The sequence below is a fragment of the Lolium rigidum genome, chromosome 6 (assembly GCF_022539505.1).
Source record: "Lolium rigidum isolate FL_2022 chromosome 6, APGP_CSIRO_Lrig_0.1, whole genome shotgun sequence".
Taxonomy (NCBI): domain Eukaryota; kingdom Viridiplantae; phylum Streptophyta; class Magnoliopsida; order Poales; family Poaceae; genus Lolium; species Lolium rigidum.
In genome coordinates this window covers 257,591,219-257,663,307 of record NC_061513.1, presented here as the reverse complement: position 1 = coordinate 257,663,307, position 72,089 = coordinate 257,591,219, and the positions used below count along the sequence as shown (strand labels likewise).

Genomic DNA, 72,089 nt, shown 5'->3' with positions numbered 1-72,089 from the left:
AGTGCACGAGTGGCATGATCTTAGATTTAAGATCTATAATTATTGCTTAGATTGTATCTACAAGTTGTTTGAACATGTCTATGTCCGGAACCCGAGGCCCCAGAGTGACAGCAACTGGGATAACTGGAGAGGATGGCTTAGATATGAGGATCACATGTTTTCACCAAGTGTTAATGCTTTGCTCCGGTACTTTATTAAAAGGAGTACCTTAATTACCAGTAGTTTCCCTAGAGGCCCGGCTACCACCGGCTGGTAGGACAAAAGATGTTGTGCAAGTTTCTCATTGCGAGCACGTATGACTATATATGGAAAACATGCCTACGTATAATTAATAGACTGGATGTTCTGTCTTAATGCTATTTCAATCCTATCAATTGCCCAACTGTAATTTGTTCACCCAACACTTGTTATTGGGGAGTTACCACTAGTGTAGATAGCTGGGAACCCCGGTCCATCTTTCATCATCAAATACTCACTCGGTCCTATATGCCATTAGAAGTAGTATCAACTATTTTCTGATGCCATTGCCTCTGTGTTACTGTTACTGCTACTGTGTTACTGTTACTCTTGCTCTCATATTACTGCTGCTTTCACAACACCCCTGTTACTAGTGCTTTTCCAGGTGCAGCTGAATTGACAACTCAGTTGTTAAGGCTTATAAGTATTCTTTGTCTCCCCTTGTGTCGAATCAATAAATTTGGGTTTTACTTCCCTCAAAGACTGTTGCGATCCCCTATACTTGTGGGTTATCAAGACTATTTTACGGCTCCGTTGCCGGGGAGCATAGCTCTACTCATAAGTTCACCTGGGGAGTACACTCTACCTCTCTCTCTGTTTTTATTTTATTTTGTTTTGCTTAGTTTACTTTTGTCTAGTTTATTTGTGCTTAGTTTATTTCTGTCTAGTATTATTTTGCTTAGTTTACTTTTGTCTAGTTTATTTCTGTCTAGTATTATTTTGCTTAGTTTACTTTTGTCTAGTTTGTTTTTGTCTAGTTTTATTTTTCTTATATACCCGAAAATCCATAAAAATTTGAAAAACCGAAAAATTAAAAACTGTTGTTATGGAAGAACCCACAACCTGTATGGAGCTTATAGAATTATATATGAATTATAGAGAATCAAGAAAGGGTAAAGTCATGAGTGTCGTGTTAGAAAAATTGAATACAATTGCTAAAATCTTGCTTAAACGCCATGATATAAACTGTTGCTCTAAACAGGATACTAAACATCTTAAATTCCAATGTGGCTTTAGTGAAGAAGTTTTAATTGTGAACTATCATTGGAATAACTATATTCATCTTGGGTTCGAAGAAGTAGAACAATTTGTTTTATTTATGGGAGCCTCTGAAATAGAATCATTCATGTCTAAAAATTATGAAACCTGTGTTGTTTGTAAGGACCTTAAAGATTATGTCTCTTCTATCCTTGATTATTGCATAGAACATTACAGCAATAATCCTTATATCATTGATTATAAAGAGAGACTCATTCATGCACAAGAATGCACTCACAATTTGCAGGAACCTGTGGAAGAAGAAATTGTTGAACTTCAAAGCTCATTGGATGAAAAAGAGGAGGAGAGTGATGAACAAAAGGAGGAAGAATGGATTAGCTACCCATGCCAACCTTCTAATGAGAGTAACTCTTTATCTCTTACACTATTTGATTGTCCTCCATGCTTACCAAAGGAGGATGAATGTTATGTTCCTGTGGATTCTCTTGAAATATTCCCTATGAGTAAAACTTGTGAGAATAATTATGCTACTGTTAACTATGATAATCCATGCTATTTTGATAAATCTTATGATAATGCTTTGTATGTGCCTGATATCGAAATGCATGGTACTAAGAGTTTTGCTTAGCAAATGTTTATGATAAAGCTCTAGATGATGGTCCTATGTTACTTGATAATATTAATTGTACTACTAATGAAAATGGGATTGGAGAGGTCTTGACTTTATCTAGGAGTCCCATATCTCTTGAGAATGATCAATCATCTTGTTATAGATTTTTAAAAAGTGGGTTTGAAAGTTTTGATCCCACTATTTTTGAGCTTGATAAAAATTATGTGTTTGTAGATCGTGAAAAGCATGATGTACGTGATAGTTATATTGTTGAGTTTGTTCATGATGCTACTGGAAATTATTATGAGAGAGGAAAATATGGTTGTAGAAATTTTCATGGTACTAAAACACCTCTCTACATGCTGAAAATTTTGAAGTTACTCGTGTTTTATCTTCTTATGCTTGTCACTTTGTTCTTTTTGAATTTATTTGTGTACAAGATTCCTATGCATAGGAAGTGGGTTAGGCTTAAATGTGTTTTGAATTTGCTTCTTGATGCTCCTTTTGCTTCATTTTCTATTTTCATGTGAGCATCATTCAAATCTTTTGCGCCTAGCTGAAAGGCGTTAAAGAAAAGCGCTTATGGGAGACAACCCATAGTTTTTATTTTCTGTTATTTTTTCTTTTCTTTTTATTTTTGAGTCAAGGTGCTGTTTACTTTTGTAGCAATTCCTTTGTATCTTTATTTTATCGCATTGTTGGGCCAAGTAAAGTCTCTAATAGAAAGTTGATACTAGATTTGGATTTCCGCGCAGAAACAGATTTTTAGCTGTCACGGTTTTGAGCTTTTCTCTCCGCAGAAAAATGGAAACATTCTGAAAAAATTCATGCGTTACCCTCAGATATGTACGCAACTTTCATTAGTTTTGAGTTTTATGATTTGAGCAACGGAAGTACCTCGAAAAAATTCATGTTTACTGGCTGTTCTGTTTTGACAAATTCTGTCTCTGTTTTTTGCATTGTCTCTTGTGGACTTTAAGTAAGGCTTTCTAGACGTGGAGAGCTGTAGCTAATGTTTTATTGAGTTCTTGCAATGTGTCACTACATAACTAAAGTGGATTAAAGTTTTTTGAGTACTAACCCCTCTAATGAAGTTTATGAGAAGTTCGGTGTGGCAGAAGTTTTCAAGGGTCAAGAGAGAAGGGTGATATAATGTGATCAAGAAGAGTGAAGAGCCTAAGCTTGGGATGCCCCCGTGGGTCACCCAAGCATATTTCAAGAAAACTCAAGCGTCTAAGCTTGGGGATGACCAAGGTATCCCCTTCTTCATCAACAACTTATCTTGTCATCTCTAGTGAAACTATATTTTAATTCTTCCACATCATATGTGCTTTACTTGGAGCGTCTGTGTGTTTTTATTTTTGTTTGTGTTTGAATAAATTCGGATCCTATCAATCCTTGTGTGGGAGAGAGACACGCTCCGCTTTTTCATATGAACACTTGTGTTCTTCGTTTTATTTTTCATGTTCATACCGAAAGCTGAAAGCCGCAGCACTTATTGTTATTTTGTTGGAAACAGAAAATGCTTCATGTGGTAATTGGTATATTGTCTTGAATAATTTGATACTTGGCAATTGTTTTGAGCTCTCAAGTAGATCATGTTTAAGCTCTTGCATCATGTAGTTTAAACCTATTAGTGGAGAACTACCGTAGAGCTTGTTGAAATTTGGTTTGCATGATTGGTCTCTCTAAGGTCTAGATATTTTCTGGTAAAAGTGTTTGAGCAACAAGGAAGACAGTGTAGAGTCTTATAATGCTTGCAATATGTTCTTACGTAAGTTTTGCTATACCGGTTTATACTTGTGTTTGCTTCAAACAACCTTGCTAGCCAAAGCTTGTACTAAGAGGGAATGCTTCTCGTGCATCCAAAACCTTGAGCCAAAACCTATGCCATTTGTGTCCACCATAACTACCTACTATGTGGTATTTTTCTGCCATTCCAAGTAAATACTTCATGTGCTACCTTTAAACAATTCAAAAGCTATTATCTCTTATCTGTCTCAATGTTTTATAGCTCATGAGGAAGTATGTGGTGTTTATCTTTCAACCTTTTCATTTACTTCTGACAGACTTTCACCAATGGACTAGTGGCATATACATCCGCTTATCCAATAATTTTGCAAAAAGAGCTGGCAAATGGGGTGCCCAGTCCCGATTAATTACAACTTTCATTAATAATTCTCTTCACATGTTTTGCCCTGATTTATCAGTAAGCAACTTAATTTTGCAAATAGACAGTCCTCCATGGTATGTGAATGTTGGAAGGCACCCGAGGATTCGGTTAGCCATGGCTTGTGTAAGCAAAAGGTGGGGAGGAGTGTCATCAATAATGAAACTAAAATACATGTATAAACAAAAGAGAAGAGGGATGATCTACCTTGCTGGTAGAGATAACATCCTTCGTGGGAGCCGCTCTTGAAAGTCTGGTTGACAAGGTAGTTAGAGTGCCCACTACCATTCGTTGACTACAACAAACACCTCTCAAAACATTATTTTTATGCTCTCTTTATGATTTCAAATCTTAAAAAGCTCTAGCACATGATTTAATCCCTGCTTACCTCTGCGAAGGGCCTTTCTTTTACTTTATGTTGAGTCAGTTTACCTACTTCTTTCTATCTTAGAAGCAAACACTTGTGTCAACTGTGTGCATTGATTCTTACATGCTTGTTTATCAACTTGAATGCTTACTAGCTATATATGTGCGTTGGTTTTAAATTTTTTGTTTTTTCTGAATGTTTATGCCCATTTGAATCTTGGTGAAATCCTAGGTTTGACCTAGATTTAAACAAGTTTAAAATTTAAATCTAGGTATTTAAAAAGGTAAGCCTGTATCATTCTTAGTCACTCTAAAATGAAGCTTTTGGGAGGTTTTTGAAATTTCCATGTTTGAAACCCAAAACCATTTCTCTTCATGCTTGACTTCATAAGACAAAGTTTAGGGTTAGGTGTAGATACATGATTTATCTGGTTTGAATATGTCTAGACCTTGTTTATTAACTTCAATTCCTACTATATGACATAAGAAGACTATGTGCTTTGGTTTTTCATTTTTTCATTTTTTCTGAATCTAAAGGTGAGAGAGAACACGTTAAAGGTTATTCTAACAAAGGTCATGCTTGGAATCTTACCTATGTATTATTGTACATCACAAATGTGAAATGAAAATATGTGCATCGATCTCTATAAACCATAAACCCTAACCCTAACTATATAGAAAAAGGTGAATGTTTATCGGGTTTGAGTTTTTATGCCCATTTGAGTCTTGTTGGTCAAATCCTAGGTTTGACCAAGATTTAAGCAAGTTTAAAACACATGAAAATGAAAAGGGTAAGCCTGGATCCTTCTTAGTCATTCTAAAAATGAAGCTTTTGGGGGGGTGTTCTTGAAATCTCAATGTTTAAACCCAAAACCACTTCTCTTCATGGTTGACTTCATAAGACAGAGTTTAGGGTTAGGAGTAGATACATGATTTGTCGGGTTTGAATATGTCTAGACCTTGTTTATCATCTTGTATGCTTACTATATATATGACGTAAGAAGACTATGTGCTTTGGTTTTTCTTTTCTTTTTCTTGTTTTTTTTCTGAATTTTTATGCTCATTTGAATCTTGTTGGTCAAATCCTAGGTTTGACCAAGATTTAAACAAACTTAAAACATGAAAATGAAAAGGTAAGCCTGGATCCTTTCCTAGTCACTCTAAAATTAAGCTTTTGGGAAGTTTTTGAAATTTCCATGTTTGAAACCCAAAACCACTTCTCTTCATGCTTGACTTCATAAGACAGAGTTAAGGGTTAGGGGTAGATACATGCTTTTTCTATTTTGAATATGTCTAGACCTTGTTTATCAACTTGAATGCTTATTTTATATGACATAAGAAGACTATGTGCTTTGGTTTTTCATTTTTCATTTTTTCATTTTCCTACCCATTTGAATCTTGGTGAAATCCTAGGTTTGAGCAAGATTTAAACAAGTTTAACACGTGTAAACGAATAAGTAAGCATGGATCCTTCTTAGTCACTCCAAAATGTACCAATTGATAGATGTGTTAACTTTGCTTCATGGAAAATTAATGTCATGTAAATGAGTTAACTTGGATTTCTTACCCTTTAATCCATAGGAAACTTTGTTCTAATGCACTATAATAATCAACTGAGTTTTTACACCAACAGGTCTGTCACTTACGTGTGGTGCCCATGCGTGAGGTCCCACACTTCAGTGAGCACAAGTCACGTGCGGTAGGTGCGCAAACTCCCAGCCATCTTCTTTGTCAAGAGAAGACGCATCAGGATGCGTATTGGAAGTCTCTAGGTCCTTCAGGATCTTTCGGTTGTCCCTCTCACAAAAAAAAATCTCTCTCATTCTCGGCCTCGCTCGACTCGCTCGCTCGCTCGCACCTCATCACCCGAAAAAGGGGAGACACCATAATGCACTCCCTTCTTCACTCCTTCCGAGTGATCCCTCTTCCTTCGAGTTTCACTCTACGGGCAAACATACATGTGCTGCATAGTAATAATAAAAAAGTAGAAAAATCAACCTACGAATCTATGATTAAATAGGTTAATCTAGGGTTTTGCCCACTACTACAGATCAAGTTCAAAAATATCCAACTACTGGTTCGATTTTGGGCTACTAATGTGCGTTGGTTTTTTTTTTGGAATGTTTATGCCCATTTGAATCTTGGTCAAATCCTATGTTTGACCAAGATTTAAACAAGCATAAACATGAAAATGAAAAGGTAAGCTTGGATCCTTTTTAGTCACTCTAAAATTAAGCTTTTGGGATGTTTTTGAAATTTCCAAGTTTGAAACCCAAAACCACTTATCTTCATGCCTGACTTCATAAGACAGAGTTAAGGGTTAGGGGGTAGATACATGCTTTTTCTGTTTTGAATATGTCTACACCTTGTTCATCAACTTGAAGGCTTACTATATATATATGACATAAGAAGGCTATGTGCTTTAGTTTTTCATTTTTTTATTTTTTTGAATTTTTATGCACATTTGAATCTTGGTCAAATCCTAGGTTTGACCAAGTTTTAAACAAGATTAAAACATGAAAATGAAAAGGTAAGCCTGGATCCTTCTTAATTAGTCACTCTAAAATGAAGCTTTGGGGGGGGGGTTTAGAAATTTCCATGTTTGAAACCCAAAACCATTTCTCTTCATGGTTGACTTCATAAGACAAATCTAGTTTAGGGTTAGGGGTAGATACATGATTTGTCGGGTTTGAATATGTCTAGACATGCTTGTTTATCAACTTGAATGCTTACTATATGACATAAGAAGAATATATGTGCGTTCGTTTCTTATTTTTAATTTTTTTCTGAATGTTTATGCCCATTTGAATCTTGGTCAATCCTATGTTTGACCAAGATTTAAACAAGTTAATTTAAAACATGAAAATGAAAAGGTAAGCATGGAACCTTCTTAGTCACTCTAAGATGAAGTTTTTGGGAGGTTATTGAAATTTCCATGTTTGAAACCCAAAACCACTTCTCTTCATGTTTGACTTCATAAGACAGATCGAGTTTAGGGTTAGGGACATGGTAGATACATGATTTTTCTTGTTTTAATATGTCTAGACCATGTTTATCAACTTGAATGCTCATTATATGACATAAAAAATCTATGTGCTTTGGTTTTTCATTTTCTGGTTTTTTGAATGTTTATGCCCATTGAATCTTGGTTAAATCCTAGGTTTGACCAAGATTTAAACAAGTTTAAAACATGAAAATGAAAAGGTAAGTCTGGATCCTTCTTAGTCATTCAAAAGTGAAGCTTTTGGGGGGTTCTTGAAATCTCAATGTTTGAAACCTAAAACCACTTCTCTTCATGGTTGACTTCATAAGACAGAGTTTAGGGTTAAGGGGTAGATCGATACATGATTTGTCGGGTTTGAATATGTCTAGACATGCTTGTTTATCAACTTGAATGCTTACTATATGACATAAGAAGACTATATGTGCGTTGTATTTTCATTTTTTTGTTTTTTCTGAATTAATGTTTATGCCCATTTGAATCTTGGTCAAATACTATCTAGGTTTGACCAAGATTTAAACAATTTAAAAACATGAAAATGAAAAGGCAAGCATGGATCTTTTTTAGTCACTCTAAAATGAAGCTTTTGGGAGGTTCTTGAAATTTCTATGTTTGAAACCCAAAACCATTTCTCTTCATGCTTGACTTCATAAGATAAATTTTAGGGTTAGGTGTAGATACATGATTTGACTGGTTTGAATATGTCTAGACCTTGTTTATCAACTTCAATTCTTACTATATGACATAAGAAGACTATGTGCTTTGGTTTTTCATTTTTTAGATTTTTTCTGAATGTTTATGCCCATTTGAATCTAAAGGTGAGAGAACACGCTAAAGGTTATTCTAACAAAGGTCATGCTTGGAATCTTACCTATGTATTATTGTACATCGCAAATGTGAAATGAAAATATGTGCATCTCTATAAACCATAAACCCTAACCCTAACTATATAGAAAAAGATGAACAATCCATGCTTTTCGATTGCCTTTTTTGATCCACCTTTGGCTGGATTTCAAATTGGGGGGGGTAGGGGACGAGTGTGTTTCTTTGGATGCCTCTCTCGTATTTGCTAGTTTTTGGGGGTCACAAAAATTCAGGGTAGCATCATGCCCACCCCTCCCTTCACGCGCGGAAAAAGTGTTAGGCGAGTAGTAAAATGGCATGAACAACAAGTTTAAAGTAAAATTTCGAATATAACCAGAATGTACCATTTGATAGATGAGTTAACTTGGCTTCATGGAAAAAAATAATGTCATGTAAATGAGTTAACTTGGCTTTCCTACCCTTGAATCCATAGGAAACTTTGTACTAATAAAGTATAATGATCACCCGAGTTATCAACAGGTCTGTCACTTACGTGTGGTTCCCATGCGTGAGGTCCCACACTTCAGTGAGCACAAGTCATGTGCGGTCGGTAGGCAAACCCCCATCTTCTTTGTCAAGAGAAGACGCATCAAAACTCCCCCTCTCTCTCTCTCCAGTTATCCACCTCCGCTGGCTGCTGGTTTTGGCATTGCGTTTCTACCTCAGCTCGGAGGCCATGGTATGCACGCACTGTAGCCATGGAGATTTGGTCGCGCTAAGTGGTTCATCCCCGGCTGCGACGAGGATCAATCTGGGCGGTGGCTGTTAAGGACCCGATCGCATTTCTTGCTTTCAGCGTGGGGTCTTCCATGTAAAAGTTAGGGATTTAGATGAAATTTCATGTTTATTCTGTGTCTTGTTGTAAACTGTGCTCTGGTGCGTATTGGAAGTCTGAGTCCTTCAGGATCCTTCGGTTGTCCCTCTCTCTCTCAAAAAAAAAAGAAAAAACATCTCTCTCATTATCAGCCTCACTCGCTCGCTCGCTATTGCGCACTGACAAACTCTGAAAAAGGTCAGACACCATAAATAAGAGGGCCCCCCTCACTTCTCTCCCTTCGTCTCCTTTCGTGTGATCCTTCCTCCATGCAAACACATGTGCTGCCTAGAAATATTCGACCCTTTGCATGGATAATCATGTCGACCATTTTTACCTGGTTTTGAAATAAATAATTGAAAATGAAGAAAACCTCAAAAATGAAACCCTTCCGCATTGAGTGCTTATAGGTGTACTAGTTGACAGGGAAAATAAGAAACCTGTGATAGGGTAGTAAAAAACAAAATGTCTTCACAAAAAGGACTATCGTGTATGAAGATTCATGGGTTTCAAGCCAACAAATGGCGTAGTAATGGCCATATTTGTGGCATAGTTTGTTATAATGTGCCCAAATTGGGCATGGTGGTGCATCTTGCCATTCCCAACAATGTTGCTGACTAGACTTTTCAACTTTTCGGTATATAAAAACTCATTTTTCATTTTCTAGATGTCAAAATAGGTTTATTTTGTGAATGGGGTACATAAGATACGGCTCAAAATGGCGCCTCTACATTTTTAAGATAAATTAGGCCACATATTAGTGGAAATTCCCAACTCTTTATGTTTTTAGTGCTTTCTAGCTAGTTTCACACATTTAAATGACTTTATGCTGATTTATTAGAAGTAATTCCAATTTGAAATGTAGGTGTGTGTTATAACTTCGTCCTATAAATCCCCAAAATCATTTTTACATACATATTACTTACTATATGTCTAGACCTTGTTTATCTACTTGATATGCTTACTATATATATATATATATATATATATATATATATATATATATATATATAGAGAGAGAGAGAGAGAGCCCAACTATTCTTGAACCCCCCTTAAGAGGGGTTGTAGAATAGTTATTCTCGAACCCCTCGTACCGCTTTCTTACCCCGACCCGACCCCCCCGAAAAACCAATAGCCCCGAGCCAAACCCCACCCCCACGCGGCCTGAACCTCCCCCGACCCCCGGTCGTCCCCATCCCCTACCCGAGACAGGTCCCCAACCCAACCCCACCTCCTACCTTGTCGGCGCCAGCGAGCGAGCGGTGGCGGTAGCCGATGCGAGGGACCCGGTGACGGAGTCCGGCGAACTCCCCTAAGGAAAAGACCTTCTTCTGCGCCGGTGCACGCACGCCTTCCACCGATGGTGCCCCTAGTCTTGCCCAAATCCAACCCCACCTTCCCCGTCGCCAGTCCCCAACCATGTCCACCATTCTGGATCGATCGGCCACCCGAACCCCTGCCTTGCGGCACCTCCTGCACCGTCGGCAGCCTCCCTCCCCTAACCTCCTTCACGCTGTCGGCAGCCTTCCACCCCCTTCGCGCCGCCGGCTGCCGTCTGCCACCAACCGCGCCGCCAGCCTCCGGTCCTCCCGCTACGGGTGAGGCCCTCTCCCCTTCCCCGATCTGCAGACATGGTGGCACCGGCACGCCCCGACCAGATCCCCAGGCATGCCCAATGTGATAAAGCACATTTGATCTTGGTCACCGGCTGCGAGCACGCTAGCCCGCCTCTTTGCTCGAAGTCTCGCGCGTGTATCCAACCGGCTCAGCTAGTTAGCTGCTAAGATCTACCTGTTAGCCTACTTGCTTTAGCTAGCTCACCCAAGAAATCGATCCAGATGCTTGTCTGCTTGCTTGTCCTCGTACGTCTGATGTGAACTGCATTTTTTCTTTTCTTTTATTAAATGAATTGCTGCTAGTGCGGTGCTGATCTGTTGATGGATGGTTTGTAAACTGCTGCTCGCAGTGTCATTCCTCTGAGCTGATGCAGTGCTATCTGCTATGGGCTATGTGTGTTATGCTAAAAGTTCATATATCTGTCGGATTAGTGAACTACCGACTGCTCTTTCTCTTTCTCTTTACTGTCAGCAGAGTTCACATTTTGAAGTCACAAAATTCACTTCAACGCTGGCAAGGTTCACATGTTTTTATCATAGGAGCTCACTTTCTTTGTGTCTAAAAAGTGAGATCACTTCGTCTATGTGAACATATCATGCCTGTGTATTTTTTTCTCTATCTTTTGTGGCACAAAAGAATTGATCCCGTAGTTGTGCTAAACCCTTGCTAATTCTGAATTTATGATGTTTCATTTCAGAACCGCTCCTAGTTCAGAGCTAAACTGCTACCGGTAAAGAATTTTCCAGTCGCCATCACACCGTCGCGCTACGGCAAGAGTTCACTGGGTGCCAGCGTTGGAGTTCAAAATCGCCGCTGCGAGCGTCCACCGACGTCAATCTCCTGGTATTGTTGTAACGTGTGTGTATATCTGTTTTAGAATAGCAACGGGTGTGATGCTTTTATTACCATAGTTGCAGGCCCCGAAGCGTGGTGGCAAGGCACCGGTCCCGGCGAAGAAGAAGACGGTGCGCTACTGCTCCTTGATGGCTACTTCCCTTGGTGTTCGATTCGTTCTGTTCTTAGTGCGATTCGTTGATATTTCGTTGGTGGTACAGGCTCAGGTGACGAACCCTCTGTTCGAGAAGAGGCCGAAGCAGTTCGGCATCGGCGGCGCGCTCCCGCCCAAGAAGGACCTCCACCGCTTCGTCAAGTGCCCCAAGGTTGTGCGCATCCAGTGCCAGCGCCGCATCCTCAAGCAGCGCCTCAAGGTTCCCCCGGCGCTCCACCAGTTCACCCGCACCCTGGACAAGAACCTTGGTATATTTTCTGGCCTGCACCTGTTTATGTTACGCTTTGCTTTTCAGAAGAATTTCAATTGGTCTAGTGCAGACAATTCATTTTCTGAGAAAAAATGGTTCAATTCACCCACGAAGCTCACTATTTTGCAATCCAGAAGTTAGCATTTGTTGCTAATTTTTCTTGTACTTCTGCATGGTGTGTAGTACTAACTAAATTACCGTCAGTTCATATCACTTGCGTTTTTCTTTCATGTATCAAATTGTGTGGTGTAACCAAGCTTGATTGTAATAACCATGAAGGGCTTGTAATAAACGTGTAATGTTGACCCACTTTTATCACATGTTTGGATAAAACAATATACCAATTTTTGATCTCTTTGTTCCAGATCTACCTGCAGTTTACTTTCTGTAAAATGGCAAGTTTACCTTTTATTTCAGGGGAGTTCGTTTTATGCGTTCTGCTGTTATTTGTGTGTGGCTGATAGGAAAACAATAGAAGTTCATATCTTCTATTGTAAAAGCTCACTTTTATATTTTTCGGAGTTTATTAGGGAGTACCAGGTCGTTCTCTGTTTGTTGTCCGTCCGGTAGAGTCTATGAGAAGTTCAAATCCAGGAACCCAACATCTAAGGTAATTGAAACCCAGGTCGGTCTGCTCCTCCAGTAGCCTAGTTATTTTTTCATAGTAATAGCCTAGTTATTTTTTCATATTCAAAACTGCTCTAGGAAGCTCCCTGCATTACCTTCTTGATGCACATATACGAGAGTACTGATGTTGGTGTAGGCCCAGTACTAAATGCATGTTGCTGAAATGGAGGCGCTCAAAGCTGGGATGCTTCTAGTTTATGGAAATAACAGTAATGTTGGTGGGTCAATCATTCGGAATATTGATGCTCCGTCCAGGCCTTCGGTTCCTCCATCGCTGCAAACCAAGGCCAGATCAGTTTCTTGGCCACCGCGGGTCTGAATAGTGCACCGCCCTCTCTCGCTGTCTTGCTTCCCAGGTATGAACTTCCCAGGTCCTGCGAAGCACATTGCCACGGATGGCGATGTGAACTGTTCTGTGCACTTGTCCGAGTTAATTTATGTTACATTCTACCATATACAATGACGTTTTATTAAAGTTCAGTTTGTACTAGTGCTAAGTTCACTATTTTCTTGGTACAAAAATGTATTCTCTTGCAAGATCGCTAGAGTTCTTTGGGCGCTTAACTTTGTATGCGATAAAAAAGTTCACTTTTGTTAATATTATCAGTTCACTATTTGTTGAATTTTGTGCCTTACAAGTGTTTACTTCCATGTCTACAAACATGAATTATGTTTCTAAAAATAATCTCCACAAGAAGTTGCTCCTAATTTACAATTTTTTTGGCTTTGCAATAGCTAAGGATGTTCACTCTTTGTTTTTAACCATTTCACTACCTGAAAAATTGCAAGTTTCTGTGTGGAAAAAATATCCGTTATAAAAATTGCATCTATGGAGTTTGCTTCGATCTTTAGTTGTCTGAAGTTCACTTCCTCCGTACTGCGGAGTTTGTTACAAGTACAGGGCAATTGCAGTTACTTATAAAAATAGTGTGGATCGTAGGTTCACTTTTTTATTTTGCTAAAAGTTCAGTTCATCTATGAGGGGAAGCCCACTTGTTTTTATCATGTGTTAAAACTCAAATATATCTTGTGAATCAACTTCTATAACAATGTTGTCATTCCATTGTTTTTGTAGGTCAATACAATGAGATCTATATAATAAACTCTTATCGTCGGGCAGGCAAACTTTGCAACTGATGGTGCTTTGTTAAAAAGTAGAAGCTCACCTTGTTCTCGCATGAATTTATTTGTTTTTGTTACGGAAGTTTGCTTTGCCCACTGATTTTGGCTAAAGAACACAGCAGAAAGTTAACTGTAAAAAAATAGAATAAGAAGTTACTTTCTGAATGAGCGACAGAATTTTAGACCATCCACAAGAGAAAGTTGTCCAAAAAGTTCCCTTTGTTCATGAGGACTTGTTAGTATTATGAAAGTTCACTTCTCTTTGCCGCGGAATCCACTTTGGCCCATTCAGGAGATTCACTTTTAGTATCAGGATATTCACTTCTAGTTTCAGACGAAAATAGAAGGTAGCGAATGTCTAGAATATTGTTGATGTATATATTCCATAGGCGAAGTTCATTTGATCTATGCGTGAAGCTCACCTCTTCTTTTTTGGGGAGTTCGATATGCCAATTATTCTAATCGGCAAGTTCACACCAATTTCTCGTCCAAGTTCATTATCTCTCAATGTGAAAATTCGTATTTATTTTGTGTGAAAGTTCATTACGCCTATTTACTTAGAAAAAGGTAAACGAGTATGAAGTCCACTTATTAAGAATGAAGAAAATAACTACTAATGTAGTTTGGTGAAATAGAATGAGCACGTGTCATAGCGTTTACTCTGTTTAAGGAATTACCAACTAGAAGCTTATCATTTTTTTGTCATTCTGTGGCGATAGCATTTGTGCTTGAACTAGGAGTGCTTGTACTATATACTTGGACTACATCCGAAACTATCACCTTGATAGGGCATTGAGTACTCATTTTATTCCCGTTTTACATCGGTGATTGCATCTGGGCAGTTCACCTCGCCCCCATCAGGAGTCCACCATGAATCACACCGGACTCCACCAAGCGCCGAGCTCGCTCGCTGCCCCTGCGGACGCACCAGTCCCACCCCCTTACTGGAAGTGCAGGTGCGTGTAAACTAGCAGAACGCTGTTCCTATATCAGAATCACACAGTGTTAAACCATCAGCTTGGTTTAAAAGTTTGCTGTATTTAATTTATACGCTGTACATTTATCCTCTGCAGCAGTGCACTTGTTTCACGAGAGAAGTCCACATGTATATATCAGGAAGGCGTCAGTTCTGCATCTGAGCATGCTACCTCTATCTCCAATTGATTTCTTGTCTCTCTAGTTAATTTATACACTGGACATTTATCCTCTGCATCAATTTATTATGGATAAGTTTGATAGATTTAAAGATAGAAGTTCATGTCTTTCACATTTGAAGTTTACTTACTATTGTTTTGGAAGTTTCCACTAGATTTGATACAAAAGCACACAACAGAAAAATTGTGAAGTTCACTTTTAATTTAGACACAAGTTCGGTTCGTCCACTACGGGAGTAACTCTTTTATTTTCTGAAAAGAGTTCATTTTATCATAGATGAAAAAGAAAGAAAATCACTTTATCGTAGACGTTCACTTTTATTTTTCATCCATTTCATTTCATTTTATCGAGTGGTTCAGTTATTTCATAGTTCACTTCGTGCTCTGCTGCCAGCAAACATGAAGTGCATAGGCTGCATGGTAGTTCGGTTTTCATAGTTTCACTGTGAGTGGTTCAGTTATTACATAGTTCATTTTTTTAACAGTTCGCTTCGAACATGAAGACATCTTAATTTGTACTACATGGTAGTTCATTTCAGTTTTACATGAAACAGATCAAATGCTCATGGTGAGTTCATTGTTGTAGATTGAAGTTCACTCCGTAATAAAGTGAAGTTCAATAGATACAAAAATACTAAAGTTGGCTTTGTACATACTTAAAGGCAATGCTCGAATAATTTGTGTTTACGAGCGAACAATTATTAGTAAAGAGTTATGTGACGATGACTAACAACATCTTGTTTTGTTAGATAAAAACTAGGTAAATACTATGGGGCTGCCTGTCTCCAGCCGGGACAAGGACGTACCTTCCATTTTTCTTCACTTATTAGAATAATCGAGAGTCCACAAGCTATCTTCTATGGTGTCGCAGGCATCCTCCTCCCGGGCGCTCGGACTCGCATGGACTTCCTGCTGGTAAGACCCGAACTTATTTCAACGCTCGTAAATGTGACTTGAAGCGGCAGCTCACTTAGTAACTCCGTGTAGTTCGCTAGTGGTGAACAATGAAGTTTAGAAAATAACTATTATCCGCCAGTTCACTTCGAGCACATGCAAACTTTATTTGTTAGTGCAGTTCACCAGGACATTTTTTATATTTTGTCTAAAGTTAGACAAAAGGATTAATTCTCCTTTTCAGGACATTCACTCTGTCGGGGCTAAAAAGGTTTCACATTTTATTGTCTCAAAGTAGGAAGTTCATTCGTTATTTTCTAGAAGTTCGAATCTTCTGTTCGAGACGTTCACTTATTTTTACTGCAAAAATACTTCTGTAGGCCAGAATTTCTTTTCCTGTTTCTGGATATGCACCAGCTTTGTGTATGGGGGATTGCATTCAAAAAACTGATAATTGCATAGTACAAATCATCTGCACTTTGGAATAAAAATTATTTTGCTTCACACTGCAACATAAATTCACTTCTCAGTCTAAACCATCTCACTACATTAGACTATCACAGACAAATGTTGGTACTGGTATGTTTCACCATGTACTGGTAGTTTTGGGTAGGTCTAACCAAAGTAATCTTCCTTCTGTTATGTAGCTTTTGTCTTTATGTTGACTATTTAGAGGAAATTGAACTATTATGATCAAAATTTCATGATCAGCAATTCATTTTGACTATTTAATTGTACAGGTGTGTATCTTCATAAGGAACTTACTCTCATTGTGAAGATTATTTAGAATTTGCACTAGTTTATGAGCTTATGGAGGTGAATGAAGATTCTGGACAACTTTCTTCAAGGAAACTTTGCGTTGTAGTTGGAGAAGTCGTGATGCCGTGGTCGGCATTCGAGGAGTTGGCGACCTCCCAATCCCGCCGCTGCCCCGGATCTCTCACTCCCAAGCTTAACTCGGTTGGTCTTAGGTTTTGGCTAGTTGAATACATGCTTGTCCAGGCCATCGGGAACACACACTTGGTACTACTCGGTTTATGATGTTCTCATGAATGCCATATGTTTGTTGAAAACGCTCCTGTGCGCATAGATACATGTATGTGCGGCAACGAGGATGGATGCGCTTAGCTATGTGATCTGGACAGTCCACTTTTGTGTAGCTCGGCATTTTAGTTGTATGTATATAAGTAGCTCACCACAGTTCACCTTCTTTTTCTTTTGAGAAAATGACTGTTAACTTCTGTCTATAAAGTTTACTCAATTCCAGGGAGTTCGTTTTCTTCTGTAATGCAGTTCAATTCCTATGCACTTGAAAGTTAACAAAAAATTGTGTGAAAAAATACCACTAATGATATAGTGATATACTCGAGAAACTGTAGTTCACTTCTATTTTATTGGCAAGTTCAATTTGTCAAGCACTGGTTTCACAAAAATTATTGGCAATATTCACTGTAGGAAAACCTCATCAAGAAAAAACAGCGGACAGAAGTTCACTTAGTGAACATCATAAGTTTACTTCTAGAAAATTTAGAAAACAAGTTGGAAATTTATTTTTTTGTTAATATTAACTTTGAACACGGGGAAGTTCACTGTGAACTTACCGGAGATTTTCTTTTGTCAAACTTTACTTTGTATCGGCGCGAAAGTTCACTTTGCACATGTAGGAAGTACATTTTGAGCATGCTTGAAACTTTTATACTGCGATCGGAAGTTCACTAACGTATATCGAGAAGTTCACTTCCATATTCGAGCACTGTATTTTTTTGGACGGAAATCATATGCATAGAAATCGTTCGTACAACCTCTTATTGGGCAAATCGATCGACGCCACGTAAAATTAGCACTAATATAACCCTATTAATACTCCAACACACCGCAATGCCTCACCTAATCAATCTAGATGAGCCAATATCAAAATGTTGCCGTGTTGGCGTTATCTCCGATTTTACATATCTCTGAAATTAAACTTTAACTGTTTAGAATTTGGAAAAATGTTCAATATGAAAAAGCTACGCCTAATCAATATCTATTCAATGCAATATCACTTGGAACATTCCGACAAGTGGTTCGGAAAAAATCCCCAAAAAACAGTACGAAAAACCGAGAAGTTTGAAAAGCGGAATCACGTATTCTCAAATCTGCTCTTAAACTGTAAAGAATTTGGAAAAGTGTTCTTCATGAAAAAGGTGCGCCTAGTCAGCAGCTTTCCAACGGCATATCACACGCATCAATCCGATAAACGGTTTGAAAATCAGAACACCAAAACTGCACGAAAATAGAGAAATCCGTGAAAACGTTGTTTTGTATATTTCAAATTAGTTTTAAACAATACAGAATTTGGGAAAACACTGAACACGGAAAAGTTGCAAAATTTCCGTACGAATCCAACGGTATATTATACGCATCAATCCGATAAGCGGTTTGAAAATCAACATGAAAATACTATCCGCACGAACATGCAATTCTGGTATCCCGTCGAGAAATTCACTAGGAAACACCCGGAAGTTCACAAGTGGTTCCAGAGAAGTTCAGATGCAACGAAAATTCGCTATATTTTTTGAAGTTCACTTCAAACTAGATTGAAGTTTCGGAAGTTCGCCCTGTACAATATTGAAGTCCGTCGAGAAGTTCAGATTCAGGGACAAAGAAGTTCAGATCCATGTACCGGGAAGTTCGAAAGGGTTCGAGAATAGTTATATATATATATATATATATATATATATATATATATATATATATATATATATATACGCATGCACTTTATGCGCAAAGGCGCGGGTGCCTCTAATAATGTGTGTGTGCACTCGATCGATGATCCCTAAACCTTAAACCCTAAAACCCTAATCCCTAATCCCTAATTATACCCTAAACGTACACCCTAAATTAACACCCTAAATACTAAACCCTAAACCCTAAACCCTAAACCCTAAACACTACACCCTAAACCCTAACCCTAAACCCTAACCCTAGACCCTAAACCCTAAACCCTAAACCCCAAACCCCAAACCCTAAACCCTAAACCCTAGACCCTAAACCCTAATTAATTAACCTTAACCCTAACCCTAAAACCCTAGCTAGCTAATCCTAAACCCTAAACCCTAATTAAACCCTACATATATATATATAGGCCAACGACACTTAATTGCGAATCAAGCAAGCGACCAACTAATTAGCACTGATAAATTAATTAACTTGAATCTTGACAAGTTCTCTCGAACGAAAACACATTTGATTAAGTTGCCTCATAATATATATATAATTAGTGTGCATGAGCGCATGGCATACCTTGCACATATCATTTGTGCATATATTTCAATATATATCTGAACATATTCTTGGGGATAAATATATATAGTTCAATCTCTCTCTCTCTCTCTCTCTCTCTCTCTCTCTCTCTCTCGATCTATATATATATCGTTGGTGGCCAAAAAACACACTTATATATACGCATGCACTTTATGCGCAAAGGCGCGTGTGCCTCTCTAATAATGTGTGTGTGTGCACTCGATCGATGATCCCTAAATCTTAAACCCTAAAACCCTAATCCCTAATCCCTAATTATACCCTAAACATACACCCCTAAACACCCTAAACACTAAACCCTAAACCCTAAAGCCCTAAACCCTAAACCCTAAACACTAAACCCTAAACCCTAAACCCTAACCCTAACCCTAGCTAACCCCTAGCTAGCTAACCCTAAACCCTAAACCCTACATATATTGGCCAACGACACTTAATTGCATATCAAGCAGGCGACCAACTAATTAGCGCTGATAAATTAATTAACTTGATTCGTGCATATATTTCAATATATTTTTGAACATATTCTTGGGGATATATATATATATTTAAATCTCTCTGTTATCTCGATCTATATATCGTTGGTGGCCAAGAAACACACTTATATATATACGCATGCACTTTATGCGCAAAGGCGCGAGTGCCTCTAATAATGTGTGTGTGCACTCGATCGTTGATCCCTAAACCTTAAACCCTAAAACCCTAATCCCTAATCCCTAATTATACCCTAAACGTACACCCTAAACACCCTAAACACTAGACCCTAAACCCTAGACCATAAACCCTAAATGTACACCCTAAACACCCTAAACACTAAACCCTAAACCCTAGACCCTAAACCCTAGACCGTAAACCCTAACCCTAAAACCCTAGCTAGCTAACCCTAAACCCTAAACCCTAATTAAACCCTACATATATATATATATATATGCCAACGACACTTAATTGCTCATCAAGTAGGCGACCAATTAACTAATTAGCGCTGATAAATTAATTAACTTGATTTTTGACAAGTTCTCGATCTCGAATGAAAACACATTTGATTAAGTTGTCTCATAATATATATATAATTAGTGTGCATGTGCGCATGGCATACCTTGCATATCATTCGTGCATATATTTCAATACATGTTTGAAGATATTCTTGGGGATATATATATTTCAATCTCTCTCTCTCGATCTATATATCGTTGGTGGCCAAGAAACACACTTATATATATACACATGTACTTTAATTTATTTGCCTCACAATATATATAATAAATATGCATGCATGGCCTAACCATGTATGCTTATATATGTGTTTAATTTGGAGATTTCAATCGCTCTCTCGTCGCTCTCTCGTTGGTGGCCAACAACACACACATGCACTTTGTGCGCAAAGGCATGTGCCTCTAATAATGTGTGCGCAGTCGATCGGTCTAGTTTTAATTAATCATAGCACACAAATATAGAAGTTGTATTTGAATCCACACAACCCTAATCTAAAACACATAGCCCCTAACATGGCCTAATTAAGCTGACCCCTTCTCTCTAGCTAATTAGTGGAAATTGCACAAAATCAAAAGGGGTCCCTCACTAATTATACATATATATCTAGATTGTGATAAACTTTTGCCCCATATTTGGTGGATGGGTGCATCTTGGCATGTAAAACAATTAATGTTTGCAAATGGCGTTGTCAAAATTTATGTACAAATGATTTCTTTCCATCCAAAGTGCATAAAATGGGAGTTTTAATGAAGAAGGTACAAATAAAACAGCTCAACATGCCTCCACACCCCGATTTTCACAAGAAGTAGAGCATATTTAAAGGATAATTCCAGAGTTTTACTATTTTTCAAGCAACTTTGCTAATTTCCACCCACTCACATGACTTTATGTCGATTTAACGAAAATAGGGCGAATTTAAACTACATGGGCGGGATAGTTTGAATTGTGCGCGCGGCAAAGGGAACCGCCTATTCCTCAACCTTGTGCACGACAAATTACACACGCAACTCCATTAAACACCACCTACCGGGCGGCCCGGCCGCATGACCCCCCCCCACCGCTACACAACTTATCCCCGTCCGTGCGAAGAGCTTCCCCTCCCGTCCCGTCCGTGCGAAGAAGAAGCTTCCCCTCCCCGTCGTTCTTCTCGAGACGCACCGGCGGTCAAGTTGATCCACGGTAGGGTTGCTATCTCTAGCTCAATCATGCATCGGGCAAGACGGCCTAACGATTTATATTTTCTTGATGCTTGCTAAAAAAATCGTCGAGTATGCTCGAACTAATTGGCACTTTATAGTTTTCCGCTCGATTTGTCCTCGATCAATTTGTTCATTTGCGTGGGCATATAGAGTCAGTTCTGCACTCGATCCGTTAATTTGCTGAAATGCCATGGCGGAGATTTGTACACGATCTGTTTGCTAAAATGTCGATGGGCATTTTTTGTTTTGTACTCGACATGATTGTCTGAAATGCATAATCATGTACTAGTATAGTTTTGTACTCGATGGATATACATTTCCTACTTCGCCTTAAATTAATCACCAACCATTGTATCTCATAATTAAACGAGATGGACAGAACTGGATACTGCATGGACACTTATGTTCCCCTTCATATATAAATGGTGTTCAACCCTTTATGGGGTTTATTAGAGCTCATGAAGGTCACGACCTGGACGTGTATTGCCCGTGCTGCACATGTATGAATGGTGAGAAGAGGCCTCACCATGTAGTGGAAGATCATTTACACATTTTTGGGATGGACCGCACATATGTTAGGTGGGTTTATCATGGTGAACCACATAATGATCCTTCGGCGGGAGAAGCAGATCTTGCTCACACTGTATGTGTCTTTGGCATATGTAGTTAATTATTTATATTGATGTTGCCGCTGTTTCGATCAATAGTTTGCATTGCTGTGCAAGTTACGTACTCAAATTTAACTTGTTGCGAGATGGATGGACGGGAAGGAGAGAAAAAGCGCTTGCTTCGGGAACCGGGTTTCAGCTCCGGGACATGTGCTGTGTCGGATGAGAAGGTAAATATGTAAAACGGCATTTGTTCAGAGTTGCATCCCTTAGATGTTTGTCTAATCTGTTGATGTACTAATTGCGAAGCATAGAGTTGAAGAGGTCTCTCGGTTTGATGGGAGATTTGAAGATGAATCTCGGTTTGATGCACCTGTGGATGGTACTGATGACGGGCCTTTCATAGACGAAGGTCCTGCACCTGAGATTATCCAGCCTACAGAAGGAGGCCGTGGACCGAGTACACAGCTTTGCGTTGAAGTGGATGCACGCCCGGAGATCATCAGGGGCGTCCGGGTAGTCTCAAGACCACCCAGCCCTGATGCACCTGTGGATGGTACTGATGACGAGCCTTTCATAGACGAAGGTCCTGCACCTGAGATTATCCAGCCTACAGAAGGAGGCCGTGGATCGAGTACACAGCTTTGCGTTGAAGCGGATGCACGCCCGGAGATCATCAGGGGCGTCCCGGTAGTCTCAGGACCACCTAGCCACGATGCAAAATGTTGAGCTACTTTATGATTCGTACTCTTATGTTACGGTGTCTGTAGTATGTACTATCTTTGTTATGATTTGTACGCCTTTGGCGCCTAGAACTATAATTAAGCATTCGGTGGATGATCGCGTTGCAAAATTTGACACCCACACAATCGGTTCATCGTATGAGTAGTAGCACAATTACTTCTACAGCCGGTCCTGCCGGCGCATTAATTGGTAGCATGAAACACTTTCGAGGCACTCCTCTCGATTCATATTAATTGACTCAATTTTGTCTAGATATGGATGTATCTAGATGCATTTGTTAACTAGACTAACAAACTTGAGTCAGTTAATATGAATCGGTGTAAACCGCCCAAGTCCTCCAGCAGCTAGTTTATTGACTCTGGACTCCAAGCCTCTCGCGGCAAGCCATCGACGAAGCTTTGACCAGATCTTGGCCCGCTTTTTTTTTTGCGAATAGCAAAGCTTTGACCAGTTCCTCTCGGGATACAGCACGCCGGTGAGCTTGCACGGTTGCCATGAGCACTTTCCGGCGGAACTTCCTCTGCAGCGCCCTCAAGCCGCCGCTGCGAGACAGCACGCTGTGCCTCGAGGTGGACGGAACGGACGAACTCGGGATCTCAGGGCGGGGGGTCCGCCTTGATACGTCCAAAACGTATCTACTTTCCCGAACACTTTTGCTATTGTTTTGCCTCTAATTTGTGTATTTTGGATGCAACTAACACGGACTAACGCTGTTTTCACGGAAGCTGTTCGGTGTCTCGTTTTTGTGCGAAATCCAACTTTCGGGAAAAACCTCGGAATTTATGCGAAGGCCCTATTTTCCCGAGAAGACTCACGGAGCCGGAAGGGCAAGTCAGGTGGAGGCCCGAGGGCCCCACACCCTAGGGCGGCGCAGCCCAGGAGGGGGGCGCGCGGCCCTAGCGTGTGGCCCCCTCGGTCGGCCTCCGACGCCCTCCTTCGGACTACTTATCGCCTTCGACCTAAAAACGCACGAGAGAGAAGTCGAAGTCGCCAGAAACCCTCCAGAACGCCGCCACATCGCGAAACTCCGTCTCGGGAGCCAGAAGTCTCCGTTCTGGCACTCCGCCGGGACGGGGAATTGGAGGAGATCATCGCCGCCATCACCACCGACGCCTCTTCATCAACCAGCCATGTTTCCCCCATCCATGTGTGAGTAATTCCCCAGCTGTAGGCTGAAGGGGATGGTAGGGATTGGATGAGATTGGTCATGTAATAGTGTAAGATTGTTAGGGCATAGTGCCTAGTGTCCGTAATTGGTACTTTGATGATATTGTTGCAACTTGTTATGCTTAATGCTTGTCACTAGGGCCCGAGTGCCATGATCTCAGATCTGAACATGTTATTATTTCATCATGATATTCATTGTTTATGGTCTTACCTGCAAGTTGTATACACATGTCGTTGTCCGGAACCAATGGCCCCGAAGTGACGAAATCGGGACAACCGGAGGGGATGGTAGTGATGTGAGGATCACATGTGTTCACGGAGTGTTAATGCTTTGCTCCGGTACTCTATTAAAAGGAGTACCTTAATATCCGATAGATTCCCTTGAGGCCCGGCTGCCACCGGCTGGTAGGACAAAAGATGTTGTGCAAGTTTCTCATTGCGAGCACGTACGACTATAATTGGAACACATGCCTATTGATTGCTTTGTACTTAGACACCGTTTTATTATTATCTGCAAATACCCTGCTTGATTGTTACATGAGTTTCTCTCATCCATGCAACGCCCGTTATCCGTCCCCGTGCCTACAGTATTTTAATCCTGCTGTTTACTATAATCACTACTGCTGTCTCTGTTACTCTGCTTGCTGTTATTTCACTACTCTTACTTGCTATAAAACTGTTACTATCGATAAACTCTTGCGAGCAAGTCTGTTTCCAGGTGCAGCTGAATTGACAACTCCGTTGTTAAGGCTTTCAAGTATTCTTTGTCTCCCCTTGTGTCGAATCAATAAATTGGGTTTTACTACCCGCGAAGACTGCTGCGATCCCCTATACTTGTGGGTCATCAAGACTGTTTTCTGGCGCCGTTGTCGGGGAGCATAGCTTTATTTGGAAGTTCACTTGGATTAATATTGTTCGCTGCAAATTCTCCATCATGGGTAAACCTCGCGATACTAAAGTCGCCATATTACCATCCACTACAAGAAAAGGTACAACTCTGAGTACCTCTGCTGCTCTTGATTCACCATCTGTGATTGATAAACTTGTTTCACCACCACATGCTTCACATGTTGGTACTTCTGCTGAATCTGAAAACTCTCATAATATTGATAATATTTCTGCTGTGCTTGATGATAGTGGTTCATTGGGATCCTTTCTAGATGCTACAATTGCTAGGTCTAGACAAATTGAAAATGCTGAAACTCCTGATGCTACAACTGTTAATTCACCTGAACTTGATTATTCTAGTGATGATCCTGATGAAGATTATGTGGAGCTTAATGATGATCTTATTAATAGATGCAATGCTACTGCTGATGCAAGTAAAATTAAAAAGTTTCTCACACAATATACTGTTAGACATAAGTTATCTCCTGATCCTAAATTTGCCACATCTCCTATATGCATTAAGGATAAAGATTATGATTTTTCTCTTGATCTATCTCATATAGCTATTGTAGAGAAAGCACCCTTTTGTGGTACTGAAAAAGAAAGTCTTTGTAGAACACATGATTGAACTTTCTTCTATGAGTAGCTTGTTTTACGATGATATCAAGATGCGTACTTACTTTGTCGCTAAAATTTTTCCTTTCTCATTAAAGGATGATGCTAAAACTTGGTATAATAATTTGCCTCCTGGTTCTATTAAAAATCCAACTGATTTGCGTGATGTTTTCTTTCGAAAATACTTTCCTGCTAGTGCTCAACATATTGCTTTACGGAGAATTTATAGATTTGACCAGGGAGATGAAGAGAAATTGCACGAGGCTTGGGCAAGATTTTGTTCTCTTATCGAGCTCGACTCGGACATGATTTAGAAAAGAATGATCTACTTGATATATTTTATAGTGGACTAACCATTGAGTCTAGGGCATACTTGGATAGTTGTGCTTGGTTGTGTTTTCAGGAAAAGAACTCCAGACGAAGTTGAAGAATTATTGGCTAAAATAGGCCGGAATCATGATGATTGGACTACGCTCGAACCAACTCCAACGCCAATATTGAAGAAGAGGGGTTTAATTAAATTGAATGATGAAGATATGAGGGAAGCCAAGAAGTCTCTCAAGGAGAAAGGTATTAAATCCGAAGATGTGAAGAATCTACCTCCCATAGAAGATATATGTGAGATAATTCCCCTTCATCCATGATTGAGGTAAACTCCCTTGAGCGCTTTACTAGGGAAGATATTCCGTATTCAAAACCTCTGCGCAATGCTTAGATGAGTTTGATAATTATATTGTTAAGCAAGAAAATTTTAATATGAGAGTAGAGAATCATCTAATGGAAAATTCTCAAGCTATTAGTAATTTGCATGATATTGTGGAGAGAACCTCCAATGATGTTAAGATGCTTGTTAAACATTTTCAAATGGTTCAAACTCAAATTGATCAACTCACTAAAGTGCAAAATGACTTATTACAAAATAATTCTAAAGAGAAACATGCTTATGAAGTAACAACTAGAGGTGGTGTCTCTACCCAGGATCCTCTATATCCTGAAGGGCATCCCAAAAGAATTGAACAAGATTCTCAACGCATTGAACCTAGAGCTCCTTCTAAGAAAAGAAGAAGAAACATAAAAATGTTGTAGAATCCTCTCGAACTTTGTTAATGATCCTAATAGTATTTCTATTTCGATGTTGAAACTGAAAGTGGTAATGAACATGATAATAATAATGGTAATGATAAGAATGATGTTTCTGATAAAGAAGAAGTTGAAGATGAAACTGAAAAGCAAGATAAAAATAAAAAGTATACTAAAGAAGATTTTATTGCTAAGAAACATGGTAATGAAAGGGAACCTTGGGTGCAAAAGCAAATGCCTTTTCCTGCTAAGAAACTAAAATCAAAGGAAGAAGAACACTATAATAAATTTTGTGATTGGATGAAACCTTTATTCTTGCAAATCCCTTTGACTGATGCTATTAAATTGCCTCCTTATTCAAAGTATATGAAAGATATTGTTACTAACAAAAGGAAAATCCCCAATGAGGAAATTTCCACTATGCTTGCTAATTACTCTTTCAATGGCAAAGTTCCAAAGAAGTTGGGCGACCCAGGTATACCTACTATTCCTTGTTCTATTAAGAATAATTATGTTAAAACTGCTCTATGTGACTTGGGAGCCGGTGTTAGTGTTATGCCTTTTTCTCTTTATAAGAGACTTTACTTAGATAAGTTGATACCTACTGATATATCTTTGCAAATGGCTGATAAATCTACTGCTATTCCTGTTGGTATATGTGAGGATGTTCATGTTCAAGTTACTAATAAGCTGCTTGATATTAAGCTGATTTTGTTGTGTTGGAAATGCCTGAAGATGATAATATGTCTATTATTCTTGGGAGACCTTTTCTTAACACCGCGGGGGCTGTTATTGATTGCAATAAAGGAAAGGTTACTTTCAATGTTGATGATAAGGACACACCGTCTATTTCCCCAAGAGGATTGAAAAAGCATGTGGAGTTAATACAATTTCTAATGTGAGAACTATCAAAGTGGGAACTATTGATTGTCCAATATATGAGCCTAAAGAAGAATATCAAACTCTTGTGATTGGATCCATATCAATACAATACAAGGTAACATGATTGATTTGAGGTTTATTTCTTCTTATGCTATGTAAAATTTATTTGGTGGCAAGACTTGATCAACCTTGTTAACAAATACTTTTTATATGCATAGAGGAGGTAAACAACATCTCTTTCTTCCTCCACTTGCTCTACCTGCTGTAGCACTTTTATTTTGCAAAGTTCCTTAGTTAATTGGAGATTTCAAAAAAATTCCTGGACGGTAATAATAAACTTAATACCCAGAAATGTGCATTTTTCAAAGTTTTCAAAAATTCGCAAAAATTATACCGTTGGTCCTATTTTTCGACGAGGCACACGGGAGCACACGGGGATGACCGGTGGGGCACCCCAGGGTGGCACCCCACAGGCTGGCGCGACCGGCAAGGGGCGCGCCACCCCGGTGTGTGGGCCCCCTTTACCCCACTTTAGCATCTCTTCCTCCCACACTCTTCTCTCTCCCGAAAAAATCGACACCAGCTTCCTCTCACTCGTGTTTTTGCTCAAGAACTCCAGATTTCTCGATCTCTTTGCTCAGCCCAGATTTCTGTCTGAGATTTGGCACATTTGCTCTTCGGTATGTGACTCCTTCGATTATCCAAATAGAATTTTGTTTGGTGGAGTATATCTTGCATATTTTACTGCTGTAGGTAACATGTTTAGTGAGCTTGCATACTTGTTCTAAGTGGTAGAAACTAGTTTTGATGCATGATTAGTACTCTAGCAAGTTCCTATGGTAGTTTCCTTCAATTATATGTCACCAAATCAAGTTTTATATTGTTTGTTGAAAAATTTCAGAAAAGGGGGTGGACAACTTTAACTTTGGAGAAGTGTTCCAAGGGGAGACAACAAGCACGGGAGGCCCTCTAGGTCATCCACCCGATGCAGGCCATCCTACAATGAGGATCTCATCGCACCAAGCTTCGCACCCGAGGAGGACAATGGAGTCCCCAACGCTGCATCATTTCCATGTTATGACTTTTTGAGTAATGCAGGGTTGTTGGATGATTTCTTTACCCTCGTCGGTAGGGCAAGTTTAACCACCTATGTGGGAGATGAGAGTGAGCAATACTACACGCTCACTAAAATCTTTGTGGAGAGCTTCAAGTTCAACAATAGGCACTTTAACCCGACGAGTTTCATTCAAGATCTATGGTAAACCAATTACTATGAAGTTGGAAAAATTTTGTGCTGCATTGGGTATTGTCCACTGTAGGTACAGCAAGGAAGATCGAGGACAACCCAAGGGAATTGTTGGAGCTCTATCGAGGGATCACCAATGATGATTGTCGCACCATTCAGCGTGGCAAGATAAGAAACATTCAACTCCCCGCCATTAAGTATTTTGCTTATTACATTGGTACTAGCATTCTTGGTAGGGAGAACACTAGCAACATATCTAGCTATCACCTTGGTTTCTTAATTGCTGCACTCACTGGGGACACACCTTATCATCTTGGTGCTCTTGTTGCTCACCGCTTGTCTAACAAGGGGCCCATATTTGGAGGAATTATTGCTTCGCGCGTTTTAGCATATTTAGAGCTTCCTCTTGATCCTAATGATGTAAAAATAGCTCCTATGAGGCTCGATATTGCTGCTATGAAGAGTCATCAATTTGTTACAGCTGACTCTAGGTTAGATAATATTGTCTATAGAGTGTTGTTTGCTGACGGGGAAGAGAGGGAAGTCCCTTTGCCCCAACCAGATTTGTTCAGTATCAACGGGAAACCATGGTCGCGCTCTAAGGAGGAGGTGGATGAGAAGCTGAAGATACACAACTTCCACCAGCAGCATGACTCCGAGGACGCCGAGCCCTCCTACGACTACACCGTCACGTATCCGGGTGCTTCTTCTAGCACATACCCGGAATATGATCCATCTTCGTACTACGAGGGTGCTTCTTCATGGGCACCATGGGGTTGATCTCCACTTAGGCCAAAAGCCTAAGCTTGGGGGGAGGTATACCGGCATCACTCATTCTTTGCATATTATGTCTGCTGGATACTTGTACATACTTGTTTAGTTTCTTTGAGTGGTTTTCTAATGAGAGGGAGATGATATTTGGGGAAGTGCTGCCTGAAAACAGATTCTGGACTGTTACTAGAAATATTCGTGCGCACAGCCAGAACGTTATTTTGAGCTGCCAATTTTTGTGCATGTTCCCCAGGTTGTTATCTAACTTTCATTAGTTGAACACTTTTCGAGCTGAGCAACGGAAGATTTTTGTAAAAATCGATTTCTGTACTGTTGTCAAGTTTTGGCAGATTTACTGCCATCTCGCTTTTCTGTGTTTCTTTTAGTTTGCCATTTCTTGTTTTTGCTTTGTTTCTTTCCTAAAACACAAAAAGACCAAAAATATTTCTGTTGTTTCTCTTCACCACTTGTTTACTTTAGTTTCTTGCATTTGTTTCTCTCTATTTGCTATTGCTAGTTTGCTATAAGAAAATCCAAAAAGATTTTGCTTTGTTTGCTTGTTTTCTTTTGTTCTTGTTTCCAAATTCGAAAACACTAAAAATATTTGCTGTTCTTCTTTGGTTTTGTAAAGTTCATTATGAGTTCAATGGTCTTCGGTGGCTGGAGCGTGGTTTTCATTTCATATTATCCAAGCTACACAAGTGAAAAGGCAATAATGACGATATTCGACAATCTGATTGTGGTGAGAGGCTGGTATGAACTCTATTTGTTTTCATTTTTGTACATATACTCATCCATATGAGCATGCTTAGTTGGTTCATGTGAGGTATATGTCATTTAAGAAAGTCTAGTAGTTCATGATCTCTCATGTTTAGCTCCAATTTATTAATATGAGTAGCATGTCATGGATGTTTGCTTGCATTGTTTTATTCATAGATAGGTATGATATTGTGGTATCCTCCTCTGAATAATTCGTTTGAATTAACTTGGCACATGCTCACGCATGCATATGACTGAACAAGAGTCAATTAAGCCTCAATGATTTACATTGCTTCGAGTTCTGGTATCACTTTTATGCCTCGGTTAATTTATTTTGCCGCAAGCATGATTATGACGATTCTTGCTCTCTTGATTTGTCGCTTCCTAGTCTTTTGCTAGCCTTCACTTGTACTGAGCGGGAACGCTGCTCGTGCTTCCAAACACATGAAAACCAAGTTATTCCAGAGTGTCCACCATAAATACCTATGCATGGCATTTCAAACCATTCCAAGTAAATTCTCATGCGCTACCTTTAAACCTTCAAAATGCTTCTCAATTTGTGTTAATGTTTCATAGCTCATGAGGAAGTATGTGGTGTTTAACTTTTCAACCTTGTCATTTACTCTTGACGGACTTTCATATGGACTAGTGGCACATCCGCTTATCCAATAATTTTGCAAAAAGAGTCGGCAATGGGGTTCCCAGCCCCAATTAATCAACTTTCACTAATAATTCTCTTCACATGTTTTGCTCGATTCATCGGTAAGCAACTTAATTTTGCAAATAGACACTCCTCCATGGTATGTGATTGATGGAAGGCACCCGAGGATTCGGTTAGCCATGGCTTGTGTAAGCAAAGGTTGGGGGAGTGTCACCCATAATAAAACTAAAATACGTGTGTAAACAAAAGAGAAGAGGGATGATCTACCTTGCTTTGGTAGAGATAACGTCCTTCATGGGAGCCGCTCTTGAAAGTCCGGTTGGCGAGGTAGTTGGTGTACCCATTACCATTCGTTGACAACAACAAACACCTCTCAAAACAATTTTACTCCTGTTTTACAAATGAAAAGCTCTAGCGCATGTTAATCCCTGCTTCCCTCTGCGAAGGGTCAATCTTTTACTTTTACATTGAGTCTCCATCCTTTCTTTGAGCACTTTCTTGAGAGCACAATTGTCATTCTTAGTGTAATATGCTTGTCTCAAAATATGATTGATTGTGGTATAACTTTGATGCTTTTATCTTTGACAATCACTATTTCTAGTCTTTCTATGAACTTCAGAGGTGCACGAGCATTTATGTTTCTGCTGATCAAATATGGGCAAGCGAGATACCACTCTATCATACTCTTTTATGAACATTGCAATCCTGCTTATATACATGATTCATGATGCTTATTATTAATTGTTGGTACCTTTCCATGATTGACATAGCTATTAGGTGATCTTATTTGCATGTATCTTATTATGAACTGCCTAAGTGTTAGCCATAGCATGAGAATATTTACATCATATGAACAAATGTGTTCGTGAAAGTTCTTTTATCGCTCGGTTGTTAACTGAATTGCTTGAGGACAAGCAATAAGCTAAGCTTGGGGGAGTTGATACGTCCAAAACGTATCTACTTTCCCGAACACTTTGCTATTGTTTTGCCTCTAATTTGTGTGTTTTGGATGCAACTAACACGGACTAACGCTGTTTTCAGCAGAACTGTTCCGGTGTCTCGTTTTTGTGCGAAATCCAACTTTCGGGAAAAACCTCGGAATTTATGCGGAAGGCCCTATTTTCCCGGAAGACTCACGGAGCCAGAAGGGCAAGTCAGGTGGAGGCCCGAGGGCCCCACACCCTAGGGCGGCGCGGCCCAGGAGGGGGGCGCGCGGCCCTAGCGTGTGGCCCCCTCGGTCGGCCTCCGACGCCCTCCTTCGGACTACTTATCGCCTTCGACCTAAAAACGCACGGGAGAGAAGTCGAAGTCGCGGAAACCCTCCGAACGCCGCCACATCGCGAAACTCCGTCTCGGGAGCCAGAAGTCTCCGTTCTGGCACTCCGCCGGGACGGGGAATTGGAGGAGATCATCGCCGCCATCACCACCGACGCCTCTTCATCAACCAGCCATGTTTCCCCCATCCATGTGTGAGTAATTCCCCCGCTGTAGGCTGAAGGGGATGGTAGGGATTGGATGAGATTGGTCATGTAATAGTGTAAGATTGTTAGGGCATAGTGCCTAGTGTCCGTAATTGGTACTTTGATGATATTGTTGCAACTTGTTATGCTTAATGCTTGTCACTAGGGCCCGAGTGCCATGATCTCAGATCTGAACATGTTATTATTTCATCACGATATTCATTGTTTATGGTCTTACCTGCAAGTTGTATACACATGTCGCTGTCCGGAACCAATGGCCCCGAAGTGACAGAAATCGGGACAACCGGAGGGGATGGTAGTGATGTGAGGATCACATGTGTTCACGGAGTGTTAATGCTTTGCTCCGGTACTCTATTAAAAGGAGTACCTTAATATCCAGTAGATTCCCTTGAGGCCCGGCTGCCACCGGCTGGTAGGACAAAAGATGTTGTGCAAGTTTCTCATTGCGAGCACGTACGACTATAATTGGAACACATGCCTATTGATTGCTTTGTACTTAGACACCATTTTATTATTATCTGCAAATGCCCTGCTTGATTGTTACATGAGTTTCTCTCATCCATGCAACGCCCGTTATCCGTCCCCGTGCCTACAGTATTTTAATCCTGCTGTTTACTATAATCACTACTGCTGTCTCGTTACTCTGCTGCTGTTATTTCACTACTGCTACTGCTATAAAACTGTTACTCTCGATAAACTCTTGCGAGCAAGTACTGTTTCCAGGTGCAGCTGAATTGACAACTCCGCTGTTAAGGCTTTCAAGTATTCTTTGTCTCCCTTGTGTCGAATCAATAAATTGGGTTTTACTACCCGCGAAGACTGCTGCGATCCCCTATACTTGTGGGTCATCACGCCTCGTCCGGGAACGATCTCCAGCGGGTTAACGAGGACATGCATGGCGGCCAGGGGATTTGGTTTTTTTTTGTTGTTGTTTGAGCTTGGGATTTGGGGTTTTTTCGGATAGGGGAGGAGGAACCGAGGAAGAGGAAGGAACAGCCCGCGTGCTTGGCGCGTGGCAGTGTGTGCTTGAATTTCGAATTTTTGTGAAATGTTTCATTTCCCCGCTACAATTCGGGGGTTTTCTTGACGCGCCAATGCGTCCCGCCGTGCAGGTTCAAGTGAATTTGGGGTGCCACACTATGGGCCCCAGTTTCAGTGAGACATGTAATAACTAGTCACATCAGTAAGTTCACTGTGTAATAAAATATGTTACCCCTCCCCTTTATGTAGCCCCCTTTGTCTCTCCCGATCGAGTGCCAACAGCCGACGGATGCAAGCCGCTAGCTCGATCCCCTCCTTTCGCCTCCACCGTCCAGGCATCCAGCTTGGAGGGGCAAGCTGCATCTAGACCAAGCGGATTAGGTAGTACTAGTAATGCTCTTTCCTTTCTCGAGATCGGTTCTTTTTTCCTCACCTCGATATCTTGCTGATACGTCTCCGACGTATCGATAATTTCTTATGTTCTATGCCATATTATTGATGATACCTACATGTTTTATGCACACTTTATGTCATATTCGTGCATTTTCTGGAACTAACCTATTAACAAGATGCCGAAGTGCCGAGTTCTTGTTTTCTCGCTGTTTTTGGTTTCGAAATCCTAGTAACGAAATATTCTCGGAATTGGACGAAACGAAGACCCGGGGGCCTATTTCGCCACGAACCTTCCAGAAGACCGAAGAGCATACGAAGTGGGGCCACGAGGTGGCCAGAACCACATGGCGGCGCGGCCAAGGGGGGGCCGCGCCGCCCTGTGGTGTGGGCCCTCGTCAGCCCCCCGACTCTGCCCTTCCGCCTACTTAAAGCCTCCGTCGCGAAACCCCTGAGGCGAAAAACCACGATACGGAAAACCTTACTGAGACGCCGCCGCCGCCGATCCCATCTCGGGGATTCACGGAGATCTCCTCCGGCACCCTGCCGGAGAGGGATTCATCTCCCGGAGGACTCTACACCGCCATGGTCGCCTCCGGAGTGATGAGTGAGTAGTTCACCCCCGGACTATGGGTCCATAGCAGTAGCTAGATGGTTGTCTTCTCCTCATTGTGCTTCATTGTTGGATCTTGTGAGCTGCCTAACATGATCAAGATCATCTATCTGTAATACTCTATGTTGTGTTTGTCGGGATCCGATGGATAGAGAATACCATGTTATGTTAATTATCAAGTTATTACATACGTGTTGTTTATGATCTTGCATGCTCTCCGTTACTAGTAGAGGCTCTGGCCAAGTTTTTGCTTTTAACTCCAAGAGGGAGTATTTATGCTCGATAGTGGGTTCATGCCTGCATTGACACCTGGGACAGTGACAGAAAGTTCTAAGGTTGTGTTGTGCTGTTGCCACTAGGGATAAAACATTGGCGCTATGTCCGAGGATGTAGTTGTTGATTACATTACGCACCATACTTAATGCAATTGTCTGTTGCTTTGCAACTTACACTAGTAGGAAAACCCTTATAGGCGAAGCTTAGTTCTGTGGCGCACCGTAATATATGCGCCACGTAAATGTATTTTGTGGCGCACCAGGCAAGGTGCGCCACGAAATAGCTTAATTTTGTGGCGCAGCAGCTCGACCATGCGCCACAAAAACTTGGCGGGCCCCACAACCTGTCACCCCCAATTATCGGTGTACGTATTTCGTGGCGCACGCGGCGCGCCGCGCCACGAGAATTATTGTTTCGTGGCGCACTTGCTTTGGTGCGCCACGTAAGTAGTTGATTCTGTGGCGCACTTGTTCTGGTGCGCCACAGAACTAAGGGAACTTAGCTATATCATCCCGTGCCCTCCCCCGCCCACGCCCGTTCACCTCTGATCCGTACCGCGCGCCTCTCCCCTCTCCCCTCTCCTCACCGCGCGCCGCCATGGTCGTCGCCATCGCCGTCGCCGTCGCCGCCGCCTTCCTACGCGAGGGCCGCCCGCCGCCACGCTCCTCCCATCCCCGCCACCTGCAGCACAAGCTGCCGCTACGGCGAGGAGGGGCCGCCGTCGCGTCAAGGTGGAGGAGCCGCCGCGACCTCCACCCTTGCCGTCGTCGTCGGTGAGCTCCTCCACAACCGTTGTTGTCGTCGGTGAGCTCCCTCCCTCTTCCTCCCCTCCCCTCCCTCTTCCTCCCCGCGCGAGCACAACGTGCTCGACGAAATGCTCGCTCCGGATGTATTGCTGCTCGTTGCTCTGGATGCATTGCCCCTAATCGTTTTGCTTCATATGGTGTTCATATGCATTGCTCTGCTTTGGAGTGTTCTATATGTTGTTCTGAACTCCGTACAATGTGACAATGAAATTGTTCTGAACCGTACTCGTATATGGTGTTCATATGCATTGCTATCGCTGCTAGTGATGCTTATAGAAAGATGTGACAATGAAATTGTCTATGCTTATAGAAATTGGAGTGTTCTATATGCTTATAGAAATTGTCTATGCCTCTCGCTCTCGCCTCTCGTACTTGTTCTATAAATCCTTGTCCGAACCTCGTACAAGGTAATGAAGACTTGCTCACTTGGTATTGCTTGCTAGTTGGACATTTGGTTGGTTTTGATGCTACTCGGTTCATTTAAATGCATGAAATGCTACTATGGTATGCTACTCGTGGTATCCTTGTGAAGAAAATGATGGATTCTTGTGAGCTTATGGTATGCTACTATGCTACCGTGGTATCCTTGTGAAGATTTACTTGATGGATTGTTGTGAGCTTATGGTATGCTACTATATTATTGGATTGTAGTGTCACTTGACTGTTCAAGTTTCAATGTTGGTTACTTTTCCTCTAGTGCAAGAAATGGTTGAGCAGATGTTTATCCATCTGTTGGCCTTTATTCTTGGTAGCTCAAAGTGTCATGCACTTACTGGATCATCAAATGTTTCCCTTTGTCCCTGGTTGCCTCCTTAATTGATGCCCTATGATCCAAATTACTATATTATTGGATTGAGTGTTATGGCTACTCGCTTGTTTGCTCTCCAAATTACCAAGTGATGAATATATAATCCCTTTGGAGCATCTGCCCCATGCTATATATGTGTATTTGACCATGCTTATGATGGATTTCTTTTAAGGACTCTAGCTAGATTAGAGGGGAAAAGTTGCTCGCTTTGTTGCCTATGATAATGGATCATCAAATGTTTCCCTTTGTCCCCGGTTGCCTCCTTAATTGATGCCTTATGATCCAAATGACCCAAGTCCCTTGCATGATCCCATTTGTCCCTAATGTTGCTTAAGATGAATAAATTCCCTCTAATCACCATTTGGAGATCAAGACTAGTTCTTGATTTCCATTAGCTAGACTCCAATATTAAAAATTTCTCCCAAATATGGAGACAAACATTTTAACATTACCCCAATTGATGCCTTTGTCCCCGGTTGCCTCCTTAATTGATGCCTTATGATCTATTTCTTGTTGGCTTTGATGAAAATAGAGATATCCACAATAGGGGATCATGTAAATGAATGCCACTGTGGTATCCTTTGAAGAAAAAGGACTGTTTCTGATGGTTTTAAAAGGCTAGGTGGTGCTAGGTGATTAAGTTGGCTACCAAGACTTGTCTCATCTGGTTAGCTGGGATATGCTATGTGTTGTTGCTTGTTTAGGCATATCTATCACTTACTGGATTTACTCGGTTCTTGATTGGCCTCTCTTTTGCACAGCATCACTTGGTCTATATACCAAGTGATGAATAATCCCTTTGGAGCATCTGCTCCATGCATGCTATGTGTGTTTGTGCGTCTTGACTTATGTCACCATGGTTGCTGGTTTGGTGGTGTTTTTGTACTTGTCGATGATTAGATGGTTGGTCGATCACTCGTACACTCGGGGGTGGAGCAAGTGAGGCTTGGTGTGATGGCACAAATATCAATATCTTGTGCATCCTACCCGGCCTCACTTACTCCATCCCTGGATGTTAATATTTGTTTCGACCAACAAAGTATGAGGCATTCCATTTAGTTCATACTAGCTACTTCTTAATTGCATTGGCCTTTCTTCCATTTTAGTGCCGATGATTAAATTGTTTGGTCACCTATACGCCGCAATATACTTTGTAGACGAGCCCCCTTTCCCGGCCGCCGTTCCGTGAACGAGTCCTTGATGAGACAACAACGCCGACATGCCTCTCCGGTGCAGCACCACTTTTCTTCTCTCGCCGTCCAGTACGTGAACGAGTCCTTAATGCCAAGACGGTGCCAGCCTCCCTAGCATCATGCCGACCTCGTTGTCGCGCTTCAGGCCGTGTCGATCATGCGCCTCGCACTCTTCGCCTTTTGCCCGGTGAACGAATAGACTAATCGTTGGAATAAGGAAGCCGATGACGGCCGATCGCAATTTAATCTTGCGACCGGCTGTCATCGGTTTCCTTATTCCAACGATCAGCCTATTGGTTCACCGGGCAAGAAGGCGAACAAGGCAGGCGCGGACACACGGCTTGAAGCGCGGCAACACGGCCCGGCATAATGCCGGGCAGGCCGGCACGGTCTTTGCATCAAGGACTCGTTCACCGGACAGCGAGGGACCGGCGTGGTTCTCGCGCCGGAGATGCGGATCGGCGTTGTTGTGTCGTCAAGCACCCGTTGACGGAACGCCGACCGGGGAAAGGGGGCCCTTCCGCAAAGTATTTGTGTTGACCAACAATGTATGAGGCACATATTCTATTTTGTCATTCCATTTGCTTTGAGATTTTCAAAATGCCGATGATTAAAATGTTTGGTCACCGTACACTCGGGGGTGGCGTAAGTGAGCCTGGTAAGATAGCACAAATATCAATCTCTTGTGCATCCTACCTGGCCTCGCTTACACCATCCCTAAATGTTAATATTTGTGTTGACCAACAATGTATGAGGCACTTATTCCATTTTGTCATTCCATTTGCTTTGAGATTTTCAAAATGCCGATGATTAAAATGCTTGGTCACCGTACACTCGGGGCGGTGTTAGTGAGCCTCGTGTGATTGCACAAATATCAATCTCTTGTGCATCCTACCCGGCTCGCTAACTCCGTCCCGGAATGTTAATATTTGTTTCGACCAACAAAGTATGAGGCCCTTGTCATTCCATTTGCTTTGGTATTTTCAAAATGCCGATGATTAAAATGCTGGTCACCGTACACTTGGGGGTGGCGTAAGTGAGCCTGGTAAGATAGCACAAATATCAATCTCTTGTGCATCGGACTTGGTCTCACTTACGCCATCCCTAAATGTTAATATTTGTGTTGACCAACAATGTATGAGGCACTTATTCCATTTTGTCATTCCATTTGCTTTGACATTTTCAAAATGCCGATGATTAAAATGTTTGGTCACCGTACACTCGGGGCGGCGTAAGTGAGCTCTGGTAAGATAGCACAAATATCAATCTCTTGTGCATCGGACTTGGTCTCACTTACACCGTCCCCGAATGTTAATATTTGTGTTGACCAACAATGTATGAGGCATTTATTCCATTTCTCTTGTGCATCGGACTTGTTGGTCTCACTTTCTTCCATTTTCATCATAGTAGGAACTGGATGAAGGACCCCGATGCAAGCGAGCCCGGTGGGTAGAGATGACGGAGCAAAGGAGGAACCGGATGAAGACTACTTTGTATCTCGAAATTGTGAATTTTGTATGAATTAAGAGTTGTATGCAAAACATTTGACACTTGCCACTATATATGTATCTCGATCGGGCTCTAAGTAATGTGATGATGATGTCTATGTTATATCCGTGCAATGTACATGACATTTATATTATATCCGAATGTTGTCGTATATAACCCGTGTATCCGTGTATCCGTATTGCTGTCTATAAACCGCATGTGTATGTGTATAGCGAGCAGCACAAAATCGTGTATAATACAAGCAAATTCCGTGGCGCACTAAAAACCAATTCCGTGGCGCACGCTTTTCGTGGCACACCTAAGAACACGTGCGCCACGTAGACTCTAATTCCGTGGCGCATGAGCAAGTGCGCCACAGAAACCTTATTTTTGTGGCGACGTTTCTGTGGCGCACCTCCCATGCGCCACAGAATCCATTTTTCGTGCGCCACTGATGAGGCTTTTCCTACTAGTGTGAGGACAAGCAATAAGCTAAGCTTGGAGGGAGTTGATACGTCCAAAACGTATCTACTTCCCCGAACACTTTTGCTATTGTTTTGCCTCTAATTTGTGTATTTTGGATACAACTAACACGGACTAATGCTGTTTTCAGCAGAATTGCCCTGGTGTCTCGTTTTTGTGCAGAAACTCAACTTTCAGGAAAATCCCCGGGATTAATTCCAATGGGCCTATTTTCATAGAAGAGTGACGGAGCCAGAAGACCAGAAGGAGGGGGGCCACGAGGCACCAACCACATAAGGCGGCGCGGTGGGCCCCTGGGCCGTGCCGCCCTATGGTGGCGACGCCTCGGGAAGCCCCAGGTGCTCCCCTCTGGACTACTTAAGGGCTTCGACCTAAAAACGCACGGGGGTTAGACGAAATTGCCAGAAGACATCCAGAACTCCGCCGCCATCGTGAAACTCCGTCTCGGGACCAGAAACTCCGTTCTGGCACTCTGCCGGGACGGGGAATTGGAGGAGATCATCGCCATCATCACCACCGACGCATCTCCATCGACCATCCATTCTTCCCCCATCCATGTGTGAGTAATTCCCCCGCTGTAGGCTGAAGGGGATGGTAGGGATTGGATGAGATTGATCATGTAATAGTCATAAGATTGTTAGGGCATAGTGCCTAGTATCCGTAATTGGTACTTTTATGATATTGTTGCAACTTGTTATGCTTAATGCTTGTCACTAGGGCCCGAGTGTCATGATCTCAGATCTGAACATGTTATTGTTTCATGATGATATTCATTATTTTATGATCTTACCTGCAAGTTGTATACACATATTGCTGTCCGGAACCCGAGGCCCCAAAGTGACAGAAATTGGGACTACCGAAGGGGAAGGCTGTGATATGAGGATCACATGTGTTCACGGAGTGTTAATGCTTTGCTCCGGTGCTCTATTAAAAGGAGTACCTTAATTACCGAGAGATTCCCTAGAGGCCCGGCTGCCACCGGCTGGTAGGACAAAAGATCTTGTGCAAGTTTCTCATTGCGAGCACGTACGACTATATATGGAACACATGCCTATGGTTGTTTAGTACTTGGATATTGTTTTATTACTATCTGCAAATTCCCTACCTCGATTGTTATATGATTTCTCTCATCCATGCAGTGCCCGTCCATCCATCCCTGTGCCTACAGTATTTTAATCCTGTTGTTTACTATAATCACTACTGCTGTCTTTGTTACACTGCTGCAGATATTTCACTATCAGCTATCGCTATAAAACCGTTGCTATCGATAAACTCTTGCGAGCAAGTCCGTTTCCAGGTGCAGCTGAATTGACAACTCCGCTGTTAAGGCTTACAAATATTCTTTGGCTCCCCTTGTGTCGAATCAATAAATTGGGTTTTACTTCCCTCGAAGACTGTTGCGATCCCCTATACTTGTGGGTCATCAGTATACACCCAGCGACAGCGATCAGGAAGGAAAGAGCCTCTCCGGTGGAGCTTCTCGAAGATGTCTTAGATGGTCGGCCGCCTTAGACATCTTCAGAAGCTCTGCCCGAGGGAACTCTTCGCACAAGCAGGACTCTCGGCCGGAAGCTGCTAGTATACACCCAACAACCAGGGTGCAAGAGGAGGGTTCTCATTATTACATAAATGTAGAGGTTGTCTTGGGAAATATTTAAAATACATTATTACATAAAAGGTTTAAATATCGCCAACATCGCCATCTAGTGCTGTGGTTTTCTTCTGCGCCGTAGCCATGGAGAATCTTCATCATTTAGCAGGATGCTTGGGTCAATTTTCACCGTGAAGGGTGGAATTTCATGAAAATTATTATAATATTCTGACATGTTTGTCTTGTCATCCACTCCCACGATGTTTCTTTTCCCCGAAAGAACTATGTGGCGCTTTGACTCTTCGGTTGATGTATTCTTTTACTGATTTGTTTTCTCGGTTTGCTAGACATGTCCTTCACGTAGAAAACTTGAGCCACATCATTGGCTAGGACGAATGGCTCATCCATGTACGCAAGATTGTTGAGATCAACCGCTTTCATGCCATACTTATCGTCTACCTGTACCCCGCTGAGTTTCACCCATTTGCACGGAAACAAAGGGACCTTAAAAGTAGGTCCATAGTCAAGTTCCCATATCTCCTCTATGTACCCATAATATGTGGTGGTCAGCCCATTCTCGTATTTTGCATCAAAGCGGACACCACTGTTTTGGTTGGTGCTCTTTTTATCTTGGACGATCGTGTAAAATGTATTCCCATTTATCTCGTACCCTTGGAATGTACATATGTTCGAAGATGGTAACCTAGCCAACAAGTAAAGCTGCTCTCCAACACTGGTGTTACTCATGAGATGTGTCTACAACGAACTGCCGAAGGTCTTCATGTGTTGACATGTAATCAAGGACTCGGGCTGGCCCGGGTTTAGTTCTCGTACAATATTCTTGTGTTTCTCGATATATGAATCCACCAAGCTAGAATTGTATAGAACTGTGTTGTGTGCTTGATTGAAAGAAAGATTGTCCATGCATACCGTTCCTTTCCTTCCGAGTGTGCCTTTTTCCAGTTAGCCTCCCATTATACAGAGATTCAGGAACACCAATCGGCTTAAGGCCAGGAAGAAAGTCAACACAAAACTCAATGACCTCCTCTGTTTCGTAGCCCTTTGAGATGCTTCCTTCTGGCCTAGCGTGGTTATGAACATATTTCTTTAAGACTCCCATGAACCTCTCGATGGGGAACATATTGTGTAGAAATGCAGGACCGAGAATTCTAATCTCATCGACTAGGTGAACTAGGAGGTGCTTCATCATATTGAAGAAGGATGGTGGGAACAACAACTCAAAGCTGACAAGACATTCGACCACATCAAGTTGTAACCCTGCCAAACTTTCTGGATCCATTACCTTCTGAGAAATTGCATTGAGGAATGCATATACCTTCACAATGGCAAATCGAACAGTTTCTGGTAGAAGTCCCCTCAATGCAACCGGAAGCAATTGTGTCATTAGCACGTGGCAGTCATGAGACTTTAGGTTCTGCAATTTTTTCTCTTTCATATTTACTATTCCATTTATATTCAACGAGAAACCAGATGGAACCTTGATAATGAATAGGGCTTCACAAAAGATTTCCTTCTCTTCTTTGGTAAGAGCGTAGCTGGCAGACCCTTGAAACTGCCCTGGATGATTGCCGTCTCTTCCTTTATGATGTTGCTGATCCTCACGTGCTTCTGGTGTATCTCTTGTCTTCCCATACACGCCCAGGAAACCTAGAATATTCACACAAAGATTCTTCGTCGGGTGCATCACGTCGATTGCAAAGCGGACTTTCAGGACTTTCCAATATTCTAGCTCCCAAAATATAGATTTCTTCATCCACATGGGCGCGTGTCTGTCAGCGTCATTCGGAACAGGTCGTCTGTCCGGACCATTTCCAAAGATTACATTTAAATCCTTGACCATCCCAAATACATCAACACCACTACGGAGGACAGGCTTCGGACGGGGTTCTGCCTCGCCATTGAAATGCTTGACTTTTTTCCTTAAGGCATGCCTGCTCGGTAGAAAACGGCGATTGTACGGGTACACATTTTTCCTACATTTTTCCAAATATTTACTTTCAGTCTCATCTAAACAGTATGTGCATGTATTGTATCCCTTGTCCGTCTGTCCTAAAATGTTACTAAGAGCAGGCCATCATTGATGGTTACGAATAGCAACGCTCGTAGGTCAAATTCTTGTTCGGTGTGCTCATCCCACACACATACACCTGGTTCGGCCCACAACACCAAAAGTTCGACAACTAATGGCCTTAGGTACACATCAATATCGTTGCCGGGTTGCTTTGGGCCTTCGATAAGCACCTGCATCATAATGAACTTTCGCTTCATGCACAACTAAGGAGGAAGGTTGTAGATACATAGAGTCACGGGTCAGGTACTGTGACTGCAGCTCTGCTCCCCAAAAGGATTCATGCCATATGTACTTAGACCAAACCATAAGTTCCTTGCCTCACCTGCAAAATCCGGAAACTCTCTCTCGATGTTTCTCCACTGCCGACCATCAGCGGGTGCCTCAACATCGCGTCTTTCTTACGTTCTTCCATGTGCCATCGCAAAAACTTGGCATGCTCCTTGTTTCTGAACAAACGTTTCAACCATGGTATTATGGGAGCATACCACATCACCTTCGCAGGAACCCTCTTCCCGGGTGGCTCGCCCTCAACATCACCATGGTCATCTCTTCTGATCTTATACCGCAATGCACTACATATCGGATATTTATTCTCATTCCCGTACTTCTCACCGTGGTAGAGGATGCAGTCATTAGGGCATGCATGTATCTTCTGGACATCTAATCCTAGAGGGCAGACAAGCTTCTTTGCTTCATACGTACTGGAGGGCAATTCGTTCTTTCTTGGAAGCAGCTTCTTTAATATTATTAGCAACTTTTCAAATCCCGAGTCGGTCACACCGGTCTCTGCCTTCCATTTCAGGAATTCCAATATGTTACCCAGTTTTTCTGCCCATCTTCGCAACTTGGGTACACCAATTTTTTGTGGTCCTCTAACATCTTGTCAAACTGCAACATCTCCTTATCTGTGTTGCAGTCTCTCCTTGCATCAGAAATGGCATGACGAAGATCATCATTACCAGGATCATCTGGTGCCCGTGCTTCACCTCCTTCTTCTTCATTGTCTTCCATTGCGGTATCACCGTATTCATGGAACGTAGATCGGTAGTTGTCATCGTTATCTTCTTCATCGTCATCTTTCATCATAACCCCTTCTTCTCCATGCTTGGTCCAAACATTATAGCCAGACATGAATCCATGCCGAAGCAGGTGGCTCAGAATGTCTCTTGAGGAAGAGTAATCCTTCTCATTCCGACATTTCAGACATGGACAACAAATAAAACCTTCCTTCCCCTTGTTGGCCTCGGCCACAAGCAAGAAAGATTTCACACTCTCTCTGAAAGCGGGATCGCATCTGTTACCGTACATCCATGGATGGCTCATCTGCACCATAAGTACAATTATATATCAAACACAATCACCATGCTAAAATTAGTATTGTGTGGTCTAGACGGGAAAATAGTCTTTTAGGACACTTGGAAACAAAAAAAAGAGCAGAAATCTTAGTAAGTGAACTCAAGTGGCATCGTTCTCACAAACATTTCATCAAATACCTCTTGTGCACATGAAGAAAAATAAACCTAGCAGAAACCTCCACCTTCCACCAAGGAAAAAATGTAGAGAGAATGGGGGGTTGGCTGTATATATAGGCCGAGACCTTTTGTCCCGGTTTGAGCCTCAAACCGGGACAAAAAGGCTGCTAGCAGGGACACAAGGTCCTTAAAGAACCGGGATGAAAGCCTCCGTGCCCTCTCGCTGGTTTCGAGGCGACGTGGCCTGACCATTTGTCCCGGCTCCAGACTGGGTCGGGACAAAAGAACAGGACGGAAGGTCCGTTTTCTACTAGTGACATTACAAACTTCCTGATAGTAATCAACATACCCCAGGAAAATCAAGCTCAACTTCCGTTTATGAACTCCTCAAACTCTTCCTGCTCTTCATTTCTAAAATATCAGCAACAAATCTGGTATACCATCAATAAAAGGCTAATAAATTTAGGTGAATCTAAGCTCATCATAAGGTTACATAAAATATAATTCATAATAATTACATTAACATGGTTGTGTGCATACATGTGTTTACAACAATTGTGGTGTTTCAGAAAGGCGGAATATTCTTTAGTGACCCCCAACCCAGCAGATTTCTAACTCCAAGTTTCATATTTTGTGTCTTATAAAGGCGAAATATTTTCCAGTGAGAGGCAACCTCCCCGTCGACCGCGAGGCGTCTGCATGTGGTGACTTCATTAGTCTCAAAATCCGCCGGATCGTTTCTTCGACTCAGTGTGTCGAAGATTCTTATAGGGTAGGGTGTGCGTGGTTGCAGTTTATAGGAGTGAGTGTATGTACATCGTCTCGTCTGTATTGTGTTCGAGAAAAAAATGGTTCCAACAAATTGACGTGGGTTAAATTCGGTCACATCAAAAGCCAACGAATGTCATCTCCTTCCATATAAAAAGTAGTTGCCTCACCTGGCGCCTATTGGTACCCATGGCAGTTTGGTGTAGGGTTCGTTGCATAGAAAACAAAAAAAATTCTACCGCAAAGACGAATAAAACCAAGATCCAATCTACGGAAAAGCCAAGATCTAATCTATGTGATATGTACAACAAAATATATTAGAACTAACCCTCAAAGATCCAAAGACTTAACGAGATCCAATCTCGTGGTTGATGAAGACGATCCTTCCAGTGTTGCGATCCGGCAGCACTTCTGCACTCGATCCGATGTACGGAGTCGATGAAGACCTTCCTCTCCCCGGTCCAGTGGGCAGCGGAGGTAGTAGATCCCCCCATATACCCAGCAGCACGACGGTGTGGTGGTGGTGGTGGAGGAGAATTCCTGCAGGGCTTCGCCTAAGCCGGAGTACAAAGAAGTGGGAGGGAGGAGAGGTGGCAGGTAGGGTTAGGGAAGGGGGCTAGTGGACGGCCACCCCTACCCTCTTTATATAGTGGGGGGTCATCTAGGGTTGCCCCCTTGGCCTTATCTAGGGCCGGCGCAAGGGAAGGGGGAGCAAACTTGCCCCCTAAGTTTTCCCTCCCTTTTAGGGTTTCCCCTAAACCCTAGGGGGTTAGCCGGCCTGGGCCTTGAGACTTGGTGCGCCTAGCCCATTAGGGCTGGGCTGCACCACCTCGGCTTAGGTGGCCCCTCCCGAGGTCATGGGCCCACCAATGGCCCCTCCGGAACCTTCTAGAAACCCTCCGGTCATCCACCGGAAAATTCCTGAACTTTTCCGAACCCCAAAAAATAACTTTCCTTATATGAATCTTATTTTCCGGACCATTCCGGACTTCCTCGTGATGTCCTGGATCCCATCCGAGACTCCGAACAATATTCGATCTCCATCTCATGTTCCATATCTACTTAAACAACATCGAACCTTAAGTGTGTCACCCTATGGTTCACAAACTATGCAGACATGATCGAGACACCTCTCCGATCAATAACCAATAGCGGGACCTGGAGATCCATAATAGCTCCCACATATTCACACACACAAGGAACACACATGTTCGCACCATGTGAAGTTGTGAACAAACAGAGTACTATCCTTGCACCATTGTACATGACAATCTGGATTTTGTTCGGGCATGTCAAGGGGATGACGCAAGCACCCGTTTGTGACCGTGCGGAATGAAAATATGTGTGTATCTCATTCCAGCGGCCCGGCGCATAGTGTCCGACCCATCCGCCGACACGCAAACACGGCTCAAATATGCGGCACGTTTGCGTCTGCGCGGACGCTACGCGAACAGCGCGGTCGTCCGCACGCTTCTCTCATGGGCCCACCTGGCAGTGGCACAGATGCTTCGTTTTCAGCGCGGCATAACTTACGGGCGGCGCGCTGCAGCTTCTCATGGCACGTGCACTGGTGGGCGGCGTTGCAGTGGCAGGACATCGAAGGCGAGGTGGCGTCCGAGCCTTTTTAAGGACCGCGGGCGGCGCCCATTTTCTCGACCGCCATTGCCAGAGTCCGCCGTATCCACCCGACCGACGCCATGGAGAAGTCTTGACCGTTCCGCAAAACAAAGAATGACCACGGGGCTAGCGGCTCGCGGTCCGGCATGAAGTCGCGGGCCGGGTGGTACGTCCGCATCGAGTTGGCGCGCCGTCTCTGGGAGGAAAACCGGCCGGTGCCATGGCAGGATGCTAGCCTGCCTGGAGGAGGATGCTACCTCAACTCCAGGCGCGTGCCGGTCCTTCCCGTGCCACACGAGGGCCAAGAGCGCCGTGACGAGGTGCACTGCTGCCGAGCCATCTTGTCGGCCGATATCCGAGAAGATCAGGCTTACGCACTCAATTCCTACAACTGGATCTCGTTCGGGACGTGGGAGTTTGACGCGCGCCGCCGAGCGGGATACCTCAGCGACCTCGACTACTTCGACCGCGAGCTTGCCGCGGAAGAAGACGACGCCGACGAGGGCGAGTAAGACGATGGCGATGTCGACAAGGACGACGACGCCACCGAGGCCAAGTGCGAGACCTCGTCGGACGGCCATGTACAAGGCAGAGACACCGACCACGACGACGGTGGGCCGGCGTAGGATCTGGAGACCCAGCCGCCGGACATTAATGAGGAGGAGGAGGCCATTATCATGGCACTTGCCAATAGCGAGCTCGACGAGCTCGCTATGTGGGACGGCCTCGCCATCGAGCTTCGTGAGTCGGCGCTCGCGCAGGGGAGGCCGGCGACTCATCCGGCCATGCCAATACGTTCCAATGACCGCGCACCGACTCATGCTCCTACAACGGCCTTGGATCCTTGGCCATCTTCACCACAGCCTCGCGCCGCCGAGGGCCTGGCCGCAGTCGCCGCAGGCTTCCATTCCTCCTCCACTGCCAGCGTACCAGTTTCCATGGCGGACGCCGGAGTTCATCGACCTCATCAGCAACGACGAGCAGTAGCCCATAGCTAGATTTTAGCAGCCCTTGCTGGCCATTTTTAAGTTCTAACCTTAAACCGCTGCCACCCCGTTTGAGATGCGCCTATGAGGTCCGCCACGTGAATTGGGGATGTGGAGAGTCGTAACAGACAGTGGAACAACAAAAAGTAACAAACTGAAAAAGCACCTCGGCACTTGAAATGTCCCCCGGGGGCAATTAAGATTTCCACGCGGCACCTCTCCCCTCACTGGCACCCAAGGTGGCCACCATGATAGTCGTCAGTGACGGTAGTAGGCGAGGAGATCTCGTCACTAGGGCCAGCCTACGCCGATGACTTTGGAGGCTCAGGCGGCGGAGTTAAGGAACTAAAGGATGGTGTCAATTTATATGGATGGAAGAGAAGGTGTATGAAGTGTGTGATGAACAAAATAACCATTTTACACAACATGGAAAAAAGATTATGTTTGTCAATGGGATCAAGGAGATTGTGCTAGTATAGAGAACGGCACTAGGGCCTAAGGTAGGGAAGACTTTAGGAGGGTCCAACTAAGTTCTATGTGGGAGATGTATGCTTTAGTTTGGACCAGCGTAGTAAAATATGGGCAATCTAGCACTAAAATGTGGGAAAGAAAAAAAATTCCTCTAGATCATTTAACAGATGCACACGTAGATCAAGAAAATGCTTTAACTATTATTTTAGTTTATAAAATATAAGATATATGCCACAAAAATTTATATCATCAGAAACCTTTTTAAATATAAATCTAATGGTACAAGCTATGAGATATATAATTTATATTTTGTTAATCAAATTAATTGTAAAAGTTTGTTTTAACCGACCAGGAGGGAGTATAGGAGGATACGTATGCATGTGAACGATGTGGTTATTATGACGTGCAACATATGTTCAGATCACTTCAGAAACAGAACATGAGCTGATCAAACCTTATTAAATGAAACCTAACCTCTAAAGTTTTTTGCCTGAGCTACTAGATATGTTCTTAGGTCATCTTCAGCGACCCGATGTATTTCGGTCACAAACATTGATCGTGTGTGTCTATTTGGGTTAAGTCGTGGACATGAAATTGGCTGCTCAGTCACGATTTGATCGTTTGACTCATGTAGCTCCAGCGGCCCGACGTAATTCTTTCCAGCCTGGCCATTTTTAGATTATTTCTCACCGTTTTCTCCCCAAATTGGTAATGTTTCAGTGTAATGTTTAAGCAACTTATTACATCCAAATAAATAACCAAGTTTGCATGCATTGCCATGCATGTAAAATGAAAGAGCAGAGTTCATAATTAACAAATAAAATGAGATGAGATTGACTACTCCTCATTCTCTTCGCGACCTGCAAATGCACATATGTGATCAATCGAATTTAACTGCATGCGTTTCAAAATATGGCTGTTAGGGGCTTCAACGTCTATATGTAGAAACTCCTCACATGTTCCTTCCTCAAGTTGTGTCATGTTATCTCTCTCAAATAAAGTTTACCGAACACAACAATCACGGCTCGACAAAACTTGTACAGGGATTCAGGGAAGGTGCTTTCACTCATTCGTTGGTACTCGTCGAGGATATCACAAGGCACTCCGTACGAAAGGATGTGAATAGCCATGAAACACTTTTGGTAAGAGGTGAAGCCTATCTTATCAGTGGCATTGGGCCTGCATCGGAACATGACTTCCTTGTACACCGAATCAGTGAGGTGGAACTAGTCTTTATAGGGCCGGTTGTGGCCATCCACCTCGGTTGCGCTTGATGTTGGCCTAGCGTCCCCTTGTCGAGCCCCGGTACACCGACATCTGTCTGGCATTGTGCTCGTAGATGAGGGAGGCCGCGGTAACCATGAGCTGCGACGTCTCATCGGACTCCTCGTCGGACAAGGTGTCCACGACTTCCCTGCGGACCATCCCGAATGATTTCCTAAGGTCCATCTGCGGGGCAGCAACAATGGATAAATGGCCAACATAGTTGTCGCAATTGGTCGTTAATTCGCCGTATAGTTCGTTGGTATTGTACCGCTCTGTTAACTGAACATGTCATGTGTGTCGAGGCCGGTGGGGTCTCCGAGTAGATGGGTTACCAACAAGGACGCGAGCGATGTGGGCAAGGGTGTGACGCCCCAAAACCGGTACCATGAGGATCCCAGCGAACCCGCCGAAATCCGCACGATATCGATTTTAGGAGACGCACCACCAAGCGCCTCGTACACGCCGAAGCATGCACGCGATGCGGGTGGAATCAATCACGAGCGGTAACATTACAACATGATTACAATATAGCCCACAAGATACATATATATTACAACAACGACTCCAACGAGTCAAGATACAAATAGATACATACAAAGATCCAAATCATACAGAAGATCAAATATGTCCGAGTACGGACAAGATACAAATTTGGACTAAGAGTCCTGAAGATAATCAGTGGCGTCCATAACCACCGCCCGAGCCAAGCCGGAAGGGTAACCTTGCTAGCGTCGTCCTTCATCGTACCGATCTTCATACCTGCCCGGTTATGTCCCGTAGAAGCGGCAATAAGTACGGGTTCGTACTTAACAAGACTTCAAGACGTATAAGCATTCGTCAACCGGTCGTCCTTTGTACTTGAGGCACGCAGGGGACTTAGAGGACGCAAGAGGAACGTCATAGGCAATATGGTGGGGTTAAGCGGCAGCGCGCAAGCACTAAAAACCTATAGAGACACTCTACAACATTCGTCTAAACAGAGAAGGTGAGAGAGCGCATAAACTAATAGTTCTATTCTCTGCAAACATAACACAACCGATGTGTTCCCCCCTCGCAAGGAAGTAATTAGAAGGGCACTCACACGGTTGACAAGTTTTACCCAAGGTTTTATTTAAGTTGTGCTAACTTACTACGCAAGTTATTAGTATTGAAACAACAAGTGTAAGTTATCTATGGTCGAGTCATACAGCTCCAAGTCGTCCATAACCGCGGACACGGCTTATCGATAAGATGTACACCCCTGCAGGGGTTGCCCAAATGTACCCACACGCACCGCTCGAGCCACTTACGACGAGTGGATATCACGGCTCGCACTCTCCTTCACGACAACAATGTCCAGGAAGCCACCTAACCAAGTTGAACCCGAATCGAAGTCCGTCGTATCTCCGAAGCGGACCTAGCCGTTGCGCCGAGCGTACTAGGTGGTTTAAACACACACTGGGGCGATAAACCACTTCGCAGCGGCTCCGCATCCTATACGTGCATACCAGAAACAAGGGATACAAGGCACCCAGGGGCTTCCCAAAAATAAAGAAGTAACAGGCTGGCATGCACGCAAACAACAAATGGTAAAACATTGCAAACTAGTTGTGGCCACTGGACAAAGCTGTAGATTCCGAGCGAGTGGTCAAGGGGAGACCCATAAGCATACCCACGTGTGGTTAGAGCGCTCAGTCTCGGAACAGATAACAAGAACTCGGGGTCCTAGGTTTTAAGGAAACACAAGTGAGCCGTCATAAAACGAGCAACTGACCCACCGATGTCTCCGCTAACAACTATTAACAAGTAACCATGATACCCTCAACATATATAAACATGTAGCATGTGTCATGATCCCCAACAGTATAACCCAATAAGGTAGCGGTAACGGTAACGAGATATAAAAAGTACTAGCATGCACTACGACTCGCAAGACAGACTCGAAACCAAACAATAGTTGTAGGTGGTTGGTGGAGGCAATATAGGCTGCTTGAGGTAACAAGTGGAAGGGACACGTGACAAGAACGCAACTTAAGTCTAGCATGAGGGAGAAGGCAAAATAAAATAGGTGAGCGACTTACGCGAGGGCGGGAGTATAGGGAAAAGCTTGCTCGTTAAAGCTGCCGAGGAACATCCGGAGAACTTGTCGTATCTCATCGCACCACTTCGCGATCCTATCCGGGAAGAAGCAAATGCTGGAACAAGCAACGGATGCAAATCTTACAACTACGGAAGAAGAATCGGCATGCTAAAGATATGGTATGCATGGATGGCAAACATGATGCGGCGATGCAATTTATCCATATTAATCGGAGTCGGAACCCCGGACAAATAATTATTAGGTTTAAGTTATTTTTCTACCCCGCAAATTAAATGTTGATTAGCATGGCAAAGACATGGCATGAGTGAGCTACTTCAAAATTAAACGGAGCGGGTAACCGTATCCGGTAATTCCCAAATACTCCGCACTTTAGTTATTAGGTGCGATGCAAACTATCATGACACGATATGATGCGACATGCAAACAAGCATATGGATGTCATATTCAAATCCCTTGTATTTTTCTGATCAAAGTTCATATACAAAATATTTGCATTTGAGTCAGTATTCAAATAGTAGTAACAGATTTGTATAGCAAAATAAAGAAAGGAATAGACAGAAGGGATCTTGACTGGAATGGTGGGATAGCCTGTGTCGCTAGATGGTGCTGGGACGTATTTGTCAACAAAACAGCTTATTTGTTTGAACGGATTGGAAACTGATCCTGGGATCTGCTGAGGGTGGGTCGAGTGGCTAGCCAAGTGAGCTTACAGCTGGTTTATTGAAACCGAACAGACAGTGCAAAGTGACTGCCCAGTCATCTGAATTTTAACTGACGAAAAGATCAGATGTTAAGTGAAACTGAACAGATACAACGAAGGGAGAAAGGTGTGCCTCTCCTGGTGATTTGAGCCGTGCTCTGCTGAGATGTGACCAAGGGACACCACAAAGGATTGGTTTTGGTGATGTTTAAAACTAGGCACAAAGCCTTTTAAAGACAGCAAAAGTGAAACAGGATACCATTCGTTTTGACTAGATAGAGGTGAGGTTTTTTAGCTGGACAAGCAAGCAGGTAACCTGCTGAATCGTTTGACGTGGTGCATAGCTAGCAAGTGGAACAATGGAATTGTGTTTGTGTATGTAGAATGCTGAAAAGAAAACATGAAATCTGCCCCACAAGTTAGTGGCAGGTGAAGAATAAAAGGTTGGCTTTTCTTAAGCCTGAACTTGAACTCGACCTCATATTCAGTTTCAGCAGGCAAAGGAACGAACCGAGTGTACTTCTGCTTGGATGTTGATGAATGCAGGTGCACGTTGTTTTTGATGCAGACCAAGGGCGTGCTGATGGATCTGCAAGGAACATAACCAATTGGCTTACTGCGTGTTGTTAACAAGGTACAGACGCGGATGTAAATGATGTAGACGAAGGCCGCGAATTGGGACCTCACAGATGCAGAGGATGATGAGCTTCAGTGAAGGGCGGAGGCCGTCGCGGTCGAGCAAGAAAACATCGGGACGACGAGACGCAGGACGAGGGACTTGGCGCAGGAGAAGCGCCTGACTGCAGCGAACCGAACAGAGGGAACAGAGGCGGCGGCGGAGGCAGAGCACCACCAGATGGACGCCGGCGACGAGGTCCTAATTAAGTAGAAAAACGACGGTCATCGTCGGCAGGGAGATTTATAGGGAGATAGGGAAGGAGTTGTCTAAGAGGAAGAGGAGATCACCAGGAATCTGAGGAGGGGTCAGCGGCGCCGGGGATGGCCGGAGCGGCAGGACGACGTCGAGTCTGGCGGAAGATCACGGTGGTTTTCTCTGAACTTTTAACTGAATTTTCTGTCTCTTCTTCTCTGCTTCGGGGAAAGGGGAAGAACAGAGTGGGAAGCAGTGGCGGCGCGAGGGAACAGAGAGGCTAGGGTTTCTCTGGCTCAAGGAAGGGGATTAAAAGGAGAAGGGAGAGCAGGTGCGGCACGGCAAGCACGCAGCTGACATGAACCAGAGAACTCACGCTCTCTTCGTGAGAAGGAGGAAGAAAACAACATCTCACGTGGTGATGTTGTTGGGCCAGGAAAAGAAGGCAGATCAAAATAAGGCTAAGGAAATGAACGTACTCCTCTGAATTTGCTCATCAGCGGATACAGGAAAACAAAGAAAGAAGAGAAAAGAATAGAGAGGAAGAGAGAACAAAAAGAAACGGCAGTTGTAAAAAAAAACATTTATAAACCATATTTCAATTAGTTTGCCAAAATATTACAAATACTTTTAATTAGTTTTAGGTTTTTGGTAAATAAGAAAAGAGTTTTCAGAGGGGTTTTTATAAAACCATACAAGAATAAGTAAGATAGAGTTTATTAAAATATTTTTTTTTGGGTTTTGGCAAAATATGAAAGGTGACATATGCATGATCATGCACACACAAAAAAAAAGGAACAAACAAATCTAATATGGGGATTTTCCTGGGCCGCTACAATCGACACCACTAACAAGGAATCTCGCCCCGAGATTCCACGTCAACCTAAGGGGGAGTTGGTTAAACTATCGGATCTTCTTGTACCATGTTAACAAACATCCGACCTTGGCGTGGAACCTTCTTCTCTCGAGGTGTTGATCTTCTCGACACCACTAACAAGAATTCTTTCTCCATGTTGAACGGCGACACCACCAACAAGAAGTTGTTGTTCCGCTGTTGATGATGCGCTTCTGTTGAGATCCTCCGAAGATCGGACCTAATAGGATAAAGGCATAGATCGTCCAACCCGCGTAGAGACCTATGACTCAGAGAAGCAGATAAGAGAAGATTCAAACATCGCAAAGGTAAGATGAGAAAGAATAGAGGTAAGGAGAAAAATCAGAGCTAATCAGAACTATCCAACGAATTTTCAGAAAATAGTTTGGACTCTCTAAAATCAACGTCCGTTGGCAAGGTTATCCTAAAGGCTGGACTAGTGGGGTACCGTCAACCTGATGCTCTGATACCAACTTGTGACGCCCCAAAACCGGTACCATGAGGATCCCAGCGAACCCGCCGAAATCCGCACGATATCGATTTTAGGAGACGCACCACCAAGCGCCTCGTACACGCCGAAGCATGCACGCGATGCGGGTGGAATCAATCACGAGCGGTAACATTACAACATGATTACAATATAGCCCACAAGATACATATATATTACAACAACGACTCCAACGAGTCAAGATACAAATAGATACATACAAAGATCCAAATCATACAGAAGATCAAATATGTCCGAGTACGGACAAGATACAAATTTGGACTAAGAGTCCTGAAGATAATCAGTGGCGTCCATAACCCTGCCCAGGCCAAGCCGGAAGGGTAACCTTGCTAGCGTCGTCCTTCATCGTACCGATCTTCATACCTGCCCGGTTATGTCCCGTAGAAGCAGCAATAAGTACGGGTTCGTACTTAACAAGACTTCAAGACGTATAAGCATTCGTCAACCAGTCGTCCTTTGTACTTGAGGCACGCAGGGGACTTAGAGGACGCAAGAGGAACGTCATAGGCAATATGGTGGGGTTAAGCGGCAGCGCGCAAGCACTAAAAACCTATAGAGACACTCTACAACATTCGTCTAAACAGAGAAGGTGAGAGAGCGCATAAACTAATAGTTCTATTCTCTGCAAACATAACACAACCGATGTGTTCCCCCCTCGCAAGGAAGTAATTAGAAGGGCACTCACACGGTTGACAAGTTTTACCCAGGTTTTATTTAAGTTGTGCTAACTTACTACGCAAGTTATTAGTATTGAAACAACAAGTGTAAGTTATCTATGGTCGAGTCATACAGCTCCAAGTCGTCCATAACCGCGGACACGGCTTATCGATAAGATGTACACCCTGCAGGGGTTGCCCAAATGTACCCACACGCACCGCTCGAGCCACTTACGACGAGTGGATATCACGGCTCGCACTCTCCTTCACGACAACAATGTCCAGGAAGCCACCTAACCAAGTTGAACCCGAATCGAAGTCCGGCCGTATCTCCGAAGCGGACCTAGTCATTGCGCCGGCGTACTAGGTGGTTTAAACACACACTCGGGGCGATAAACCACTTCGCAGCGGCTCCGCATCCTATACGTGCATACCGTAAACAAGGGATACAAGGCACCCGGGGGCTTCCCAAAAATAAAGAAGTAACGAAGTCGGCATGCACGCAAACAACAAATGGTAAAACATTGCAAACTAGTTGTGGCCACTGGACAAAGCTGTAGATTCCGGCAGTGGTCAAGGGGAGACCCATAAGCATACCCACGTGTGGTTAGAGCGCTCAGTCTCGGAACAGATAACAAGAACTCGGGGTCCTAGGTTTTAAGGAAACACAAGTGAGCCGTCATAAAACGAGCAACTGACCCACCGATGTCTCCGCTAACAACTATTAACAAGTAACCATGATACCCTCAACATATATAAACATGTAGCATGTGTCATGATCCCCAACAGATAACCCAATAAGGTAGCGGTAACGGTAACGAGATATAAAAAGTACTAGCATGCACTACGACTCGCAAGACAGACTCGAAACCAAACAATAGTTGTAGGTGGTTGGTGGAGGCAATATAGGCTGCTTGAGGTAACAAGTGGAAGGGACACGTGACAAGAACGCAACTTAAGTCTAGCATGAGGGAGAAGGCAAAATAAAATAGGTGAGCGACTTCTGCAGGGGCAGGAGTATAGGGGAAAAGCTTGCCTGTTAAAGCTGCCGAGGAACATCCGGAGAACTTGTCGTATCTCATCGCACCACTTCGCGATCCTATCCGGGAAGAAGCAAATGCTGGAACAAGCAACGGATGCAAATCTTACAACTACGGAAGAAGAATCGGCATGCTAAAGATATGGTATGCATGGCATGGCAAACATGATGCGGCGATGCAACTTATCCATATTAATCGGAATCGGAACCCCGGACAAACAATTATTAGGTTCGAGTTGTTTATCTACCCTGCAAATTAAATGTTGGTTAGCATGGCAAAGACATGGCATGGGTGCGCTACTTCAAAATTAAACGGAGCGGGGAACCGTAGCCGGTAATTCCCAAATACTCCGCACTTTAGTTATTAGGTGCGATGCAAACTATCATGACACGATATGATGCGACATGCAAACAAGCATATGGATGTCATATTCAAATCCCTTGTATTTTTCTGATCAAAGTTCATATACAAAATATTTGCATTTGAGTCAGTATTCAAATAGTAGTAACAGATTTGTATAGCAAAATAAAGAAAGGAATAGACAGAAGGGATCTTGACTGGAATGGTGGGATAGCCTGTGTCGCTAGATGGTGCTGGGACGTATTTGTCAACAAAACAGCTTATTTGTTTGAACGGATTGGAAACTGATCCTGGGATCTGCTGAGGGTGGGTCGAGTGGCTAGCCAAGTGAGCTTACAGCTGGTTTATTGAAACCGAACAGACAGTGCAAAGTGACTGCCCAGTCATCTGAATTTTAACTGACGAAAAGATCAGATGTTAAGTGAAACTGAACAGATACAACGAAGGGAGAAAGGTGTGCCTCTCCTGGTGATTTGAGCCGTGCTCTGCTGAGATGTGACCAAGGGACACCACAAAGGATTGGTTTTGGTGATGTTTAAAACTAGGCACAAAGCCTTTTAAAGACAGCAAAAGTGAAACAGGATACCATTCGTTTTGACTAGATAGAGGTGAGGTTTTTTAGCTGGACAAGCAAGCAGGTAACCTGCTGAATCGTTTGACGTGGTGCATAGCTAGCAAGTGGAACAATGGAATTGTGTTTGTGTATGTAGAATGCTGAAAAGAAAACATGAAATCTGCCCCACAAGTTAGTGGCAGGTGAAGAATAAAAGGTTGGCTTTTCTTAAGCCTGAACTTGAACTCGACCTCATATTCAGTTTCAGCAGGCAAAGGAACGAACCGAGTGTACTTCTGCTTGGATGTTGATGAATGCAGGTGCACGTTGTTTTTGATGCAGACCAAGGGCGTGCTGATGGATCTGCAAGGAACATAACCAATTGGCTTACTGCGTGTTGTTAACAAGGTACAGACGCGGATGTAAATGATGTAGACGAAGGCCGCGAATTGGGACCTCACAGATGCAGAGGATGATGAGCTTCAGTGAAGGGCGGAGGCCGTCGCGGTCGAGCAAGAAAACATCGGGACGACGAGACGCAGGACGAGGGACTTGGCGCAGGAGAAGCGCCTGACTGCAGCGAACCGAACAGAGGGAACAGAGGCGGCGGCGGAGGCAGAGCACCACCAGATGGACGCCGGCGACGAGGTCCTAATTAAGTAGAAAAACGACGGTCATCGTCGGCAGGGAGATTTATAGGGAGATAGGGAAGGAGTTGTCTAAGAGGAAGAGGAGATCACCAGGAATCTGAGGAGGGGTCAGCGGCGCCGGGGATGGCCGGAGCGGCAGGACGACGTCGAGTCTGGCGGAAGATCACGGTGGTTTTCTCTGAACTTTTAACTGAATTTTCTGTCTCTTCTTCTCTGCTTCGGGGAAAGGGGAAGAACAGAGTGGGAAGCAGTGGCGGCGCGAGGGAACAGAGAGGCTAGGGTTTCTCTGGCTCAAGGAAGGGGATTAAAAGGAGAAGGGAGAGCAGGTGCGGCACGGCAAGCACGCAGCTGACATGAACCAGAGAACTCACGCTCTCTTCGTGAGAAGGAGGAAGAAAACAACATCTCACGTGGTGATGTTGTTGGGCCAGGAAAAGAAGGCAGATCAAAATAAGGCTAAGGAAATGAACGTACTCCTCTGAATTTGCTCATCAGCGGATACAGGAAAACAAAGAAAGAAGAGAAAAGAATAGAGAGGAAGAGAGAACAAAAAGAAACGGCAGTTGTAAAAAAAAACATTTATAAACCATATTTCAATTAGTTTGCCAAAATATTACAAATACTTTTAATTAGTTTTAGGTTTTTGGTAAATAAGAAAAGAGTTTTCAGAGGGGTTTTTATAAAACCATACAAGAATAAGTAAGATAGAGTTTATTAAAATATTTTTTTTTGGGTTTTGGCAAAATATGAAAGGTGACATATGCATGATCATGCACACACAAAAAAAAAGGAACAAACAAATCTAATATGGGGATTTTCCTGGGCCGCTACAAAGGGCTCTACCTACCCAACACCGAGTGTCGACTCCGGTGAATTGTGGCCCGATAGAGCTTGTCTACTACGACAAAGGGGTAGCGGGTGGCGGCGGCGCTGTAGGGCTGCAAAGAAGGGGAGAGGCGTGATTTTGTTACGCTGGATTACGATGTCACTGGTGAGCAGGACCGAGTAGGTCACGCGATCTGACCGCATCGTGTCCGCCGTTAGGAATATGTTGCCCATATTTTGGCTAGAATTGTGTCTTGACGGAAAGTCCGATCAATTAGCGTCGGACCGTTGGGCTGGAGGTAGACCCAAATTTTGACCACGTGAATGCAGACGATCACTTTACGTTTGTTTGCGTCGAGCCACTAGAGATGCCCTTTATCCATGTTCAAAGCATCAATCTTACCCAATTAAAGATGGTTGAAGTTTCAGAAAACTGACCTATGTCGAAGATCGCCACTTCAAAAGCCATGGAATACCATCTCCTCATGTATATAGAGTACTCACTCTGTTCCTACAAAAACTGTTCAACTTTATTTAGATATCCAAGTATATATTATATAGATATGTTTTAACTATAGATTCATCCATATGTAAAAAAAGTTGCGAACCTTTTTTTAGAAATGGATGATGTATGTATTTTTTGACGCACCTGTTTCCTGTTGGTACACTTAGCAATTTGGTTCAAGTTGTGTGCAAGTGTATTGATGCTATGCATGCGGGCCGTGGGCCACCGGTACCTTGCTGTCGGCGAGCCTACGGGTGGCGACAAGGATCCGACTTTATGGGTAAGGGGCATTGCTAGTTTCTCTCTTCTTCTTTTGAAGGCAATAGTCGCAATCCGTCTCTATCTCCTATTTTGTCCTCGCATCTCCTCCTGCCCTGGCCCTGGCCCTTCTGCGCATGTGACTATGCGCGATCGATCGAGTGCTTTCTTCTTTTTATCTTGTGCCTTGCTTCCTGGTTGGAGATTCTCTCTCGTCCCGCGCATGTGATTCAGATCTTGCACGTACGTGACAATAGTTCACAGGACTGATTCAGATCTGCAACTTCCATGTATATTTGTTGTGTTTTGGAAAAGCTAGCTACTAATGTACATGGAGAAGTAATGAGTGCAGACATTTACTTTTGTTGTATGTAGTTGGTGAAACGGTAACAAGGTTGCACTCAAAACGCTCCTCTTAACATTTATTATTTCAAGCTTTTGTAGCCGCTATCTTTAGTTGGTACACATAGTTGGACAGTTGGTCCAAGGGTACATGTACTTAGGATTTTCACAATGGAATATCTTTTAGCACATTACCATAGATAAAATAAATGCATAAGAAATAACCTTTACAATGGATCGTCTCTTAAGCATTTTACCTATAATACCGTGCTAAGAACCTACTATTGTGAAAGGCCCTGCATATTTGTTTGACCCTTGTGTCCCACAAAATGTTTATGTGGAGTTCTTTCTTTTCCACGTGACCTCAAACGCAATAGTGCGTGTAAGTGGTCTGTAGTTCATATGGTACTTCTAATCTTTTTAAATCTACTTCGGATACTTATCTTCAATTAATTATGAATACAACATATATAATCAAGTTGCCATTTTTCGGAATACTTCCTCTGTTTTTTATTTACTTCGCGTTCTGGGTTGAGCTAAATTCAGAATTTATCAAGTTTGACCAAAAGTATAGAAAAAAATTAACAGCCATAATATCAAATACATATAATATAAAAAATAGTTTATGACGATTCTAATACTATTGATTTTACTATGTTGATGTTAATTTTTTCCTACGTATATAATCAACTTTACAAAGTTTGACTTTGACTAAACCTAGAACACAATATAATTGTAAATGGAAGGAGTATATAGGTGACATAATTCAGCTCAATAGGTCGCCACTCGTGCCGGAAGCTTGACATGGATTTCCCCATTCAATTCGTCTAATAAAGTTCTAAACTGACATACTATTTCTTAAAAAATATTATAAGAGTTATCGTTACCCAAGGTGACATCGGAGAGGTTTCCCCATCTCACCATCTTGTTTAGGCGCGAGACGTGGCTACGTGGTGTGAGACGGGAGGACGATGGGTGCTAGGGAGAGCTTCTAGAGAATAGTATGCACTGTCCTTCTAGTTGTGTTATTCTCTATGTCGTATATCATGTGATTGCCAGCCGAAGATGGGTAAGTCGGCATGACCAGTACCAGGGGAAACACCGCATATTGCATTCGGAGGATGTGTCCTTTGACCTATGCCTTCTTTCATTTTCCATATGAATGAAGATGAACCAATGGCGCTATGACCTAGCACAATGGTAGGTGGTAATCGAGTGCTTCTGGAGGGTTTTGTGGGTTGTTCTTCTAGTGACGTTGGTCTGGACGCCATAGACCCGTGGTGCTGACATTGGGATATAGACCTTACATATTGCAATACTTCAGAAAAACACTAACCATTATTCGATTAGTTATAAGGAGTAAATAAAATGAAGCAACTGAAAACATAATAGATGTTCCATGGCAAGGCATGTGCTTATAATTTTTAAACATACATGATTTTTCAATTGTGTTGTTTCGGTTCCTCATAGGAGAAAATATAGGATATATGTGGGAAAGAACTAGAAGACGCATCATGAATTTTCAATGATCATGTTTGATTTTGTCCAAAATTTGTATATAAATATCACCTAAAATATGAGAGGTTGGAAACAATTGCAAGGAAAGCTTGGTTTCGTTTGTAGTTTTGAAGTAGGGTGAGACAACTTTAGCTAGGAACAGATTTCTCTCAATCTTTTATGACGTAGTCCATGTAACTTGTGGATGGAAAGCTTCAATTCACATCAATTAATTGGAACGTGAGAAAAATCCTAGTTTTGATATTTTGACTGGATGTATATATATTGTTAGAGTGCTACTATGTTTTTCTTGTGGATAAAGTATGTTACCATTTGTGTTTTGGAAGGAGTCATGCCGAATAAACTCCTTACTAAATCTGCCTCCGCTTCTCTGGTACACCCTCTATATCGGTTTATTAGACCTTTATGTCATTTAAGAAAAATTAATCAAAGATTTGGCCTACAAAATATGAACTATATATAATAAAAAATTATAACATTAGAAACATGTTTAGAATATGAATCCAATTTAAAAAATGTGACATTTAACCCATATTTTCTTGACCAAATTTATGGTTAAACTTTCTTTTAAACAATGTGATGGTATAACAAACCGATATGGTGGAGTAAAATTGTTTGTCTCCATTAATTGAAATGGTAAGGAATCAAATCTTATCTTACCTCTACTAAGGAAAGATGGATCTTAACAGAGATCTCTTAGAAATGACATGTATCATAACTGTAAGATGGAACATAGAGAAATGAGAAAATAAGAGTTGCCTTCTGTAAGGGTACATTGCCCCTATGTGTGGTTTTGGTAATTAATGATAACCCATATGGACTAATGCTTTTATTGAGTTTATATGAAGGAATATTCCATAGGTACTACTTGTAGTTCATGTGTTGGATTCAAGTATGGATGCCATGAAGATAGAGATATACCTTGAGTATTGGCATCAAGATCATCGATTTGAAGACATATATGTGATATGATCACGAAGAAGAAATGAAGATGGAGTTCTTACATGGAACTCAATATTAGCCATGCTCTAGCTTATGTGTTCAACAATAAATGATCAAGATCTTGAGTGCTTGATTCCGAGTGAAGAATTCAAGATATGACTCTAAGTCGGTGTCATGATAGCCTCATAAGTTGAGCTATGGTTGACTAAGATTTAGAGCATGCAAATAAATGAAGAATTCTTTATACACCTCAAGATAGTATGATAGAGAATGAGAAGATACAAGGTTGACCAATATAGAGAGTGAAGAATAGATTCAAGTTTGGTCAACACCTGAAGCATGAAGAATGTGCCACGTGAAATCATGTGGTATGGTAAGCCTTGTCAATTATGCTTTATGAACCAACCCATCATATATGTGCCCTTGTGTTGTCTATGTGGGTTAGGTATCTTTCCATGGGCATGCGTCAAAAGTGAGATCTCATATAGCCCATGAGAGGATGACATCAAGTGGTGATCGTCATCAAGTGTGGTGACCCAGCGTACCACTGCATGGTGTAGTACACAATTCGTCGACATAACACAAGTAAAACACCGTTCCACTCATATTACATCCCTCTGAGTGGTACAACAGAAACATATGCGAGTCCAAGGCATGTCTATAGAAGGATACATAAACTGTTTACAGAAGATCAACATAGCCTCCTACTTTACAGTGAGGTAAAACTTCAAATAAAGCTCCAGAAGAACGACTCGTAGTCTAGCTGATTGCTAACTCAAGCTTAAGAGCTACTTGGGTTGCTATAGAAATCTAGCTACTTCGGTGCTAGGATTAGGGAAAGGTTCCCTTCTATTACTAGTCTAAGTTTTCACTCTAGTTGCTGCAGAAGTTGAATTCATTGACTTCTTTGCTTGGATTCTTCATCTTGTTGCAGTTGACTCCTTTGTCTTCGAGTTCCACGGTAGTTTCTCCTTCGGTGCCTTGATCTAAGAAGGGGGTTCAAATGGGAGGGAATAAGTACGAGCGTACCCAGCAAGTTCATATTAGGAAATAGGTGTATCATGCACTAGCTACAGCCATAGACCCGGAAGTCATAGGCAAATGCAAGTTATCATAAACATTTCTTCAAAAGGTTTATTTTATTCTGAAAACTATGCCCGTCAGTCTTCACAGGTTGAACAGAACTTCATGGAGTTCCTTTCCTGCCGCGTTCGTCTTTTTTTTCGAAATGGGGGAAATATCGCCCCAGCTTCTGCATGCAAAGGATGCACACGGCTTTTTGATACGTCCAAAACGTATCTACTTTCCCGAACACTTTTGCTATTGTTTTGCCTCTAATTTGTGTATTTTGGATGCAACTAACACGGACTAACGCTGTTTTCAGCAGAATTGCTCTGGTGTCTCGTTTTTGTGCAGAAATCCAACTTTCAGGAAAATCCTCGGAATTTATGCGGAAGGTCCTATTTTCCCAGAATATTGACGGAGCCAGAAGGGCAAGCCAGGTGGGGGCCCGAGGGCCCCACACACTAGGCTGGCGCGGCCCAGGAGGGGGGCGCGCGGCCCTAGTGTGTGGCGGCCTCGGCTGGCCCCCGACGCCCTCCTTCGGACTACTTATTGCCTTCGACCTAAAAACGCACGGGAGGAAGTCGAAATCGCCGTGAAACCATCCGAGACGCCGCCACCGTCGCGAAACTCCGTCTCGGGACCAGAAACTCCGTTCGGCACTCGCCGGGACGGGGAATTGGAGGAGATCATCGCCATCATCACCACCGACGCCTCTCCATCGACCAGCCATGTTTCCCCCATCCATGTGTGAGTAATTCCCCCGCTGTAGGTCAAAGGGGATGGTAGGGATTGGATGAGATTGGTCATGTAATAGCATAAGATTGTTAGGGCATAGTGCCTAGTGTCCGTAATTGGTACTTTTATGATATTGTTGCAACTTGTTATGCTTAATGCTTGTCACTAGGGCCCGAGTGCCATGATCTCAGATCTGAACATGTTATCAATTCATTATGATATTCATTGCTTTATGATCTTACCTGCAAGTTGTATACACGTATTGCTGTCCGGAACCCGAGGCCCCAAAGTGACAGAAATTGGGACAACCGAAGGGGAAGGCGGTGATATGAGGATCACATGTGTTCACGGAGTGTTAATGCTTTGCTCCGGTGCTCTATTAAAAGGAGTGCCTTAATTTCCAGTAGATTCCCTAGAGGCCTGGCTGCCACCGGCTGGTAGGACAAAAGATGTTGTGCAAGTTTCTCATTGCGAGCACGTACGACTAAATATGGAACACATACCTATTGATTGATTAGTACTTGGATACCGTTTTATTATTATCTGCAAACTAGCAAGATGGCCCTCGCAATGCGAGGGCATAATTGTAGTGCTTATGTGAAAAGTATGTCTATATGTTATATGGATGATCTTTAATGTATAATGATTTTATAAATAGAATAGAAAAGCAATTTGTTCATGATGCAATTAATTAAAAATAACTTGTTAATATGTAGGACAACTAACTAAAGATAAATGTTACTGCTTTGCGTGGAGTTTTCTTTGTATCGTTTTCTACACCAGCTTAAAATACAAGAAACTTTTAAAAAAATATATATATATGGTATATTTTGAATATCAACGTGTACTCTGTGGCCTAATTGGTGCATTGTTTTGTATACGAATATTCATATTAAATTAGAAGTAATAAACATAAATATAAGTAGAAAATAAAATGATCTTAATTTATATATTTATTTATATTAATAGCCGATTCATATACCTATGATGATTTTTTTATAAAATTTAGAAACCCCTTCAAGGCAAAACTTTTCATCGGCAAATTTTCGGTCTGAGTTGAGACTCAACTATAGAATTTGATCCGTTAAGGTCATTTGGCTATAGTGACACAAAGTCTCCAGCTTTTGGATACGACAAAATAGCATACTCCCTCTGTTCCTCTATATAAGCTATATAGTTTTTTTTCAGAAAAATCCAGAATATAAGGTGTATTGCGTTGCTCCGCTTGTATAGACAATATTTTTATGAATTTGATTAGGTTTTCTTATCTTATGCAAAGTCCTCTATTAGCTCGCACCAATTTCCTAGGGTTAAACCTAGCCAAATATGGAGTAATTTTTTCTAAATGTGCATTCTTTAATTTCCGTTCCAGAAATTTTATGGCTTATATCTAGGAGCGGAGGGAGTATAAAATATATTTTTGGAACATGGGTATTCGTTTGCAAGTTTTGCAGTAAACTAAAATTTGTTTCCTCGCAACTATATTTTGTATACATAACCGTACATACATATAGGTAGACATCATACTCGACTTCATATAGATATATTCATTAATTTATACTTAAGATCGTACCATACATTTTTCATCAGATTCCACCTAGCTAGCTCTTTTATGGGTGAAGCTAGCATGTATCTATGGTCTACGAATTTTCTAACATACGAAGATAGCGCGGTTAAATCTAACATAAAAACTGGAGACAAAACATGTTCCACTAATCTAGACCAATATTTCAAAGATGCATATACGGCCGTACAGAGATAATAAATATGAGCTGAACGGAAAGAGATAGAGAAAATCAAAACCGTGTCACTGCAAATAGGAAGTGGTTTTGTAGATAATTATTGATTTTCGGAGTTTTTTCCCTAGATTTCTGGAAAAAAATCATGTTTCCATGTAATACATGGAAAAGTTTATTTTCCATGTCCGTTCATGGTTCTGGCAATTTGAGTTAGGGAAGTGCTGGAGTGGTGTACTTAATTAGCGTTAGGAAAATTTGGACAATATATATACGAAACGTGTTGGACTATTTTTTTACTATAAACGTGTTGGTGTTGTGTTTTTTTTTTCTGAATCTTGCGCAAAACGGTAGTAACCAATTTTTGTAGATTCAGCTGGGCACGTCTCTTGGTGCCATGAGATTTTTATTGTTACATGTAAGCGGATAGATCTGTGTCGTACGTGACCAGGAATCAAATTTAATTATTTTAGCATCAAAATTTGGCAAGGAACCGATCCGCTCCGTATGTGATGTACTCTTAAATTCCTAAAGAACGTTTCTATCCATTACGTGCCATAAACATATTTGGTACACGCACAATATTGTACGTAACATCTATTATTTTTTAATCTCAGCCGTTCAAATTATTATCATCGGTTTATATTTTTTAAGCATATGTGGATTAATCTGGTGCTTCGAAAAACACCCTTATTTTGCTTTTAGTATATAATAGAATAGATAGATGCCCTGCTTTGATTGTTACATGAGTTTCTCTCATCCATGCAACGCCCGTTCATCCATTCCTGTGCCTACAGTATTTTAATCCTGCTGTTTACTATAATCACTACTGCTGTCTTTGTTACTCTGCTGCTCTTATTTCACTACTGCTACTGCTATAAAACTCGTTACTATCGATAAACTCTTGCGAGCAAGTCTGTTTCCAGGTGCATCTGAATTGAAAACTCCGCTGTTAAGGCTTTCAAGTATTCTTTGTCTCCCCTTGTGTCGAATCAATAAATTGGGTTTTACTTCCCGCGAAGACTGTTGCGATCCCCTATACTTGTGGGTCATCAATACTATTTTCTGGCGCCGTTGCCGGGGAGCATAGCTTCATTTGGAAGTTCACTTGGATTGATATTGTTCACTGCAAATTCTCCATCATGGGTAAACCTCGCGATCCTAAAGTCGCCATATTACCATCCACTACAAGAAAAGGTACAACTCTGAGTACCTCCGTCGCTCTTGATTCACCATCTGTGATTGTTAAACTTGTTTCACCACCACATGCTTCACATGCTGGTACTTCTGCTAGATCCGAAAATTCTTATAATATTGATGATGCTTCTGCTGTGCTTGATGATAGTGGTTCATTAGGATCTTTTCTAGATGCTACAATTGCTAGGTCTAGACAAATTGAAAATGCTGAAACTCCTAATGAAAATGCTGCTACACCTGTTAATTCACCTGAGTCTGTTGAATACTCTAGTGATAATCTTGATGAGGATTATGTAGAACTTGATGATGATTTTATTGATAAATGCAATGCTACTACCGATGCAAGAAAAATTAAAAAGTTGCTTGCACAACATACTGTTAGATATAAACTGTCTCCTGATCCTAAATTTGCCACATCTCCTATAAACATTAAGGATAAAGATTACGATTATTCTCTTGATTTGTCTCATATATCTATTGTGGAGAAAACACCTTTTTGTGGTACTGAAAAAGAAAGTGTTGTAGAACACATGATCGAGCTATCTACTCTTAGTAGCTTGTTTTCTGATGATGTTAAGAAGCGTACTTATTTCGTTGCTAAAATTTTCCCTTTCTCATTAAAGGATGATGCTAAAACTTGGTACACTAATTTGCCACCTAATTCTATTAATAGTCCAAAAGAATTGCTTGATGTTTTCTTCCGGAAATACTTTCCTGCTAGTGCTCAACATATTGCTTTGCAGAGAATTTATAATTTTGACCAGGAAGATGGAGAGAAATTGCCTGAGGCTTGGGCTAGATTTTGCTCTCTTATTAGAGCTCGGCCCGACCATGATTTGGAAAAGCATGATTTACTTGATATATTTTATAGTGGACTAACCATTGAGTCTAGGGCATACCCGGATAGTTGTGCTCGGATGTGTTTTCAGGAAAAGAACTCCGTACGACGTCGAAGAATTATTGGCGAGAATAGGCCGGAATCATGATGATTGGTCTACACCTGAACCAACCCCAACACCAATATTGAAGAAGAGGGGAATGATTAAATTAAATGATGAAGATATGAGGGAAGCCAAGAAATCTCTTAAAGAGAAGGGTATTAAATCCGAAGATGTGAAGAATTTACCTCCCATTGAAGATTCATGTAAGATCACTCCCCTTCATCCATGATTGAGGTACACTCTCTTGAACGCTTTACTAGAGAAGATATTCCGTATTCAAAACCTCCCGCTCAATGCTTAGATGAGTTTGATAATTATATTGTTAAGCAAAATAATTTTAATATGAGAGTAGAGAATCATTTAATGGAAAATTCTCGAGCTATTGGTGAATTGCATGGTATTGTGGAGAGAACCTCCAATGATGTTAAGATGCTTGTTAAACATTTTCAAATGGTTCAAACTCAAATTGATCAACTCACTAAAGTGCAAAATGACTTGTTAAAAGATAATTCTAAAGAAAAACATGCTTATGAAGTAACAACTAGAGGCGGTGTTTCTACCCAGGATCCTCTATATCCTGAAGGGCATCCCAAAAGAATTGAACAAGATTCTCAACGAACTGAAACTAGTGCTCCATCTAAGAAAAAGAAAAAGAAAAAGAAACATAAAACTGTTGTAGAATCCTCTGAGCCTGTTAATGATCCTAATAGTATTTCTATTTCTGATGCTGAAACTGAAAGTGGTAATGAACATGATAAAGATGATGACAAGAATGATGCTTCTGATAAAGAAGAGGTTGAAGAAGAACCTGAAAAGCATGCTAAAAATAAAAAGTATAGTAAAGAAGATTTTATTGCTAAGAAACATGGTAGTGAAAGAGAACCTTGGGTCCAAAAGCAAATGCCTTTTCCTGCTAAGAAACTAAAATCAAAGGAAGAAGAACACTATAATAAATTTTGTGATTGGATGAAACCTTTATTCTCGCAAATACCTTTGACTCGATGCTATTAAATTGCCTCCTTATTCAAAGTATATGAAAGATATTGTGTCTAACAAAAGGAAAATTCCTAATGAGGAGATTTCCACTATGCTTGCTAATTACTCTTTTAATGGTAAGGTTCCAAAGAAGCTTGGCGACCTAGGTATACCGACTATTCCTTGTTCTATTAAGAATAATTATGTTAGAACTGCTCTATGTGATTTGGGAGCGGGTGTTAGTGTTATGCCTCTCTCTCTTTATAAGAGACTTTATTTAGATAAGTTGATACCGACTGATATATCTTTGCAAATGGCTGATAAATTGATACGTCTCCAACGTACCTATAATTTCTGATGTTCCATGCTTGTTTTATGACAATACTTACATGTTTTGCTTGCACTTTATAATGTTTTTATGAATTTTCCGGAACTAACCTATTAACGAAATGCCGAAGGGCCAGCTTGCTGTTTTCTCGTTGTTTTTGGTTCCGTAAAGGCTGTTCGGGCAATATTCTCTGAATTCGACGAAACGAAGACCCAACATCTTATTTTTCCCGAACCTTCCGTAAAGTCAGAGGGGGACCAGAGGGGTGCCCTGGGGGCCCCACACGTGTGGGCTGCACGGGCTCCACCCTGGCCGCGCCGGCCTAGTGTGAGGAGCCCCCGTGGCCCCTCCGACTCCGCCTCTTCGCCTATATAAGTCCTTTCGACCTAAAAACGCGATACCAATTGACGAAACTCCGTAAAGACTCCGTGGGCGCCGCCACCATCGCGAAACTCCGTTTCGGGGACAGAGTCTCCGTTCCGGCACTCGCCGGACGGGGAAGTGCCCCCGAAGCCATCTCCATCGACGCCACCGCCTCCATCATGCTCCGTGAGTAGTTCCCCCATGGACTACGAGTTCTAGCCGTAGCTAGTTGGTATTCTCTCCCCCATGTACTTCAATACAATGATCTCATGAGCTGCCTTACATGATTGAGATTCATCTGATGTAATCGGTGTTGTGTTTGTTGGGATCCGATGGATTGTTACATTATGATTAGTCTATCTACAAAGTTTGTGAAGTTATTGTTGCTGCAATCTTGTTATGCTTAATGCTTGTCACTAGGGCCCGAGTGGCATGATCTTAGATTTAAGCTCTATACTTATTGCTTAGATTATATCTACAAGTTGTATGCACATGTCTATGTCCGGAACCAAAGGCCCCAAAGTGACAGAAATTGGGACAACTGGGAGGGGAAGGCTTAGATATGAGGATCACATGTTTTCACGGAGTGTTAATGCTTTGCTCCGGTGCTCTATTAAAAGGAGTACCTTAATTTCCAAGAGATTCCCTAGAGGCCCGGCCGCCACCGGCTGGTAGGACAAAAGATGTTGTACAAGTTTCTCATTGCGAGCACGTATGACTATATATGGAAAACATGCCTACATGATTAATGATCTTGATGTTCTGTCTTAATGCTATTTCAATCCTATCAATTGCCCAACTGTAATTTGTTCACCCAACACTTGTTATTGGAGAGTTACCACTAGTGTAGATAGCTGGGAACCCCGATCCATCTTTCATCATCATATACTCGTTCTACATGTCATTGGAAGTAGTATCAACTATTTTCTGGTGCCATTGCTCTCATATTACTATTACCGCCGCTGTGTTATCACGTTACTACTGCTCTCATATCACTGCTACTTTCACATCACCCCCGTTACTAGTGCTTTTCCGTGTGCAACTGAATTGACAACTCAGCTTGTTAAGGCTTATAAGTATTCTTTACCTCCCCTTGTGTCGAATCAATAAATTGGGTTTTACTTCCCGCGAAGACTGTTGCGATCCCCTATACTTGTGGGTCATCAAGACTATTTTCTGGCGCCGTTGCCGGGGAGGCATAGCTCTACTCATAAGTTCACCTAGGGAGTACACTCTACCTCTCTCTCTGTTTTTATTTTATTTTATTTTGTTTTGCTTAGTTTACTTTTGTCTAGTTTATTTTTGTTTAGTTTATTTCTGTCTAGTATTATTTTGCTTAGTTTACTTTTGTCTAGTTTGTTTTTGTTTTGTTTTACTTTTCTCATATACCCAAAAATCCATAAAAATTTGAAAAACCTAAAAATTAAAAACTCGTTGCTATGGGAGAACCTACAACCTATTTGGAGCTTATTGAATTATATAATAACTATAGAGAATCAAGAACGGGAAAAGTTATGAGTGTCTGTGATAGAAAAACTGAATACAATTGCTAAAATCTTGCTTAAACGCCATGATATAAACTCGTTGCTCCCAACAGACACTAAACATCTTAAATTTCAATGTGGCTTTAGTGAGGAAGTTTTAATTAAGAACTATAATTGGAATAGCTATATTCATTTTGGGTTCGAAGAAGTAGAACAATTTGTTTTGTTTATGGGAGCTTCTGAGATCGAATCCTTCATTGCTAAAAATTATGAAACTTGTGTTGTTTGTAAGGACCTTAAAGATTATGTCTCTTCTATCCTTAATTTTTGCATATAAAGCTACAGTGATAATCCTTATATCATTGATTATAAAGAGAGACTCATTAATGCACAAGAATGCACTCACAATTTGCAGGAACCAGTGGAAGAAGAAATTGATGAACCTGAAAACTCATTGGATGAAAAAGAGGATGAAATTGATGAACCTGAAAGCTCATTGGATGAAAAAGAAGAGGAGAGTGATGAACAAAAGGAGGAAGAATGGATTAGCTACCCATGCCAACCTTCTAATGAGAGTAACTCTTTATCTCTTACACTATTTGATTGTCCTCCATGCTTACCAAAGGAGGATGAATGTTATGTTCCTGTGGATTCTCTTGAAATATTCCCTATAAGTAAAACTTGTGAGAATAATTATGCTACTGTTATTCTATGATAATCCATGCTACTTTGATAAATTTTGTGATAATGCTTTGTTTGTGCCTCGATGTCGAAATGCATGGTACTAAAGAGTTTTGCTTGGCAAATGTTTATGATAAATCTCTAGATGATGGTCCTATGTTACTTGATAATATTAATTGTACTACTAATGAAAATGGGATTGGAGAGATCTTGACTTTATCTATGAGTCCCATATCTTTTAAGATTGATCAATCATGTTGTTATATTGTTGATAAAAATGGGTTTGAAAGTTTTAATCCAACTAATTTTGAGCTTGATAAAAATTATGTGTTTGTGAATCATGAAAGACATGCTTTATGTGATAGTTATGTTGTTGAGTTTGTTCAGGAAGCTACTGAAAACTATTATGAGAGAGGAAAATATGGTTGTAGAAATTTGCATGGCACTAAAACACCCTCTGCATGCTTAAAATT

General features: G+C 42.0%; 2 long non-coding RNA genes across 6 annotated transcripts; both read right to left on the bottom strand.

Annotated features, from left to right (window-relative positions):
* Positions 1 to 51,553: 51,553 nt before the first annotated feature.
* Positions 51,554 to 53,951, bottom strand: LOC124667256. 3 transcript variants are annotated; one of them, XR_006991205.1, is made up of 4 exons: positions 53,176 to 53,950; positions 52,892 to 53,086; positions 52,721 to 52,798; positions 51,554 to 51,603 (listed from the first exon to the last, which is right to left on the bottom strand). It is a non-coding gene; the product is annotated as an uncharacterized LOC124667256 (long non-coding RNA). The 3 variants fall into 3 exon arrangements; XR_006991206.1 differs by having other exon boundaries at positions 52,687 to 52,798; positions 52,892 to 53,951; XR_006991204.1 differs by having other exon boundaries at positions 52,892 to 53,943.
* A 2,237-nt stretch (positions 53,952 to 56,188) lies between these two features.
* On the bottom strand, positions 56,189 to 58,491 carry LOC124667126. Of its 3 annotated transcripts, XR_006991159.1 has the most exons (4): positions 57,812 to 58,491; positions 57,528 to 57,722; positions 57,357 to 57,434; positions 56,189 to 56,238 (listed from the first exon to the last, which is right to left on the bottom strand). It is a non-coding gene; the product is annotated as an uncharacterized LOC124667126 (long non-coding RNA). The 3 variants fall into 3 exon arrangements; XR_006991160.1 differs by having other exon boundaries at positions 57,323 to 57,434; positions 57,528 to 58,491; XR_006991158.1 differs by having other exon boundaries at positions 57,528 to 58,491.
* Between the last annotated feature and the right edge of the window lie 13,598 nt (positions 58,492 to 72,089).